Genomic DNA, 72,089 nt, shown 5'->3' with positions numbered 1-72,089 from the left:
CACTCCACCCCTGTATATTATGCCCACAGGGACCAGTGACCAGATTCATCCTAGTCAGAAGGCATCTGGTCTGGGGTCAGAGAGGGCAACCCAACTTATGTAGTCAAGTTCATAGGTATTCACTGGGCATTCACTATGTGTCACCATTTTGCTGGGGGTCTTAGTAGGTGAAGAATCATTGCGGTTCTTGGGAAATTTAAAATTTACAATAATACCTTAGTGATCTTGAACCTCTACAAAATGGAAAGTTTTAAACCCTTCAGTGAAAGAATGTGGCACACTGGGCAGTCAGTATATGTTTAAGTACAATTTTAATTGAGCATTTTATATGATTCCATTTCTCTACCCCCTTAGCATAGCAGCTATACTTCTTTAACAAATTTTTTTAATGGTTGCCTTGGAGTTTACAATATACAATACAACTAATCTAAATATATTTTCAAATAATACTGTATCACTTTATGAGTTGTGTAGGTACTCTATAGCAGAGTATTTCCAATTCCTCCCTCCCATCCCTTGTAATATCATTTCGTAAACTATAATCACTAATACATTGTTACTATTATTACTTTGAACAATGAATTATTTATTAGGTCAATTTAGAATAAAAAGAAGGAAAGATTTTATTTTACCTTCGTTTATTCCTTTTCCAATGCTCTTCCTTTCTTTATGTAGATCCAAGTTTCTATATCATTTTCTTTCTCCCTGAAGAATTTCTTTTAACATTTTTTGGAGGGAAGATCTGCTGGTGATGAATTTTGTTTGTTTTAGAAAGTATTTCTCCTTAACTTTTGAAGGATAGCTTTGCTGGGTACAGAATTCTAGGTTGGTGGTGTTTTTCTTTCTATATTTTAAATATTTCACTTTTCTCTTCTCTTGCTTACATGGTTTCTGATGAGAAGTCTGTGGTAATTCTTATAATTGTTCCTGTACAGGAAAAGTGTCCCCCTACCCCCAGCTTCTTTCAAGATTTCCTCTTTGTCTTTGGTTTTCTGCACTTTGACTATGACGTGTCTAGTGTAGACTTTTTTTTTTTTTTTTGGTGTTTATCCTGCTTGGTATTCTCTGTGTGCCCTGAATCGGTGGTTTAGTATCTATGATTAATTTTGGAAAATTCTTGGCCATTATTACTTCAAAATTCTTTTCTGGCCCATTCTCTCTTTTTTCTTCATCTGATCTTCCAATTATATGTCTGTTGTACCTTTTAAAATTGTCCCAGAGATCTTGGATATTCTTTCATGTTTTTTAAATTCTTTTTTTCTCTTTGCGTTTCAGTTTGGGAAATTTCTATTGATACTTCTTTAAGCTCACTGATTTTCTCCTCAGCCATGTCTAGTCTCCTGATGAACCACTCAAAGGCATTTCTGTTAGTGTTTTTGATCTCTAGCATTTCCTTTTGGTTCTTTCTTAGAGTTTCCATCTCTCTGCTTGCATTGCTCGTGTTCTTACATGGTGTCTACTTTTTCCATTAGAGCCCTTAACATATTAATCACAGTTATTTTGAATTCCCTGGTAATTCTAAAGTCTGTTTCATATTTGTTTCTGACATTTGTTTTGTCTCTTCAGACTGTGGTTTTTTCTTGCCTTGTAGTGTTTTATTGAAAGCTGGACGTGACGTGTTGGGTAATAGGCCTTCAGTGTGAGGCTTTATGTTAATCTTGCTGGGAGTTGGGCTGTGTTTAATGTTCGCTATAGCTGTGGGAGTGAGAGGCTTTACATGCCTCTAATTTCCTTGTTTTTGTCCTCCCTGTTGTCTTGGATTTCCCTGGAGACTCCTTCTGGTCGAATCTGGGTCTTGCAGCTCTTTCTGTTGTAATCCACCATTATACCCTGGGCCCTGCTGCTGTGGTGGTGAGGAGTGGGGCAGGGGAAGTGTGCTATAATTTTATGAATAAATTTCAGTCCTTTGGTTGGCCTATGTCCCTGGCTGTGACCTTTGCAGGTATTTCCTTGTGTCTTTTTTTTCAGCCTCCTTAACTGAGGCCATGGGGCCAGAAGGGCAGAAGCTGGGTAAGACTCTGGTCTTCTCTCCTGGAGAGCAGGACTTTGTGATGGAGACTGCTCTGGATTTAAAAATGGTGACTTTTCCCTTCCCCTGCCAAGGACACAAGAGGATCTTTCTCAGCTCTTCGTATGATAATGTGGTGGGGTTCCTAGAAGTGAAACACACAAGACTGTGGGCCCTAAGACTACTGCCCCAGGCGTCTCTCACTCTCAACCTTGTCCACACTCAACCTTCAGCAATTCCTCAGAGTTGCCACTGAAGTACTCCCACCAGGTTATGGCTGTGGCGGCGTCTGCTCAAGGTAAGCTGATCTCAGCTGTGACTCTGGATTTGCCTGTCTCTCCAGGTGTTGGGGTGATGGTTTGTCCTGTGACCTCAGTTTTCTGATGGGTCCAAGAAAGGTCACTGATTTTCAGGTTCACTTTTTGCATGTTGTAAGGATGGGAGTGACGACTTCCAAGCTCTTTACATGTTGGATGGAAGCTGAAAGCCCTTAAATACAATTTTCAGCATAAAAAGGGAAAACAAAAAAGTTGCAGAAAAATATATGGCACTACCTCATTCTTGCAGACAAATAAATATATGGAACAGGTATGTGTATTTGTATGTCTGTATATTTGTGGATAAAGGTTGCAAAGGATGCACACGCAACTGTTAGCAGTGGTTACCTCTGAGGACAGGGATAGAGGAGGGGTGTGGGAATTTCCCTTTTTATACTTCACAATGGATGACTTAAAACAGTAAACAGGTATCACTTCAATAAAATTGTTTAAAAGCATTTGGCAGCATGGAAAAAGCAAAAGTACACAGTTCAAAGGAAAACAAACAGGGTAGATTGGGTTGTGGACTAGAAACAATGAAGGTTGCAGGTGAGATCGGGCAGTGAATAATGATAATGAGCAGCTTTTACTGACTGCTCATTATGAGCCAAGCCCTCAACAAGGGGTTTTGTGTTCATTTTGATTTAATCATTGCACTAGTGTTCCTGTGCCCGTTAGCCAATGATGATCCTGAAGCTCATGCTGGAGATGGAACTTGTTCTGAGTCTTACAGCTAGAAGGTGTCTGAGCTGGGTTGTGAACACAGTTCAGAGCTCTCCAGAGTCCCCTCTGAGGACAGCTGCTGAGCAACAAGCCAGGGAGAGGGGAGAAAACTGAAGGGAGTGAAGGAAAAGCAAGGCATCCAGTTAGCTAGGGCACCTGGTTCCTTTACCACAAGGGCTGAGAATTTACTGCACTTAAAGAAAAGGCATGCATGCTGAAGGCTTCAAGCGTTGCCATGTGAGCACGAGCTGTGTGACCCTATACCCTGGGATCTGATGCAAACCCTCACTCCTGTGTCCCTGCTGGGGTGACGTGGCTCATCTAGTGATTCAGAGCTGAACAACAATGCTCTGCTTTATGGGGAGGAGTGAGGAGGCTGCTCAGGTGGGGCACAAGATAGGTACCTGGGGGGCAGGTCAGTGCTTCCCAAAGTGTGGTCCAGGGCCCAGCAGCATGTCTAGGAGTGGTGAGAAATGCACATGTTAGGGTCCCACTGCAGACCCATCCAAGCAGAAACTCCAGGGGTGGGGCCTGGCCCTCCAGGTGATTCTGGTGCAGGCTCACATTTGAGAACCACTGGTGAAGATGATTGCCATAGGAAAGAACTAGCCTGAAGTCATCTTCAGTCTTGGCAAGGGACACAGAAGGAGGAACATCCAGAGGCTGCTCTTGGTAGAAGGCACACTTGTTCATTTTATTGTTGTCGAGGAGAAGCCTTTTGTCTTTGGTCTTTTCTCCATTTTAATTTCTTTCTTTAGCTTTGGCAAGATGTGAATCTTTTTTTTTTTTTTTTGTGAGGAAGATTGGCCCTGAGCTAACATCCATTGCCGATCCTCCTCTTTTTGCTGAGGAAGATTAGCCCTGAGCTAACATCTGTGCCCCTCTTCCTCTATTTTGTATACAGGACGCTGCCACAGCATGGATTGATGAGTGATGCATTGGTCCGTGCCTGGGATCCGAACCTGAGAACCCTGGGCCGCCAAAGCAGAGCCCACAAACTTAACCATTACACCACTGGGCCGGCCTCAAGATGTGAATCTTTTATGATACATTATATATAACTATACATTTTAAATATATAGTATAGTACATTATATAAATAATATAGTACAATGTATAAAATACACAGTACATATTAATATATATTATAGTACAACATATATATATAATATGTATATATACTCATAAAAGATTCACGTTCTTGCAAAGTTAAAGAAAAGGCCAAAGACAAACACACACACATGTGCATATATAGCTCTCTGATTGCTTCCCAAGACAGTTGGATTAGTTTACGCTTTTGCCAGGAGTGCATTATATTGCCTCTCTCACCACATCTTCATCAATAATAGGCATTTTATGCTAAATGTTTATGCCCAAAAGAAGTTTTCTTCTGTTGTTTTAATTCATATTTATTTGATTCCCAGTGGAGTTGAATATTTTCACATGTTGATTTATTAATTATAGTTCTTTTTAAACTGTTTGTATTCTTTGTGCTTATTATAAGTTTGTATCAGTTTTAGGTATTAAAGACTAACCATGTGTATTTTATTTCAACTATACATATTTTTACTGGGATATGCTCATCTTTTTCCTTTGTGTGTTCTATTTCTTTAAGCTTAGAAATTTCTTCTTTTTTGTATGTTTGACGCATATTCAATTCTGTTTTCTTTTAGTTTATCGCTGTTTTAATTTTTTAATATTTACTGTTTTAACCTATTAATTTAGTTTTCAGTTTCTCTACCTTCATGGCTTTTATTTTGACAAGTAAGTAATAGCTTGGAAACATGCAACAAAAAAGCATACAAAGTGTTTCTTATTTGAGAAAATCCTTCAAAAAATAAATATTTCTGTTAATGCAAATAGTCTCTCCTAATTTGTGTGATTTCCAAGTTCAGGTATTTCTTGCTGCGTTCTCACACTTAGCATAGGTGTGGATGAAGAGAGAACTGGCTCTGCCTCAGCCTTGTAGGCTCAGATGGGGTCCTGGTGCTCTTCCCCTGACCTCAGCGAGTTCAGATCGTGAGAGTGACAGCACCTTGGCAGTGATAAATGGGCCACAGAAAATACAGGGTGTTGTCTGCTCACCCAGCCAGGCGCAGCTACCTCAGGGTGAACCAAGTAAGGCCAACACCGGGAGGTCCTGCCTGGGGATGTTACTGTGATGCTCTCTCTTGTCCCCACCCCAATCTGCACACTGGCTGAGAAGCAGGAAAACTTTGGGGGAAATCCGGTTCATGACGGTGCTGCCTTGAACATAATTGAGAGTGCAGACAGCAAATGCTGTAGGAACGGGGGAGACTGTGGTGGCTGAAGTCTCCACCCACACATATCAGGGAAACAGCTTCCAGAAAAGCTCCCCTTTGCCATCCCTCTGTCCTAACACACCCACCAAACCAGCTTGCATTTGCAGGCAGAGGCCGCGGTTTTTCTCATTTGAACCAGCTGTCCTGAAGGGAGCACCTGAAGGAGAATCTTACTCTGTGCATGCATCCTCAGATGCTCTGAGGCACCAAACACCCTTTTAGCCACAGGTGGAAGGAGGGCCTCAGCTGACATTTCCAGGCCCCAGGCCCCTCTGTGGGAGGAAGGAGAAAGCTCCACTCCGTTAGGTGGAGGTCATCCCCTGTGGCCCCTTTCCCAGCTAGAGATTACTGGAGACACTCAGACTCTACACTCCTTTTGGACCCATCGCTGGGGCCCATGAAAGAGGGGTTCAGTGAGGATAGTGAGCAGGACTCCTAAGATGGGTGTGGCCAGGCCCGGGGGGAGCCTACCCTGGAGGACGGGAAGTCAGGCTGGGCTGGGTTGGGAGGCAGTGATCAGAAGGTCGGGGCACACTTCCTCTCCTCAGAGGCTTACAGTTTAGTTGGGGGGACCAAAATAACCTAGGGGAGACCTATATGAGACAATACAAATGTGACGATGTGCTCTGTGGAAAGCACAGACCTCAAGGTTTTTGTAATTTAGAAACACATGAGGAATTAATGAGGAAGATTTAGTGTTTATTAATCATAGTTTATTTCTTTTTGGAAGTTCTGGTTTTAATTCCTGCCGTATGTCTTCCTGACACAGGGTGCAACTGGTAATACAAGCCAAGGTGTAGAGAGAGACAGAGTGTTTATCAAAATGATGCTAAAATATATGCTAAGAGGAAGTTGAACTCAGCAGCACGAGGGTCTGTTTTGGATATATACCACAAAGGGTTAGGGCTCACCAGGGCTCCTTTCTCTCCCCTCTCCTCCAACTGCAGAATCTGCAGCATCTTCCCCTTTCCCTCCAACAGACCCATCTTGAGTGGAACTCAATAGAACCAAAGAACTGATACCTGAACAGAAGCTGGGGTGGAGGTCAGGGAAGCAAAAGGATTAAAGGAGCCTCAGGGCTGTGGGGAGAGGGGGCAGTGAGAGGTTCCAAAGGGGAGGAACTTTTGCTTTACAGCTGTGGGCAGGGCAGCCACCCTGGCTGTGAGAGCCAAGAATGAAGGCTCCCACCACTGGAGGAAGAGATGAAGGGAGGAGGCTGGAGGCCACCTGCTCTTCCCATCCCTGTGAATTCTGAGTAGGATTATGTGGCTGGAACTTGAAGCAAAGAACTGTGCTAAACCTCTGGCACCTGTGGCTGTGCCAGGCCAGTTAACTGCAGGATTGGTGGCAAAGGACTGAAAAAGAGAAAGACAGCCCCTGACGCTGGGACCTGGCCTGCACCACAGCTAGGCCTTGCTGTTCTCCTGTCAAACATAAGCAGTGTCACAGGACACTGCCATCAGACAAGGCCACTCTGTGAACATGGTGGGTCAAGGCAAAAACAAGACCCCTCTGGGGGCCAGCCCGGTGTTGTAGTCGTTAAGTTCACGTGCTCAGCTTTGGCAGCCCGGGTTTCACAGGTTCGGATCCTGGGCGTGGACATACACACCACTCATCAGCCATGCTGTGGCAGCATCCCATATACAAAATAGAGGAAGATGGGCACAGATGTTAGCTCAGGGCTAATCTTCCTCAGCAAAAAGAGGAGGATTGGCAACACATGTTAGCTCAGGGCTGATCTTCCTCACTGGAAAAAAACACAACAAAAGAACAAGACCCCTCTGTAATTATGTCTGAACTCAAAACCGAGGACATCGTCTAAGCCACGAGGATGAGCAAACATCCCCATCTCCCGGCTAATCCGAGTGACTGGTGCTTCTCTGCCCATCGCACCTTTAGCCTCACTTCGTTCCTCCCACCTTGCAGATAAGGTTTAGTGAAGTGTCCAATCATAGAAGTACCCCTGCTTCTTGCCAGCTTCCAATCCAGAGTGAGCCTGCTTCACCGAGCCCTCCTCCAAATCACCTAATACAGGCCTACGCCCCGGAAGTCCTTTCTAACACCCTCTCGGGGAGATGCCCCACAGTTCCCCAAGCCATGCATTCTCCCTCATTGACCCCATTTAGTTCAACTCCAGGTGAGTTCCTGGTGGTCTGAGGCTGGAGAGAACTGACAAGATGTACCAGACCTCACTTCCACCACTGAGCGCTCAGCCCTGGGGCCCGATCGTTCATTTGTTCATTCAGCTCGTTGTGCCTGGTATTCAGCGGGCACTCTTAGGGAGCTGGATACTATGGTCAGTGAGATGCGGCCCCTTGTCTCAGGGACCTGGGTCTTACCAGCCGAAACAGACAAGCACACGGGCAATTCCTGTGCAGTAGGACAAGTGCTTTGATGGGGGGAGCGAGGGAGATACGGGATCGTAGAGGAGTAGCCTTTGACTCAGTCTGGGCGAGTCAGAGAAGGTTTGAGTAGTCATGAGCTCAGGGCAGGAGGGGAGGAAGAGGCCGGCTCAGGGAGCGGGATCAGCATGTGCATGTGCCCGAAGGCACAGGAGAGTGTTACAGTTCAGGGTCTGTGGGTGAATGCTGAGAACTGAGGCTGGAGCGGGGAGTGGGCCAGGTGGGGCAGGGCCTGGGAAGCCTGTCTGCATTAAGGCCTTTGCACTACCCTGAGAGCTGTGAGAAGCTGTTAAAGCCAAGAAAGGGAAGTGACAGGGTCAGTTTCGCATTTTGGGAGGCTCACTCTGGCTGAGGAATGGAGAAGTTATTGCAGAAGTGGGTGTATTTGAGCTGATGGGACTTGGCAATGAACTGGATGTAGTAGGAGAGAGAGAGGCCGGGGGCCCAGGATGACGCCTGGCTTTTGGCTATTGTGACGTGGTGAAGGGCGGTAACTGTCACGGAGGAGGTGGCCCTGAGTCTGAGGTGATACTCCAGCAGCTTCAGAAAGGAGCAAGGGCAGGCATTTGGGACTGAGTGATGAGGGGTTTCTCTGAGAGGGCAGCCAACCAGCACAGGACACTACTGACCTCAAGAAGGTGGAGACTGAACTGGAAGGAGTAAAGATGTCCAGAGAACAGCCCCACCAGCAGTAGCCAGCATACAACTTACTGAGCTATCTCGCTGGGCCTCAGATTTCTCATCTGCCAAGTGGGTGTAATAATTGCTATTCTATAGGGCACTGTGGGTATTAAACCAGACTTTGTGTAGAAATCATCTAGCACAAGGCGTAGCACAGAGCAAGTGTTTATAAACAGTCATTATTATTCTCTCAATTCTTACACACAGGTGGGTGTATTGTTATGATTATTACTTTTGGTCTATTAGTTTTTGAGCACATGGTGGCTTCTGTCCATATCTCCCAATTCTCTGTTCTCATTTCTGGTATGAGAACGAAACCTCATACTTCCTTTCCTCCTGAGATAGCCCCTGTCTCTCGCCGCTGAGGCTGTCCAGCACTATTTGGGGACAAGCAGCATCCTGCCCTGCCATCTTAGCTGGCAGCTGATTCAGAGCTTCTGTGGCTTCTTGGGGCACGTTCATCAGAGCCCTGAGCCTCCACCACTTGGAATGGCCTGTTTGCTTTGTTACAGTTGACATCGACATTTCTATACAGAAACCCTCCCAGAGCTGAAGCAGCACATGGTACGGGCCATCTCACTGACCCCACTCTGGTTCAGGTGTGAGTCTGCTCTTGAGTCACACGCTGGGAGGAGGAGGTCCTGGGAAACCTCTCAAGGAGAAGCCCTGCAGACCTGGTAGTTGTCATTCTTGCTTTGCCCCCAAGACCGTGGCCCTGTCTGTTCAAGCACCCAGGCCCATGTTTTTCCACGTGGGTGTACCGGCTGGGGTAAGGGTGATGGCCAAAATCAGACAGTCTGTGAGCAACGGAAACACAGATTGTCAGGGGTACCCTGCCCAGTGGTGCTGGCCATCTTGAAAAGGGGCTGGAGATTGTCTACACCCTGGGCCTTGAAGTTCAGACTTCCCCCCTGCTCAGACCCACAGCATCCTCTTCTCTCCCTGCTTCTGTCCTCCCTGGTCTTGGTAAGGGCCGCTGTCAGCAAGGCCATGCTCCGTGGAGGCAGCAGATGCTCCCTTGTTCCTCTCTCATCCCTTTTCTGGTCAGCATGGTGAGTGTACCAATGGTCCCGTCTTTATAAACGCACAGGGAATTTTTCTACTAATTCTCAAGTCCTTCATTCACACTTAGAAATAAATGACCAGTTATTGCTTAAGCGTGAACTCCTACCGAGGAAGCTGCGTTGCTGCCAAAATTTAATGCTAAGTAGGTAAAACTTGCTTACTGGGCAAAAACTTCCAACCCTCCTGATTGTCTGTGTGTCAGTGGGACTTGGAACTGTGAAATTGTGGGCAAGCTAGAGTTAGAAAGAGACCGTTGGGAGACCGTAATGTGCTAGGACCCAGGTGGAGGCAGGGAAGAATCAAAGTGAGGAAGGCAGTCTCCCTCCTTATAGGACAACCTCCAAAAAAAGGGCTTGAATGACAGGGGAGTGACGAGTGGGATCAGGGAGCACCCCTGAGGCTGAAGGGAAAGCCTATGTTTGGTGGCAGCAAAAGACGACTCCTGTGGGCCTGAGCTGGCCCAGAAGGAGACTGAGCCTCCTGGGTGGGTAGCAGGAGAGAGGCACCAGGGAGAGGTAAACGGGAGTGGAGAGCACGGTGCAGGGCCACACATCCTGTGGGCCGGGCCTGCTGGGGGCTCTTCCTGTCACGTGACTTCCGGCAAGTCAAATCCCAAGCTTCAGCTTCCTGTGATGTGAAACACGGAGAGTAGTTATTCACCAGGTTGTGCTGAGGAGCTGCTGGGATGCTGTATGTGGAGCACTAGTAACTAGTAAACCTGTGCTTCCCAGACTTGACTGTGCATCAGAATCACCTGGCGGGCTGTAAAACACACCTGGCTGGGCCCCACCCCAGCTTCTGAGTCAGTAGGTCTAGGGTGGAATTTGCATCTCTAACAAGTTCTCAGGTGACGCTGATGCTGATTCTGCTGGCCTGGAGACCACACTCTGAGAAGCACTGCTGTGAAGGTTGGTGGCTTGGGGGAGGGAAATTAGCATTTCTTTAACGCTATTTGTGCTATTAACCAGATTCGGTTTAAATGCTTGAAAAGGAGAGAAGGATGGTTTCACACACACTCTTTTCCTCTGTCTGCTTATTGTAGCCGATAATTACACCCTTAGGAATAAACAAATATGGAATTTTCTGATTAATTTATACTAAAATTTTTGTACCATCGGGCAGAGACAAATTCTAATTTGGTGGATAGTAACTGAAATCCACTTGATCTTCCTTAAGCATAAAAGGATAATTTATTCTAGGATACAGGGGAAGCTTCAGAAGCTGGTGGGAGTGCAACCAGCCCCAGTCTGGCCTCCAGGATGGGGACTCACTCGCACACTGTTAAGGCTGTCTGTCCATCTCTCCTTTCTTCTGTAGACCAACTTTTCCTGGGAGAGAGATTCTGATTGGCTTAGCTTGGGTCAGTTGTTCAACCTTGGCCCGATCAGCTGTGAACAGCAAGGGTGGGGTCACATAGCATCAATAGCCAGGTGGCTGGAAGTGGGGCTGGGGGCAAATAGAGCAAGAAGAAGACTTTACAGAAGGGAATGAAGGGAGCTGTTCAGGTTGAAGCAGCTGGATTCCTACAGAGCACAGAACTGCATTCTTGGGCTCTGTGAAATGCTAAATAAATTGAATGGAGTTACTTTTAGAAAACTCCTGGAACCATGTGTTTGGCATGTATTTGTGGAAAGAACAAAGATTTAACAACTGTCCGGAACAAATGCCAGATAGAAAACTCAGGCCGGCTACTGACTTCTTTCCCTTAACTAAGAGTCACTTAAGTGAACAGAAAACCCTTTTGTAAACAAATAGTGTTTTGTTTTGGTTTTCATAGCTATTTTCATACTGACTGAACCAGTCAGTTCAGCCAAGCACAGGGTCAGTACCTGGTAGGTCCAGTCAAACTCTAGAACCCACGTGCGCATTTACAAGTGGACCGAAAGAGAGCCACACTCCTCCTTATGCTTCCTTTGCCCTGGTCTCCACAGCAGAAGGATGCTGTGGGTTTGCAGCTCTCATGTGGACAACTTGCAATTCCCAAAGGATGCTTTTGGGGGTGCTACAAATTGCGATTTAAAAGTATGTCTCTGCAGGAGACTCAGCTACAAGAATGATGGGGGCCCTATGTAATTGTTTACATCTCAAATGTTTTCCTGTGTTATGAAACTACCGTACGAGTTTAGGGGTAAATGCAATAGGAACTGTAATCACCAGCTTCTTATTCAAAGTATTTTTCTAGCTATTTAACAATTTTGGCATTTTCGAAATAATTAAATAGGCCATGTGGACTGCTAATGCGTTCCTTCCCTGGGGTTCCTTCTTTTCAAAGGTGTCTGGCAGATTTAGGTCATATGTTTTCTTTTTTTTGTGCTGAAAGGGAAAATAAGGAAAAGAAATAAAGAATTCCCAGTAAGTCTTTTCTAATACTTCTACATTAGTTCAAACCAGCAGAGGTTTGCTCTGCCTGCAGCTATAGAAAATCTATTAGAGTCTTTAAGGACGAGAGTGAGGAAGGGAGGTGCCGCGGATGGGGTCAGCCGGAGACAGTGCCCGCTGGGAGGGTTGGCTCTCAGTACCATTAGCTACACTGTCACAGAGGAACTGCTGGAGGGTCCTGGCCTGGGGCAGAGCTCGCCTTTAACCCAAGATCAGTGCTTCATTTTCCCTGGATTTCTTTGGTCCAAGGAAACTTCTTGGAGGTGATACCTCCCCACTAAAATCAGACTCGAGCAGAGCCATGTGGAGCAAGTGCCTGGCATTGGGTTCAGGCAGAGTTGTGTTCTGCTCCTGGCTCTGCCACTTGCCAGCTGTGGCACTTTGGGCAAATCTCTTAGCTTCTCTGAGCCTCACTTTCCTCATCGTAAAACGGAATAATCATATGTCTCTCCTGTGGCTGTTGTGAGGATTAAATGAAAGTGCGGAGGACCTAGCATGGGGGAGATGCTGAATACATGGCCGTTGTCACTAGGATTGTTATTGGGAAGCTTATCAGTGCCTCGACATAAGCACATTGTCAACAGCAAATATTTGGGCATCTCTTGTAGTGATGACTGACCTTTCCGAAGAGCCTTCACATCCGTTCCCTCATTTAATTCCCGCAATGGCTCCGTGAGTTCTTGTGGCCTCCAGTTTGCAGTGGAAGAAGTTGAGACCCTAATTGCTTAACTGGCTGCGAGAGGTCATCCTTCTCACAGCCTCAGAGGGGATGGACCCAGGACCTGCCAGAGAAATTGCAGGGGTGAGTGCAGAATGAAAATGTGGCCCCGTTCAAAAATAATTAGTAAGATCTTCAAGATGGTGACAACAGAGCATTCAACCAAGGGTGGGGTCCTTCTAAGTGTGGGGCCTGTGTGACTGCACGGGTCACTTGCCCAGGAAGCTGGCTCCAGATAGACTAAGTGCATCAAGCCCACGGCCTCATCTTGACCCCAGGTCCATGGCCTCACCTCCTGCTCTGGGTGCTGTGGGGGGCCCTTGTCACCATGGACCAGCAGATTCTCTGGGTGGAAGGTCCAGGGCCGCTCGCAGCCCCTCAGGACTTCCTTCCAGCATCCCTGGTGGAAGCAGCGCTCTGTCTAGAGGCCTGCTCCTGGGAGCTCCGATCACCACGGGACTTGCCCTGGAATCTGCCTGTTCATAAGCTCCCCCAGAGCTTCGGTGGTGTGCACCTAGCAACACTGAGCAAGTCGTGCTGCTCTTCCTTCCTGCGGCCCTTCAGGTGTTTGAAACTAGCTCTTTCCACCTGCCACTAGTGTTTCTTCTGCAGGCCCAATAGCTGCCTTTCTCTCTTAAAATGTGGTGTCTGAGGCTGTTTATAGCCCTCGAGATGTGGTCAAAGTGGAAGGATGGTTTCAGGACTCCTCCAGATAACAGTGAGCACGCACTGTGCGCAGAGCACTGGTCCCAGGAACACAAGAATGAACACGGGAAATGGTCCTCGGTCTGCAGGCTGGGGCCGCAGGAAGACCTGGGTGGGTGGTGCTCCCCGTGCGGGCAGGGGTAGAGTGTGAACAGGGAACTGTGGGAACTGAGGGCCATGCAGAGGGCTTGGGAGCCGGCTTCCTAGAGGAATGAATGCTTGAGTGGGATCTCCAGGGAGGGGGAGTTTGTGGGGGCAGAGTCCTCCAGGCAGTGAACATGGGGCAGAAACTCGGCGCCATAACGGCGCACAGGATGTGGTTGAAGGAAGGGGATGAGACTGGGGGAGCTGGCCTGTGTGAGTGTAGCAGAGGCTAGATCAGGCTAGACCAGGCTAGACCAGGCTGTGGAGACCACTACCCTAGAGCTGGCTGCGCACTTGGACCACCAGGGGGCTCTGAAAGCTTTCCAATGCCCATGCCCTGCCTGACCACTGAGATCAGACTCTCTGGGGGTACGCTGAGGTCTGGGAAGCTCCCCAGGTGCCTCTAATGTATGGCCAAGGAGAGAAGCACTGGTGTAGGGCAGGGGTCTCAAGATGTGGCCTCTGGACCAGCAGTGTCAGCATCACCTGGGAACTTGTTAGAAATGGAAGTTCTCAGGCCCCACCTCAGACCTGGGAATCAGAGACCCTGGGGATGGGGCCCAGCATGCTGTGTTTTAACAGCCCTCTGGTGGTTCTGATACCCTATTGGGTTTGAGGACCTCTGTCCTAAGATCTTAGATGTTTGGGACCCGAGATCCAGGAAGACTTGCTGTTTTTTCCTTTTTCTGCCGTGTGTGTGCCTTCCCTGGGGCATTGAAGGACTTAACCAGCTACTTGTTCTGGGTGTGGGGAGGGCACGGGGAAAATACCAACGTACGTGAATATCTCAAAATGTTATCCAGCCACAAACAAGCTTGAGGACCAGGCAAAGGTGGGCCAAGGACAGGGCTTGGGGTCTCGGCCTGACCCTCGCTGGGAGCGTGAGGCGCTATTCGGGGCCTGGGGCTGCTGTTCTGACAGGGACTAGGGTGGGGTGAAGGTGGTCCAGCCTGTCCGAATGGAGACTTGCCTGCACCTTCTTGTGCAAGCTGCTGGGCCCAGGACCACCCGGGGCGACGGACTCCCCCGCCCTCCACCCCGGCAATGTCTGTGGGACAGGTGTTGCCCATGTGCAGTATACATGTCCCCAGGGGCCGGGCCTGTGAGGGCATGTGACACCTCTTAGAGGTTCTGGGGCCAGGAAAGGAAGTGGCCCGTCCCTGAGATGGTCAGGGTGTGGGCACCATGGGCAGGTGGGGACCCCTGCTTGGGGACCAGTGATCCCAAAACTCCCTCACCTCATCTGCCCATCTAACTCCTATTGGTGCTGCTGAGAGCTTGGCCATGAGCACCTCTGACCTTGGCAGGTTACTTACTGTTCCCAAGCCTCAGTGTCCCCATCCATAAATGGGGTCCATGACAGTGCCTGCCCTTCAGGTTTGTGAAGATTCCCAGAGACAGTATGTGGGAGCGAGCTCCATAAATCCAGGTGATAATCCAGGAGCATCAGCTCTCCCGAAAGCCCTCGCTGACCCCACAGGCCAGGCTGGTGCCACCTCTGGGCTCCTACGGCCCCTGGGGACCCTCCATGAGGGCAGTGGTCACATGCACGGCTATTCTATGTTTATGTGCTGGGTTTCTTCCCCAGACCTAGAGTTCCTGACGACAGAGACTGGCTTTTCTCTCTGTCTCTGTGTCTAGCACAGGATCTGGCCACAACGGGTGGTGCTTTGACCACCGAATGACTGTGAAATGACTGGATCCAGGGGCCAATCTCGTCTCTGGGCCTTTCCATTCTCTCAGCCGCCCACCTGCCCTCGTGCTGTGTTGGGTACAGAGTGCTTCCTCTTTCCCTTGGTCTAGTCCTTGTGTCTCCCCCATCGCTGCTCACTCTGGTCCCTTCTGGGGTGCAGGAAAGATTGCAGGGGTGGGGCCAGGGAGACCAGGGCTCAGGCAGTAATTCCTGTGCAAAGTGACAAGAGCCTGGACCACAGTGGCAGCAGAAGGGATAGAGTGGTGGAGGGGATGGCCAGCCAGAGGGATGGGCAGGGGTGGTGGTGGTTAGCAGAGGTGGATGGGCAGCAGGGGAGATGGGCAGTGGGAAGGATGGGCAGCAAATGATACCAATTACAGCAGAACCTCTGAGGATTAGGAATTGGTTTAAAAAAAAAAAAAAACTTCCCAGGAGATTCTAATATGCAATCAAAGCAGAAAACACTAAATGTTGGGCTCTCCTGCATCAGCTGCAGATGGAGGAAATGCTATCTCTGTGGCTTTTGGGTCCAGAGACTGGGGACTTCCTTTCACCCGTATGAGCGAACACCCTACAGTGGCTGCCCGTGCGTCCATGCTCTTGCTAAGTAATACAGTGTTTTCTCCGATGGCACAGCAAGTCTGTCATTGCAAAAACGAGTATTACTGTCTGTGATTAAAACACTAGCAGCACCTTAACATCATTTTCATGCTTATGAATAATTTATTTTTTATCTTAATGTTGCATTAACGCTGCTGTGCGTGTCATTATCTTCCCTTTTACTTCAAGGAAAAATATAGCAAAATGCTTGAGTTGTCAAAAAGGCCTGTGATTCTCACAACTGGGGCTTCAGACATAGAGGCTCTGGGGGGGAATAAATCTGACCCCAGGGCCTTTATCTGGGAGGAGCGTGGGTGCTGATGGGTGCGCCAGCTGGGGGGCAGTTAATTTAGGCAACACAAGGCTGATGAAAACAATCCTTGAAACAAGAGTTGAATATATTTTGCAGGGTTTTATATACTTTTAAAGTCCCTGATGTTGACCAATCCAAGGCGTATTCATTCTCAAAGTCTAGGACTGAGCACACCTTCAAGTTATAGGGGCCTTCAGTTTGTATTTCACCCTACCTCCCCTCCTTTATATTTGGGATCCATTTTTCTCCCTAGACTGGGAAAAAAAGCCAAAGGAAAAGAGCTCTGTCTTGGTGATTTCATTGGGAGACAGCCCTTAAGAAGCTGGGACTCCTGTGCAGAGGGACACACATCAATTACACACAAAATTAAAAGTGGGAGGCTAGGGAAAAGGGTTAGGAACATAGAGGAGGGATATACAATCTAGCCTAAAGTATGGGGGTATCCTTCAAGTTTTCTTAGGGAAGGTCACATTTCATTTGGGTTTCAAAGGATGAATAGGAGTTTGCTAGAAGAAATAGGCAGGGGATGGTGGTGGCGGGAGTGGTAGTGAAGAAAGGTATAGAGAACAAATTGCGTTGCATTTCTCCCTGTGCCCAGGGAATGGATGAGGCCGACAGGAGTGAGAAGCTAGGAAGACAGCTTAGTCCTACTCCACGGTGTTGGGAGGTAAAGCCTTGAGTGAGACTGCCTGGGTGCCGTTTACTCTTTCCTCTGGGGTTAGAGCATGGCCATTTAATAGAAAGAATTTAGACTCTTGGGTTAGGGAGACCTGGCACTGAACACTGGCTCTCCCTTTCCCCGCCGTGAAGCCCTGGGCATGCTACTTTTCTTCTCAGTTTTCTCGTCCTGGTATTATTGTTGACAGTGACGTTGGTGCCAGAGCCTGAGGAGTTATTTCAGAAACAGAGGTCACCCTGGTGTGACGGCGCGTGTGAGTGCACCAGGCAAGGACAGGGATGCAGGATGACCGCACAGGCAGCTCTGTGAACTGAGCTGTCGGTCGGCGGAGGGGGATGAGCTCCAGAGCGGAGACTTACGGGATTTCCCCCGAGGCGAGGCCACGGGTGGGGAGACAACCAGGGTCAGCAGCCTGGAGTCAGACAGGGGAAGGGTTACAGTACCGACAGCCACTGTATGGTCAGCAGTGGGGCTAGGCAATATTCTAAACTCTGCAGAGATGACCTCGTCTACGTCACATCTGTCCTGTGAGAGAAAAGCTATCTTTTTATTGTGGTAAAATACATATAACATAAAACTTACCGTTTTAACCATTTTTAAGTGTACAGTCCTATGGCATTAAGTACATTCACACTGTTGTGCAACCGTCCACCATCCACCTCCAGAACTTTTTCATCTTCTCCGATGGAAACGCTGCACCAGTTAAACACTAACTCCCCTTTCCCTGGTCCCTCAGCGCCTGGCAGCCACTACGCTACTTTCTGTCTCTATGAATTTGACTACTTTGTGTCTAAATGGCATTGTATGGTATTTTTCCTTAAGTGACTGGCTGATTTCACTTAACGTAATGTCTTCAAGGTTCATCCGTACAGGAGCTCTGTTAATCTTTATTATGTAGGATGAGAAACTGTGTTCTTGGAAAGGTGTAGTGACTTGTCCAAGGTCTCACAGAGAGCAAGAGGCAGAGGTTTGAGCCAAGCAGCCCGGCTCCAGGCCCTAAGCTCGTGCCTGGTAACTGGCAGGGCAGAGGCACATCTCCATTCCCTGTGGCCCCCCTCGTGCCTCTCCACGGGTGCCTGGCTGGAACCGAATGTTCTGAACTGGGGCTGGGGGAGACTCGGCCCGTCTGCTGTCTGCTCGTGTAGATCCCTTAGGAACTGGGGTGTGTTCAGGCCTTGGCTGCTGTTCGTGACCTTTCTCAGCAGACTCTGTGAGGACAGGAGCTTCGACCGCTGTTGATAGCCGGTATGAATGCGTGTTGAGAGCTGGCTTGTTTTGGAGGCCACAGGAGAAACTGTAACCTGGGGCCTTAAGAGTGGTGTAACAGGGAGTGTTGGGGGAGGTGAGAGCAGAGAGCGGTCATGGAGGCTAGAAAGAGGGGCCAGGGAAGACTTCCTGTAGGAGGGGGTGAGGCCAGAGAGTGACTTGCAAGGCTAGGAGGACTTGAGGACAAGCTCAGCATGTAATTATGCCAGAGGAAGGTAGAAATTCCCCCGGGGAAATGAAGCTAATTGAAGTGCCAGCACAGTCACCTCTGTCCTCACACAAAGCCAGGATCCTCCACGCCTCATAAGCGCCCTGCTGGCAACCTGCCGAGAAGCGTTTTCGTTAATTGGACAAGGCACTGATTTAGACAATGCCTCTCTGGCATGGATTAAAACAAAAAAAAGTAAATGGCTTAATCTTGGTTGGCTTGATGAAGCAAATGCTTCTGAGGGGGCTGTTGGACGAGCTAGAATTTCTCTCCACCCCATTGGGCTCATCTAATAAACAATCAAACCTCATCGAGGCCTTAACCCTCTGTAGCCGAGGCTGTGAGGAGGGACTCTCCAGCAAGCTCCCGGGAGCTCCCTGTGGCCAGAAACCCTCCCTGACCTTCTAGAAGCAGAGAGGAGAGGAGGGGCTGGATTGGGGGAATTGCCAATCCTTGAGGGAAAGTGGGGGACCAGTGCTAAGCCCCGTCCCAATCCTGATTGCCGGGCCTTAGGAGACGGCCCCAAGGCTCTGGGACCATGGCCTGTACTGAACAGGACCCGGCCCTGTAGCACGCTCAAATGGGTCTGATGCTGGGCCCAGCGCCTCGCCTCTGGGCCTGTTTCCTCACCTGGAAAATAGTAACTAGCATTTCTTGAGCATCTACCCTTTGAGACACGTTTAACCTGTGTTATCACATTCTCACTGCCATCCAGTGAAGTAGTTAGGAATTATCCCCATTAACTGATGAGTAACTGGAGGTTTGGAAAAGTGAGATAACTTGACCGAGTTATGCAGCTAGGTGTGCACTCCGGGACCGTCTGTCTTCCCAGCCGTAGGCTCCCTGCTCTTTGTGGTTTGAGCTGGATGACATCTTGGGGCCCCTGACAGATCGACTGTCTCTTGGTTTTGTATGTCATGGCCCTAAATGGGCTTTGGGGAATTCTGGGCACCCAGCCACCCATGATAACACCATGTCAAAAGGAATATGTGCTTTTGACTCCCTGTTGTTCGTCACCCAGGAAGGGTGTCAGGTTGTTGACTTCAGTTGTCAGTGAACTTTTCAGTACAACCTCAGAGACTTACAGATTGGACATTTAGGATCAGCTGAAACATTAGGATCCCAGACATAGGGAATAGGGTTTGTATGGTGGGAATTGCTTATAAGCATTGATTCCAATAATTAGACAATATTATAAACCAAGCCCCCATTCTTACACTATTTTAGCATCAGGTTTGGCTAAGAAACCTGTTGGAGCTGTAATTGACTGCCTCCAAAACAGATGTAGAATCATCTCAAAATCAAGCCCCACTAGACCTGATTGGCTCAACTCAATGAATGACCTGGAGTGAAGCAGGCATGAAACATCAAGGGATACTTGCTATGGACGTGCACTGGGCTGGGCATTGCAGAGCTCACTGAGGGAGAGGACAAGACATTGTTCATGAGCAGTCTCACGGGGCCAGTGCCGTTGGGTCATGGTGTCCTGGACTGGGAATGCTTCTTAGAGGGTATTCATTCAACCAACATTGACTTAGCACTCACCATGGCCAAGGCCCTCTGTTTGGCAGAGAGTGTTCCACACGTCTCCTTTGAGGGCAAGCTCACCATGTCCATTTGATTATCTGTCACTCATTCATTCAGGAGGTATCACTGAGTCTCTACTGTGTGCCAGTCACTGTTTTAAGCACTGGGGGTAGAGTGGCAACTAAGACCCACAGTTCCTTCTCTGATGGAGCTGACATGTCTAGAGGTAGTCTTTCCCTAGTTAGGAAGTTCTGATTTCTGGAATGTTCTTTCTTATGACAAGCAAATCAGCTTCCCTGGAGCTTCCCCCACAGTCCTGGTTTGGTTCCTGGAGTGGCCCATGGCCACCTTCCCTCTCCTGGTGGTTGAACAGCGTCACCGTTTCCTCTCTTGTCCGGGATCCTGTGGCCTGACTCTGGGACCCAGGCACCCTGCCCCCATTCATTGTTGCTGCATTGCACAGTCGCAGCCAGTCCCTTCCTCTTGGCCCAGAGCTCCCCCCAGGGAGAATGTGCACAGCTCTTCAAAGGGGTCCTCGCTGGGCAAAAGCAAGCCCCTGTGGATGCCACAAGTCCCGTAGGTCTACACACAGCCTTTGGAAATGGATCCTCCTCAACCAGAGTTTGAACTCACCAGAAAGGTTTCGTTGAGAAACACCACTGTAGGGTTGGGGAAGCTTGAGAGAGGGTGGTACACGGGGCTAGGGGAGAGAGGGAGACAGGAAGGGAGCAGCTGTTGGTGCCCACCACCCTTCCTTCTGTCCCTTTCAGCTGCCTGTCTGGCTAGGTATGCCAAAGCTTTCCACACTCAAGTCCAAAGGGCGATGCTGCATTTATTTGGTATCTGGCTGCCAGCCTTTCACCAAGAGCACAAGGTGCTGAAACCACAGACCCTGACCTCCAGGAGCCCCAGTCCTGTGAGGGAGACAGGGCTGGAGCATACGTTATGCAGTGTGGTGAGGGGTAGAGCAGGTGTGCATTAGAGCATCGAGGGTATGGAGGAGGGGGCCTGCTGCTGGGTGTGTCTGGCAGGCAGCCTGGCATGCTGATGTGTGGCACTCTGCCCAATTTCTGGAGTGGCCCAAGGCTGCCAGGGCTTTCTGGAGGGCACATAGCGCAAGGTCAGCCCTGCCTTGAGCTGGCCCCAGCGTGGGTACATTCAGCTCTCTGGCTGGGATGCTTCAATTCTAGGGCCTTGAGGAAATGGTCACTTGGGCTCTGGGATCCTCACTTCTCTTTACAGGACACAGAGCGGGGTGGGGCTGGGGCCACCTTGGAGGGGGCAGAGCTGGGGCAAATCACCCAAAATTTTAGACCCAAATTAGTTCAGTCTACTACAGTGGCTGACGTTAGATCATAGTGCTGAAGAGCACGAAGTTGAGAGCCAGACTCTGTGTGGCTTTGGGCAGATTGTTTCAGCTCCCTAAGGCTCAGTTTTCCCTTCCAGAAGATGGGGATGTTAATAGGACTCACTTCTCAGTACTGAGCAGATTAATGAGCTAAGGCATGCCAGTGCTTAGTGCAGGGTGGGCACGGAGCAACGGCGGCATGGCCAGCTCTGACCTTGCGCAGTAGGAGTGCTCTGTGCAATAGTGCGGAGCTGTTACCTCCTGTACAGAGGCTGGAAGGAAAACACGGAGGATCACACTGGGCCGAGGACAGGCCAGGGCAAAGTGCACCGCAGTCAAAGCCCAGGGCAGCGGAGAGGGGTAATGATTCAGGCCGGTGCCTGTGGTACAACATCTGACAGCGACCAGATGTCTGGTGTGAGTGCGGAGCCGGCTCGGCCAGCCACTGCAATCCACATGAGCATGTAGCATTTGGAGATGATCAGGCTTTTACCGGGGAGTGCGGAGTCAAGTTCTCCACTGAATTTCCTATAAATGTTTTTTATTAGTCAATGCTTTACAGCGTGAGAGCGATTGAATTAGGCATCCATTAGCTCCTGTTCCCTGGGGAAGCAAGGATGCCGACCCACATCCTCCGTGCAGGTGAAGCCAGGAGGAAGATGCGAATCAGGCCCCTGGGGAGGCCTGGTTATCAGCTGGGTGCTGGCGGCCCTTGGAGGACATTTTCCTCAGGAAGGAGGATAATATGACACAAGCCGTGTCCTTTTGCCCTGAAAGCACAGTATCTTCCTTCCTAAACATCACGACTTTGAAAGCAGTCTCCAGAGCCACGTCTTTCCACTCAGCCCTCCTCTGGACGTGAGGACCAGAGCTCGCTCTTTGCGCCCTGCTCCCAGCCCGGGGCTCGCCGTGTGCTACACCAAGAAGGTGCAGAGTGAGACGAGCTGTATCGTTGTCGGACAAGGCATCCTTCCCATGGCCAGCTCTGCAGGGCTTGGTGTAACCCTGAAACCACAAGGATGGGTAAGGAACAGGCCCATCTTTAAGGAGCTCGCCTTCTGTTGGGGGTAACAAACAGAAACAAGAGATTAAGGCAAAGCTGGTAAATGAAGCAGTAGAGATGTGGACGGGCGGTGGGGACCAGGAAGGGGAGCTGCTCACTCGCCCGGGGCATCAGGGTGCACATTCTGAAGGAGGTGGCTGTGAGCAGCACGCTGAGGAATGCCTGGGGGCTTGTGTTCTTCCTGGTGGGGGAGGGTAGGACAGGTGACAGGTGGGGACATTGGATTCCAGGGATTTCCTGTGGGCAGGGTGCGGACTGTCTGAAGTGCAAAGTGGGTCAGGATGCCTCTGGAGCTGGATGGGCTTGGCGAGGAGGACATCCCAGTAGCAAGTGGTTCTGGAACTCAGGTGGGCAGCCAGCTCACATATCTTTGTGTGTGTGTGTGTGTGTGTGTGTGTGTGTGCAGGGGTGGTTCTGTGAATGACTAGAAGGAGAGGGAAGGGGCCAGGCTTCAGGGTGTAACTCTAGCACTAGCAGATAGAAGGCTGGGCAGGGCCTCTGTGTACAGTCATGCAGGCTGTGCACTGCTCAAGGATGCCATGTTTAAGAGAGTACCGTTCACATCATAGAAACAGTATATTTATACATCTAGTATGATAATTCTGGAAAATGGAAGTAAAGCGTCTCATTTTAATAAACATCAGAAAGTGGTGATCGTTTTACAATGAATGGAAATGAAGTGTCTTGAGAAGAGGAACATTTTCTGATTTGTGCAAAGGTGCCACGTAGGCTCCCAACATCCCTGAGGCTAGACATATGGATGAGGCCAACCCATAGTGGGGAGGGGCAAGAGGGGGGCCCTGGGCTCCCCGCTGCACACCCTATTCCTGGTCCACAGCCCAGCCCCATAGAACTCTGCCTCCTGCCTCGCTTAGGAAGGATACTCCCGAATTTCTCATCAGGTTGTGGGGTGCCTCCCTCATGAGGACCTGCAGGTGACTGGGGAGGAAAAAGCGGGGAGACTAGTGGCAGGAATATCTTGTCAGAGGTCCTGCAAATTGTTTGGGTGAAGGAGGGGTGGGCAGCAGGGCGCAGAGTGGGGATGAGGCTAGAGGGCGGGGTGCAGTTCAGAGTGTGGCCGGGAGAGCCTGAACAGAGCTGGGGACCGCAGTGAAGGGAAACTGGGGCCCCCTCGAAGGCAGGAGCCTGGCTGTGCGACTGTTGAACTGAGCAGGTTATAAATCGGGGACTGGCTTGAGAATGCCGCCCTTCCTTACTTTGAGGGATGCTGCAATTTCTAAGTGGTTTTCACTGGAATATTGGTCCTGAGGTACATTTTGTAATGAAACCAAACCAACCCTCAAAGTGTTCAGAGGTGGAGCAGGGTGGGGACACTGCACTGCTTGCTGTGTCAGGCCCACGTTGGTGCTCAGAGGTTCTATCCAAAGAAACCAGATTCATGTCACTGCAGCCAGAATTTCCTAAACATATTGTCTAAACATTTCTAAAGAACGAATACCTCTTAATTCCCCAGGAGCTAGTATTTCTGTATTGTCTGAAAACAGCCTGGGGGCCCCGCCCAGGGGTCTCTCCCCCGCCTAGAGGCCCTGCAGAGCCCCATGGAGGGGCCCTAAGCTCCCCTCGAAGGCTTCCCTGAGCCCTCTCCAGGCCTCTCTCCCTCTAGCCCATCTCCACTCTTGGCAGCTGAGAGAATTTCATGTTGCTCTCCCCCCACAGGACGCTCCTCCATCGCAGCTTTCGTCCAGATAGGACCCAACAGGGGAAGGGGATGGTTGGGGGTAGTATGTATGGGTGGTATGGGGGAGGTGGGGCTGGTGATGTGTTTACCTGGACTTCTCATTATGTGAGAAAAACAGGCCCTATTTGCTTAAGCCACTATAGTGAGGTTTCCTTTACTTGATGGTGCATGGGCGGACATGATGCCAAGAGCTGTGGCATGAGGTGACCACATGAGGAAAAAAAGCCAATGCACTGAGAGATATAGAAAGTGCCGGAAGAAGGAAGGAGCTGTTCCTTCTGCCCACCTACCACTGGGTGTACGTGAAGTGAGCAAGAATCCTCCCTTATATGCTGTGAGAAACCTCACAGCAGGTTAGGTTTCTATTAATTATAGGTAAAATCATTCCTAACTGTTATATCCTTTCTTGCTGGGTAGGAGGCTACACTGATTTACAAAATAAATTATATAAACAGATACACATACACACACGTGCACGCACAAACATAGGGACACAGAGTTAGAGAGACAGAGACAGAGACGGAGGTAGGACGGAGGATGAAGAAGGACACGGGCTGGGAAGCAGGGGGCTTCCTGGGATGGGGTAGGAGGGAGAAGGGGAAGATGCAGCCTAGGGTCTCGGGAAGTAGATAGGAGAGCAGTGCTGTCCAGGATGCTCTGCGAGACACTGTTGTCTCTTTGCCCCACAGCTTCCTTCCGATGCTCAACTCCATCTGTGTCTGTGGCTGCCGAACGGCCATGCTGTCCTGTGTCCAGCTTTACCACCTGTGGCTGACTGCCCGCTGTGTGCCGAGCTGTGTGGTGATCTGTGCCAGAGCAGGGCAAAGGGCCTCCCCCTCCCAAGGCGCTCTGGAACAGAGGGCCCCCAAGCAGAGGTGCTTGTGCACTAACGTGCTGCACAGTGCGGTGGGGGCTTCTATTTCTGGTGTCTCTTGGAGCCATTTGTCTGTTTCTGACCCAGGTAGTGTTCAGGAGGCTGGGCCGTGGGGGGCGTAGAGAAGCGGCTCCGGTGCTGGGCTCAGAATTCCTTCTTCCAACCAAGGCCAGGGCCTCGCCTGTCCTTCTTAGCATGAGCTCTTTTCAGGGAGGCCCCTCAGCTTCCCAGAAGATAGTCATCTCCCTTGGGCCACCCCATCAGCTTGTCGGACCAGCTGGTTTCACATCTGGCTTGACAACTCTCTCAGGAATAGCCTCTGCCTCCTAGGAATACGGGCTTGATTCAGCTACTTCCCATCAATTCACCAAACTTCCTAGGCCATCAGAGACCCCTGTGGCCACAGGCAGGCCCACAATGAGCTTTCAGCTTCAGAGCGTAAGAGAAAAGGTCACTTTGGGGACACTCACAGTTTCCTTTTTCTCCAAAGTGGGGCCCCACCCCTTCAGCTCCATTCCCTCCCCCGCCCACAGTCATCCCTGAATGCATAAAGCAGCTACACATCCAGAACTCCTGCTTCCTTATATGCTTATTTGCAGCACCTGAATCCCAGAATAGACCTTTCCCTATTATGGAACAGAAATGATGGAAGAAGAAAAAAGCCACCCTTTATCGGAGCAGATTGCTTCGCCCGAAATAGCCCTGTAACAAACGTGCTCCTGAAGTACCTCTTGATGAAATCTATGAACACTTGTAGTATTTTACATTGGGCTTAATAATTTATTAATGTTTAATATTTCACAAGAGTGAAGCAGAAAACCTGATGAAATTTTCATATCTGCTATTACAAGCTAAATGGAATGTGAGCCGCAGCTGGGCGGTACTGAGAACCTGAAGCCTGGGGTCTGCCCTGTACACCCCATACACCCAGGCAGCCAAAGTAGCACTCTCTGCCTGTTACCCCAGAGGTCCCATTACCCAGAGGTCCCGTGACCCCAGAGGTCCCATTATTCCAGATGTCCCGTTACCCCAGAGGTCCCGTGCCCTCGGGAGAGCCAGATGCTCGGGGGTGTCGTCAGTTTGGTTGAACAGCAAGACCCGTTTATGGTGTGATTTGACTAGGGCCAAATGTCTCCCCTGTCCCACAGATTTTCCTCACTGGTCTGTTTTTGATGCCATTGGGACAGACTGCATTCCTTGTGAGAGAATCAACACCCACGGGAAGCTGAGGGGATAACTAACAACAGCAAATCTGATTCACTGCTCTAAGTGTTTCATACAAACAATTCATTAATTTCTCACAACAACCCTATGAGACAGGAGCTCTTATTATCCTCATTTTACGGATGAGAAAATTGAGATACAGCGAGGGGGTTGATTCGCTCAGGGTTGCGCGGGAGTAAGGAGCTGGAATTTGGGTCCAGGCAGTGTCCCTCCAGTCTGCATTCTTAACCATGACACTCTGTGCTTTCTCTAAACACAAACAAATCGATAAACAGTTTATTGCATCCTTACCACACACAGGGCCCTGGGCCACACACTCGAGAGGAGATAAAGAAGCGAGACTTCTGTCCGAGTCTAAACGTCACTGGATGGCCCACCCTCTGAAGCCAGCAGGCACTCTGGTGTCCACTTGTCAGCTGAGTGACCCTCAGATGAGTTACCCCATCATTCTGAGCCTCAAAAATGTTACCTGCCTCACAGGTTTGCTGTGAAGATGAAAGGAGATAAATTTTTAAAAAGTGCATACTAGAGCAGGTTGGTGGGCGGCATCTGGGCTGCCAACTGTTTTTTTTAACAGCTTTATTGAGATATGAGTCCCACAGCATACAATTCACCTATTTTAAGTGCATAATTCAATGGTTTTTAGTATATTCACAGATATGAGCAACCATCACCACAGTCAGTTTTAGAGCATTTTCATCATCTCAAAAAGAAACCAGTACCCTTTAGCTGTCAGTGCCCCCAAACATCTCCCCATTTCCCCCTCTCCCCTTAAGCAACCACTAATCTACTTCCTGTCTTGATAGATTTCTCTGTTCTGGACATTTCATTCATATGAGTGGAATCATATAATACATGGTCTTTTGTGTCTGATTTCTTTCACTTAGCATAATGTTTTCCAGGTTTATCCACGCTGTAATGTGTATCAGTACCTCCTTCCTTTTGGTGGCTGAATAATATTCCATTGCAGGGATATACCACATTTTGTTCATCCATTCCTTGGCTGATGGACATTTAGGTTGTTTCCACCTTTTGGCTATTATGATGCTGACTGTTTTTGCAAATAAAATTGTATTGCAACACAGCCACACCCAAGGCTGGGACTAGGTGAGACCGGCAAGGTGCCTGGGGTGCAAAAATTAAGAAGGTGTTCACTCTTTGGGTCCTGCAAGTGCAAGGTCAGCCTGGCCAAGCCCATTCATTTACCTGTGGCCTATGGCAGCTTTTGCCCTAGTATGGCAGAGTTGAATAGTTGCTACCTGGGCTATCTGACCCACAAAGTCTAAATATTTACTATCCAGCCTTTCACAGAAAAAGTTCGCCCGCCCTTGTTCTTGCGCAACAGATTTTCGGCCTCCTTACTCTCAAGTTTGGGTGAGAAGACAAAAACAAGACCTTAATGAGTCGTCTAAGACTAATGCTTAGCCTAGTATCGGCCTGATCCGTGGTTGTGTCTGGAGGGGCCACTGAAAAGCCTCCAAAATAGTGCTGCTGGGACGGAAGCTTTTCTTACAGAAGCCATAATATTCCAGAGCTCCCTCCCAGAGCCGGTGTGCTTTAGCACCAAAAGTATATGGCTTCCGGTTCAATTTAATTTAATTTGGGCCCTTTCCCAAATGTTCCACCTAAGCAAAGTCTGAATGTTCAAGATTGGATTAAAAAATCCTTAATGCCTATGAAACTGTTTTCCATCCATTCAAGCAGGGATTTGCTTTACTCGTGCTGTCAGTGTCACAAGGAGTGACAACTCTCCTTGTCACGAATGAGTTTTCCCCTAGTGATCACCCTGGAAAATCCCTTTTGTTATCTCCCACCCCCACTTTGTTACTCCCCCTTCTTTAGACTGGAGGATATTGTAGTAGAAAGAGCACTGATGTTAGAATCCTCATCCTTTAGTTGTAATTCTGACTCTTCTGCAAAATAGCTGTGTGACCTTGGTCAAGTCATTTAACCTCCTCTATTAAATGTGGGAAATGATACCTACCTCACTAGGTTGTCATAAGGATAAAGTGTCAGATAAAGCAAGAACTATACATGAGTTCAATATTATTGTTTGTTGCTGACTCAGAATTGTGGGCAAAATGATGGAGGTGGTGAAGGATGGCTTTGATTTGCCTCCTCTCAATGCTCCTTCTCTTTCCTTGAGTGGAATCACCATCACCATATCATGACCATCTCTGGGAATCCTCCTGGCATTTCTTTTTTTTTTTTTTTTTTAATTTTTTGTTTATTGCAGTAACATTGGTTTATAACATTGTAAAAATTTCAGGTGTACATCATTGTACTTCTATTTCTGCATAGATTACATCATGTTCACCACCAAAATACTAATTACAACCCATCACCACACACATGTACTGAATTATCCCTTTCACCCTCCTCCCTCCCCACTTCCCCTCTGGTAACCACCAATCCAATCTCTGTCCCTATGTGTTTGTTTATTGTTGTTATTATCTACTACTTAATGAAGGAAATCATACGGTATTTGACCTTCTCCCTCTGACTTATTTCACTTTGCATTATACCCTCAATGTCCATCCATGTTGTCACAAATGCCTGGATTTCATCGTTTCTTATGGCTGAGTAGTATTCCATTGTGTATATACACCACATCTTCTTTATCCATTCGTCCCTTGATGGGCACTTAGGTTGCTTCTAAGTCTTGGCTATTGTGAATAACGCTGCAATGAACACATGGGTGCATGTAACTTTACAAATTGGTGTTTTCAAGTTCTTTGGATAAATGCCCAGCAGTGGGATAGCTGGATCATATGGTAGTTCTATCCTTGATTTTTTGAGGAATCTCCATACTGTTTTCCATAGTGGCTGCACCAGTTTGCACTCCCACCAGCAGTGTATGAGAGTTCCCTTCTCTCCACATCCTCTCCAACACATGTTGTTTCCTGTCTTGTTAATTATAGCCATTCTGACGGGCGTGAGGTGATATCTCATTGTAGTTTTGATTTGCATTTCCCTGATAGTTAGTGATTTTGAACATCTTTTCATGTGTCTGTTGGCCATCTGTATATCTTCTTTGGAGAAATGTCTGTTCAGGTCTTTTGCCCATTTTTTAATTGGGTTGGTAGTTTTTTTGTTGGTAAGATGCATGAGTTCTTTATATATTTTGGAGATTAAGCCCTTATCAGAAGTATGGTTTGCAAATATCTTCTCCCAATTGTTAGGTTGTCTTTTCGTTTTGTTGATGGTTTCCTTTGCTGTGCAGAAGCTTTTTAGTTTGATGTAGTCCCATTTGTTTATTTTTTCTATTGTTTCTCTTGCCCGGTCAGACGTGGTGTTTGAGAAGATGTTGCTAAGACTGATGTCGAAGAGCGTACTGCCTATGTTTTCTTCTAGAAGTTTCACAGTTTCAGGTCTTACATTCAAGTCTTTAATCCATTTGGAGTTAATTTTTGTGTATGGTGTAAGGTAAGGGTCTACTTTCATTTTTTTGCATATGGCTATCCAGTTTTCCCAACACCATTTGTTGAAGAGACTTTCTTTTCCCCATTGTATGTGCTTGGCTCCTTTGTCAAAGATTAGCTGTCCATAGATGTGTGGGTTTATTTCTGGGCTTTCGATTCTATTCCATTGATCTGTGTGTCTGTTTTTGTGCCAGTACCATGCTGTTTTGGTTACTACAGCTTTGTAGTATATTTTGAAATCAGGGAGTGTGATATCTCCAGCTTTGTTCTTTTTTCTCAGGATTCCTTTAGCTATTCAGGGTCTTTTGTTGTTCCATATAAATTTTAGGATTCTTTGTTCTATTTCTGTGAAAAATGTTGTTGGAAGTTTGATAGGGATTGCATTGAATCTATAGATGGCTTTAGGAAGTATGGACATCTTAACTATGTTAATTCTTCCAATCCAAGAGCACGGAATATCTTTCCATTTCTTTGTGTCTTCTTCAATTTCTTTCAGAAATGTTTTATAGTTTTCGGTGTACAGATCTTTCACCTCTTTGGTTAAGTTTATTCCTAGGTATTTTATTCTTTTTGTTGCAATTGTAAATGGTATGGTATTCTTAATTTCTCTTTCTGCTACTTCGTTGTTAGTGTACAGAAATGCAACTGATTTTTGTATGTTGATTTTCTCTCCTGCATCTTTACTGTTTTCGTTTATTACTTCTAAAAGTTTTCTGGTGGATTCTTTAGGGTTTTCTATATATAAAATCATGTCATCTGCAAATAGTGACAGTTTCACTTCTTCCTTTCCAATTTGGATCCCTTTTATTTCTTTCTCTTGCCTGATTGCTCTGGCTAGGACTTCCAGTACTATGTTAAATAGGAGTGGTGAGAGTGGGCATCCTTGTCTGGTTCCTGTTCTTAGAGGGATGGCTTTCAGTTTTTCACCATTGAGGATGATATTAGCTGTGGGTTTCTCATATATGGTCTTTATTATGTTGAGGTACTTTCCTTCTATACCCATTTTATTCAGAGTTTTTATCATAAATGGATGCTGTATCTTGTCAAATGCTTTCTCTGCATCTATTGAGATGATCATGTGATTTTTATTCTTCATTTTATTAATGTGGTGTATTACGTTGATTGATTTGCGAATGTTAAACCATCCCTGCATCCCTGGAATAAATCCCACTTGATCATGGTGTATAATCTTTTTAACGTATTGTTGTATGCGATTTGCTAGTATTTTATTGAGGATTTTTGCATCGATGTTCATCAGTGATATTGGCCTGTAATTTTCTTTTTTTTGTGTTGTCCTTGTCTGGTTTTGGTATCAGGGTAATGTCAGCTTCAGAGAATGAGTTAGGAGCTTCCCCCTCCTCAATTTTTGGAAGAGTTTGAGAAGGATAGGTGTTAAGTCTTCTTTGAATGTTTGGTAGAATTCACCAGGGAAGCCGTCTGGTCCTGGACTTTTATTTTTGGGGAGGTTTGTGATTACTGTTTCGATCTCCTTACTGGTGATTGGTCTATTCAAAGTCTCTACTTCGTCTTGATCCAGTTTTGGAAGGTTGTATGATTCTAAGAATTTATCCATTTCTTCCAGATTGTCGAATTGGTTGGCATATAGCTTTTCATAGTATTCTCTTATAATCTTTTGTATTTCTGAGGTGTCTGTTGTAACCTCTCCTCTTTCATTTCTGATTTTACTTATTTGTGCCTTCTCTCTTTTTTTCTTGGTGAGTCTAGCTAAAGGTTTGTCAATTTTGTTGATCTTTTCAAAGAACCAGCTCTTGGTTTTATTAATTTTTCTATTGTTTTTTGGTCTCTATTTCATTTATTTCTGCTCTGATTTTTATTATTTCCCTTCTTCTACTGATTTTGGGCTTTGTTTGTTCTTGTTTTTCCAGTTCCTTCAGGTGCATTGTTAGATTGTTTATTTGAGATTTTTCTTGTTTGTTGAGATAGGCCTGTATCGCTATAAACTTCCCTCTTAGAACTGCTTTTGCTGTATCCCATAAATTCTGGCATGTCGTATTTTCATTTTCATTTGTCTCCAGGTATTTTTTGATTTCTTCTTTGATTTCTTCTTTAACCCAGTCATTGTTCAGTAGCATTTTGTTTAATCTCCACGTATTTGTGGCTTTTCTCATTATCTTCCTATAGCTGACTTCTAGTTTCATACCGTTGTGGTCAGAAAAGATGCTTGGTATTATTTCAATCTTCTTAAATTTATGGAGACTTATTTTGTGGCCTAATATGTGATCAATCCTGGAGAATGTTCCATGTGCCTTTGAAAAGAACGTGTATTCTTCGGTGTTTGGATGGAATGCTCTGTATATATCTACTAGGTCCATCTGTTGTAGTGTGTCGTTTAAGGCCAATGTTTCCTTATTGATCTTCTGTTTGGATGATCTATCCGTTGGTGTAAGTGGAGTGTTAAAGTCCCCTACTATTATTGTGTTACTGTCTATTTCTGTTTTTATGTCTGTTAATAATTGCTTTATATATTTAGGTGCACCTACATTGGGTGCGTAGATATTTACAAGTGTTATATCCTCTTGTTGGATTGTTCCCTTGATCATTATGTAATGCCCTTCTTTGTCTCTTTTTACAGTTTTTGTTTTAAAGTCTATTTTGTCTGATATGAGTACTGCTACCCCAGCTTTCTTTTCATTGCCATTTGCGTGGAGTATCTTTTTCCATCCCTTCACTTTCAGTTTGTGAGTGTCTTTAGGTCTGAAGTGTGTCTCTTGTATGCAGCATATATATGGGTCTTGTTTTTATCCAGTCAGCCACCCTATGCCTTTTAATTGGAGCATTTAGTCCATTGACGTTTAAAGTAGCTATTGATAAGTATGTACTTACTGCCATTTTTAACTTTTTTTTTTTTCTCTCAGTGTTTTAGTAGTCCTTCTCTGTTCCTTTCTTCTTCTATACAGAATTGATGGTCACTTTAGTTTGACCTCTGTCTGAAAGCTGTACTCTTTAACTCCCCTCCTCCCTCATGTTTTTGATATCATATCTAACCTCTTTGTTGTGCATTTGTATCCATTACGTTCTAATCATGGAAATAGATGATTTTTCCTATTTGTGGTCTTTTCTTTTCCCCTTAAATCAGTCCCTTTAACATTTCTTGTAGCACTGGTTTCTTGGTGACAAACTCCTTTAATTTTTGCTTATCTGGGAAAATTTTGATCTCTCCTTCCATTTTGAATGATAACCTTGCTGGGTAGAGTATTCTTGGCTGTAAGTTTTTTCCTTTTAGCACTTTAAATATATCGTGCCATTCTCTTCTAGCCTGTACGGTTTCTGCTGAGAAGTCAGCTGATAGCCTTATGGGGTTTCCTTTGTACGTAACTTGACATTCTCTTGCAGCTTCTAGGATTCTCTCTTTGTCTTTAATTCTGGACATTTTGATTATGATGTGTCTTGGTGTGGGCCTCTTTGGGTTTATCTTGTTTGGGGCTCTCTGTGCTTCCTGTACCTGGATGTCTGTTTCCTTCCTTAGGTTACGGAAGTTTTCATCTATTATTTCTTGAAATAAATTCTCTGACCCCTTGTCTCGCTCTTCTCCTTCTGGGACACCTATAACACGGATGTTAGTGCGCTTGATGTTGTCCCAGAGGTCCCTTAGACTGTCCTCACTCTTTTTAATTCTTTTCTCTTTTACCTGTTCACCTCGGGTAATTTCTTCTAGTCTTTCGTCCAGCTCACAGATCCGTTCTTCTGTATCCTCTCTACTCTGCTTTTGAGTCCCTCTAATGAATTTTTCATTTCCAGTATTGTATTCTTCATTTCTGATTGGTTCTTTTTTATATCTTCCATTTCTTTGTTGACATTCTCACTGAGTTCATCTATTCTTCTCCCCAGATCAGTGAGCATCCTTAACACTCTTAGTTTGAACTCTCTGTCAGGTAGGTTGCTCATTTCTGTTTCACTTAGTTCCTTTTCTGGGGTTTTGTCATGTTCCCTTACTTGGAATGTATTCTTTTGCCTCTTCATTTTGCCTCTTTCCCTGTGCTTGTGTCTACGTATTAGGTAGGTCAGCTATGTCTCCTGCTCTTGGATAGGTGACTTTATGTAAGTGATGGCTTAGGAGGCTTCCAGTGTGCTTCCCTCAGTTCTCAATGTTCCAGGGGTGACCCCTATGTGGGCTACGTGTATCCTTCTGCTGTGGCCTGTTTGCTCTCCCTGTAGGCGCCCAGGGAGGCTGAGTTATGCTCCTGGCCAGCTGTTGTAATGCTCAGCTGCTTGTAGTTGTTGTGGGCCCTTCAGTCTCTTTATCAGGTGTGGGGAGCCCCAGCACAGTTGGCTGCAAGTTCTAATACCACATTTGTGTTGCAGTATTTCTTTTAAGTGAGTAGGCCCCCAGCGTGGCAGGTTGTTAGGCTCAGGGCCTTACAATTGCTGTAAGCCTCTAGCCTATTAGGTCTCTTGTCAGCTCTCTGAGGATTGCAGCTGGGTGGGGCTGGCCTCAGGCACAGGAGCACTCAATTGTTTCAGGTTTTGGAAGGTGGAGCAAACCTCCTATGTGGGTCTTTGAGAAGCAGAAGTCTTCTGCAGCTGACAAGCCCTGCCGCCCACAGGTCCACAAACACAGTCAACACAGTCCTGCCCCGTGTGAGCACCCCGACCTCCCCAAGCGGGCCCAGTCTCTCCACGGCGGGAGCCCCACACACTCTGCCACGGCCCCACACTCTCCACCCGCTCCTTGTGCACACCCTGCCCCACTCAAGTCGGCTCAGTTGCCAGGCTGCAGAGAATCCAGTCACCAATCTATGCAGGCCCACACGTTGCCTGAGGGCTTGTTGTTGGGTGGGGCCAGTCTCTAGGGTGGGCTGCCTGCCCTGGCTGAGCTGGATTAAATCGGTGCTCTAGCGGGTGGGGCAGACCCTGGGCTAGCAGGCCTCAGGGAGAACTCCAATGGCGTCTGTGTCAGCACGCCCACACCAGGCCACAACACTGGCCGCCGCCAATGTCCCAGTCCCTGGAGAGGTCTCACCCCTCACCGAGATGCACTCAGGGCCTATTAGGTGAGTCTCTTGTCACCAAAGCACTGTACACCTTTCTTTCTGGTGATTTTAGGATGCTTCCTGAAACCGGTGAGTTTGTGCGCGGGCCCTTTAAGAGCCAGTTTTAGTTTCTTTGTGAACCGGGTTTTCTGGGGGTGCGCCCCAGTGTTTTAGTAGCAGGCACAGTCAGATATTATGCCGCTGGTGTTGATTGTGCTGGGTCCACAATATGCCCACAGCGGGGGCGCTCCCCGGCTCAGGACCCCGCGCCTCCAGGGAGGGTGCGGACCTGTGAGCTGCTCGGCCGTGAAGCTGGCGGCTTGTGCAGGCGGCGTTTTTCCTCTCCAGAAGGGAGTCTCTGCCTCTTCCACCTCAGTTAGGATTGTCCGTTGTTGCAGGAGTTCCTCTTATCCAGTTTTCAGTTCTGTCTCAGGGGTAATTTTTCCACGAGTAGTTGTAAATTGGCTGTGTCCACGGGAGGAGGTGAGTTCCGAGTCTGCTTACGCTGCCATCTTGACTCCGCCTCCCTCCTGGCATTTCTTCTTTCCTATCCTTTTCTTTCCCAATCAAAGTATGTTCTCGAAATGATCTGAGCCACCATATTCATACCAAGGTACTAATGACTGATAAAACTTTCCCACATTAACAGAATCAGAGGTGTTTGCCTTAAGTCAAGAACCTTATGCTTAAAGAACATCTTTCCAATATTGGAATGAACAAGGTGTGAGGGAAAGAGAGTGGGCGCATGGGGGCTGGGGGTCAAGGCCCCCTTGGTCCCAAGAAACAGACTTTCTTTGTGTCTGTGGAATCACACCACATGGGCACTGTCTATATGCACACACAACGGCCAGGCCTGCACAAGTGCCCACAGGAACTAAACAAAAATGGAACAAAAATGGGATGGGGAACTTCTAAAATTGTTCTATGCCCTCTTATTTTTTCAGGGTCTATATTGGTTTCCTTAATCTTTGGGTACTTAATTTACTTGTTGTGGACATTTGTTGTTTTGTTGCCTATACAAAGTCCCTCCCTATTTGGGAATATTCCTGACCCCCGCTGAGGGAGCTGTGCTAGGGAGCCTCTAAGACTGCCCCAATACCAGCCTCCTGCTATTCACATCCTTGTGTGATCCCCTCCCCTCGTGTTGGGCTGGGTTTAGTGAAGTCCTTGTAATGAATAGAGTATAGCAGACACAATGTCACTTCTAAGAGTAGGCTATAACCACACTGTGGCTTCCGTCTTGGGGCTCTCTCTCTCACTTCTAAGACCTCTGGGAGAATCAAGCTGCTAGTGTGAGCCACTCTATAGGCCCGTATGGTGAGGGGCCAATGCCTGCCAACAACCATGTAGGTGAGCTTGAAAGCAGATCCACACTCCAACCCCCCACCAGTTGAATCTTCAGATGAAACCACAGCCATTGACTACTGTAACCTTATGAGAGACCTCGCCTCATGGGGAGGGGCACAGTCAGAGGAGAATCAGAATGGAGCCCTCTAAGGTATAGAGTCTAGCGCAAGGAACCTGGTTTCTTGGGCCTAAGGATGGCACTGAATATGCCCCTAAAGAGGTCCTGGACATTACTCTGTATCATGAAATAGATTGGTGAGAGGCGATATCAGCATCTTTGAAAAGCGCTATAGTAGGACTCCTCTATCTGCTGGTAGGAGATATTGTAGCTGAAATGGGTTCCCTCCTTTCAGTCAGGGTCAGAGAATTCTGGAATGGCAGAGGCTGAAGAGCTACTTTTAAGAGAATCACAGTGGTTCCCAAATTACAGCTGGTATGTAGTTAGAGCAATAGTCAGAATGTTTTGACTCATATAGATCTGTGGAGGCTAGTTAATTTAAAGGACTCTAGAATTGAAATAGACAGGCATCCCACTAAGATTCTACTTGATCTATAAAAGAAACAACAAAAATCCCCTAATGATGTGGTGATCAAGTCATGGCCTTTACCTAATACCTAAATCTAAGTCAGCTGCCAGACCAGAGCTCTTTGGAGCAAAGGGAAGACAGGTTTCCTTGGGAGAAGACACTGCAGTATCATCACAAGAACATACTGTGAATCTTTCTTCAAATCTTTTGCAAAGGGCCTGTATCTATTTACTAAAGTAACTGTGCACTGGGGCAGGGAAAATTCAGTCCTTTTGGGGATAATTGAACACTAGTTCTGAGATAAGGCTAATTTCTGTGGGACCAGAACATCACTGTCGTCTACTGCTTTTATGGGGAGTTTAAGGAGGTCAGTACTGTGGGTGAGTATAATATCCTCTATGATGGTGACATGGGAAATACTCCTGTGGACTAGAGCATGGCGCAGAGCTGATGATATGGCACATCCCCAAAGAAAGACAGGGAAGGCGTGTTGTTGTCCCTATCAGATGAAAGCAAGCTGCCTTGGGTTTTAAAATTTTGCTTCCCTGCTTGTTGAAATAGAGGAAAAGACATTTTCTAGGTCAATAGCTGCATAGCAGGTGCAGGGACTGTGCAAGAGAAAATGAAATGAACAATGAAGTTTTGGAGGCATAAACACCATGTTTCAGAAGCATGGACTGTATGCTTTACTAATTCTTTTTCTGGTCTTTAATATATACATTTATAATTTTAATTAATTTCATTTCTTTTCCCTTTCTCTCATTATTGACTACAGTCTCGATGATAGTTATTTTATAATCTATTTCCTAGGATACAGAATATCAAGACAAGACAGCAACAGAACCAGAAGTGGAATGGATATGGTCTAAAAACCCTTGAGGTGGATAGAGTAACTGGTGTAATATGGGTGCCTCACCTTGGGGAAAGTTGGAAGTACTTTCAGTATTTTAAAGGATAGCTGTATTATATTAGGGACACTTCTAGGAAATTTAAATATGGGAAAGGAAGGAAATGTTGGGGAGCCAAAGGGATGGGCTGCAATGGACATATTATTTTTGACATACTAGTCTCCAAATAACCCACTTCAGAAAATGAGGAGGGACAGTTACCACCTCTCCTAGCTTCCCGGAAGGCAGGGTGCAGGCATGTGACCTAGCCTGAGTCAATTGCTTAGGACTTTGAAACTTGAGTGACAGTTACACAGGACACGCAGAGATTCTTCTCTGTGGCTGAGATAGACAAGAGTGCAGTGACGGCGGTGTCAGTGAGGGTGTGCTGGGAAGACTGTTCTCCTGATGTGGTCTTCTCAGTGCTTTATTTCCTTTAGTTCTTCTCTCTCTTCTGAACCTGATTCTGCAAACTTCCATTGATTCTGTGAGCTAGCCAATGCACTGCAATTAAGTTCCTTTCCTGTTTACCTTAGCTGGACTTGTTTTCTGCTGTTCACCTCCCAGAACAGTGATTGTTAGAGTGTTCAATATTATCTAACCCACTTTTTTTGGTACATGTGTATTTTAGGACTTCATTCAGGGTATTAGATAATTAACAATGAGGACTTTCAAAAATCTTAGTTAGAGGAAGAAACAAGTTAATTCACCTGGGGACAATATCCTAGGAATGTTCGGGGCAGAAATTGCCAGTGGGACGAATAGGCTGGTTCAGATCTGGGCCAACCCTTAACCAAAACTATGATGTCGGGGAATTTTGTTTGAGATGGTTTCCACTTTTCACACCTTACCCTGCCACTTGGTATTTATAGAGAAAAAAGGCTGGGGGAATCTTGCTTGCATAGAAGCCACTCAGAAGATATTTTATCTGATTGAACGAGAAGATGAACGGTTTTGGATAGTGTTTAATTTATTTATTTAACAGACATTTGCTGATATATACCAAGTTCCTAGAACAGTGCCCAGCACACATGAAGTGTGCCAAATGACAGACACGAGGAGCAGGGGACTAAAGGGTAAAATATTTACCATCAGTGACCTTGCTTTACCACCTGGTCCAAATCTCAGGAGGTTCAAAAACTGCTGAAATGGGTATGTTAGCAGGTACTTGGATTTAGGAGAGCTTTTTCTTGGAGTTTTGTTTCCAAATATGCAGTGAAGCTTAGGGATAAACTGTATCTTATTTGCAATGTTTTTTCAGGCCTTGTGGAAGCCAAATCAAAACCAAAATAAAAATTTAAAATCATCACTTTTTTTTTTTTTTTTTTGTGAGGAAGATCAGCCCTGAGCTAACATCTGCTGCCAATCCTCCTCTTTTTGCTGAGGAAGATTGGCCCTGGGCTAACATCCGGGCTAACATTCCCCCATATTCCTCTACTTTATATGGGACACCGCCACAGCATGGCTTGTCAAGCGGTGCGTAGGTCTGCATCCAGGATCTGAACCTGTGAACCCCGGGCCGCCACAGCGGAGCGCGCGCACTTAATTGCTACACCACTGGGCCAGCCCCTAAAATCATCACTCTTAACCAAATACAGAAAAGAGTTTCTTCTGACAAGGCAACTCCTATTTGGAGCCCTGGATTCCTGTTGCTTCTGCTTGCCAAATGACATCGTGTGGCTTGACTGGCGTGGCCACAGTTTGGGAATTCTTTTTTTAAATTATTTTATTGAAGTCATATTGGCTTATAACATTCTGTAAGTTTCAGGTGTACGTTACTATATTTCAGTTTCTGTATAGACTGTCTTGTGTTCACCACCAATAGTCTAGTTTTTATCTGTCATCATACACATGTGCCCCTTTACCCCTTTTGTCCTCCCTCTACCCCCTTTCCCTCTGGTAACCACCAATCTGTTCTCTTTATCCATATGTTTGTTTATCTTCCACATGTAAGTGAAATCATAGGGTATTTGTCTTTCTCTGTCTGGCTTATTTCACTTAGCATAATACCCTCAAGGTCCATCCACGTTATCGCAAATGGCATGATTTTGTCTTTTTTTACAGCTGACTAGTATTCCATCGTGTATATATACCACATCTTCTTTATCCATTCATCTGTTGATAGGCACTTGTGTTGCTTCCACATCTTGGCTATTGTGAATAATGTTGTGATGAACATAGCGGTACGTATATCTTTTTGAATTATTGATTTCATGTTCTTTGGATAAATAGTGTAATAGCTGGATCAGATGGTATTTCTATTTTTAATTTTTTGAGAAATTTCCATACTGTTTTCCATGGTGGCTGTACCAGTTTGCATTCCCACCAGCAGTGAATGAGGGTTCCCTTTTCTCTACATCCTCGCCATTACTTGTTATTTCTTGTCTTGTTAATTATAGCCATTGTGACGGGCATGAGATGATATCTCATTGTAGTTTTGATATGCATGTCTACAGTCTGGGAACTCTCGACCCTAGCCGAGTAACTTGCTGTGCACTCTTGCCCTCCCTCCTTCCCCACCAGTGCCGTTGCCCTCACTCCCCACAGCCATGCCTGATAAAGCACCCACGCTGGCCTTTCTCTGCAATAGCCCTCCCTCAAGGTAAAGGATACTAAGGGCTGTAAAACCACCCCCAAATCTCGCCATCACAGTCCATCCTGAGTCAGGCAGTTCTCTTCCAAGGGGTGAGTGTGGGATCCAAGTTGCTTCCATTTAGTGGTTTTGCCATGTTGTGCTACAACGAGGCAGGCCCGGTGTCACCCAGCTGGCAGATGGGGGGAAGGGTGTGGAGAATCATGTACCTAATGCTTAACCATGTCATTCTGGAGGTGACAAATATCACTTCCACCCACATTCCATTGGCAAGACATATAGTTCCACCCCAATGCAGGGGCGGGGCTGGGAAATGTAGTCCCTGGCTGGCTCCCAGCAACACCTGGACACAGTGGAGGGGGAGCATGGGCCTTTGTTGGTCTGTGGCTACTCTGCTGTCCTATCTAATCCCAAATCGCTGCCCCAACAGCTAGCTTTTGACTCACCACCATGGGAGGAACAACTGGATAAACCAATTTACCCTTTGCCATGAATACATGATAACATTTTATTTTATTATCACTCTCAAAATAGTTATAATTTTAAAAGGAGGAATAGGATGGTAGCCTGTCTGAAATAATGCAAAGCAATGACTCTATTGATAGAGGAGGTATTTTGAAATGGGGGGGGCTGGGGTGTTCCTGCTTTCTTCAGATCATTTGCACAGGAACACCCATTCACCTACGTGCTGAGAGATTCAGCTTCAAATCTTGAAGGCTGACCATATCAGAGAGGGCATAGAATAAATCCCTTTCGTACATTTTCAACCAAATTCCAGCCCAGCTGTGCCCTTACTGTCTCTGTAAGTCTAGGAGCAGAGCTGGCGCTCACCTGGCAAACAGCTTGACGGGTGCTGCTGCTCAGCTCCGTTTTAGTGGGAGAGAGATTGAGCGGCGCCTCACCCATTTTCCAGTGCTGATGGGTTCCCTGATTCACTCACTTGGGCCAGACATGCATTTCCTGCTAGGCAGTAAAAACGTCAATAACTGCTCTCTTTTTACTCTCCTTCTCTCCAAGCTGGAGACGGGCTCCCATTAAACCCTTAACCCATGCTTTTTTGATTAAATCAAATTTACAGCCACTGGAGAGGGACGGGATTTCAGCCATAGTCACCTTGCCTTCAGTGAAGTGCCCTGGACTTGTTTTTTTTTTTAATTTTATTTATTTATTTATTTTTCCCCAAAGCCCCAGTAGACACTTGTATGTCATAGTTGCACATCCTTCTAGTTGCTGTATGTGGGACTTGGCCTCAGCATGGCTGGAGAAGCAGTGAGTCGGTACGCGCCCGGGATCCGAACCCGGGCTGCCAGCAGCGGAGCGCGCGCACTTAACCGCTAAGCCATGGGGCTGGCCCTGGACTTGGTTTTTCTTTTTAAACAACTTTCAGTATTTTCTGCCTTACATATCAGTTTTGAGTTAAAGCTAAGGACAGGCCCTTGGCTGAATTTTGGACCAGGTGAAGCTTCTTCACCTTATGTATGGGACCTGGGCCCCCAAGGAACAGGAGGGAGGTGGTGGCAGTGCAGTGAGGATGGCTCCTCTTGGAGGAAGTGAGGGTGACATCAGCCCGAGAGTGGGTGACATTAGAGAAAAGGCTGGTGACAATTGAGAGTGGCTGAAATCACTGATTCTTTGGTCAGTTAATTTAAAACCAACCATGCTTAAATTTCTGTCATCTTCTAAGAAACAGAGCTGATAGACTAATTTATACTTGAGTATTAAAGACTAGTGATAGTTAACATTTATTAATTGCTTACTACGTGTCAGTGACTATGGTAACCGACTTACATATTAACTCATCTAATATTTGCAGCAAGCCTGTGAGGAAAGTACTACGATTATCCTCATTTTACAGGTAAGGCAATGGACTCAAGAAGAGAGTAAGAAACCTTTGCAAGGTCACACGCCAGTATGTGGCAGAGCGAGGATCTGAGTCCCTAAACCGGGCTCCAGAGCCCATTCTGTCACCTGCTGCCCTACGCCGTGGAGTAGCAGGAGCTCCTTATGTCACTGCTCCCAGAAATGAGTGCATTTTAAGAGGGCCAATAATTAGGCCAAAGGAATAAAGCAATAATGGTGTCCCTGAGACAGGGGGACGAGGAAGACGTTTTAGCTGGAAGGTCTTTAGAAAGCTGTCTTTCAAATCACTCCAAGCCTTTGGTGCAGTTTGTTGTCTGTTGATAAGCCCAGACCAGGATCACGTCCAAGACAAAGTGTGTCACCTCATTCTTGATCCTCAGATGTGGTATCAGAGGAGCAGGGATCAGCTACGGGCTGGTCATGAACAGGATGAAAGGAACTGGGAGAGACTAAGAGGAGTCCATTTATCACCCTTCACTCTCTGAATTCACATTTTCCTCATGACAGTGTTGGTGCATTTTCATTCTTTTTAAAAATCAGTATTGAGCTGGATTCTTCAGTCTGTGCTTACATGGGACATCCTCTTGGATGGAAGTTACCACAGGGTAACAGTGGGATGTTAGTTTTGAGCAGATGGCCCTTTCTGGAAGAGCTTTCACAGCCCATCTTGGGCAGAGAGCCTTGGGGGTGGGGGCACTGGGGAGCTGAGGGGCGACGGGTCCTCTCCCCTTCCTGACCACCCTGGCAGCCCCCCCGGGGGGATTCTCTACCAGCGACAGTTAGGAAACACATAATGTAAGAAGCTCCCTCCTAAGTGCCTCACGGGACGTTAAATCATTTGCCCCTTTAGCCTTATTGGGGCGACAAAGCCGCATGGGGTGAAAGAGCTGCAGGAGGCCCTGTCTGCAGGGCAGAGGAATACGCAGACTCAGGCTAGCTGAGGTCCTGGAGTAGTGGTGAGTGTGCAACGCGGCCTCTGGTTGTCGACAGGACCAGGACTGGAGCTGGTGGGGGAATGAGGGGGAGGACCTTCGGGGGTTGACTGTCCCTGTGTCCCTTCTACTGCCATCTTCCCCCATCGAAGCAGCCCTGGACTGAGGTGAGAAGCCGGCCATGGAAGCGGTGGGTCGAGGGTTTGGGCTGGAGCCCTGCATGCGGTTGTGCACAAGGACATCAGGCCAAGCAGCACAGCGGGGCTCTGCTTGTCTGGCTGTGCACCCTGGCCTGGGGCTGAGTCTGCACAGAAAAAGGGGTGCCATTCTCTGATTATCCTACAGGTCCTGTCTCCTCACCCTGCTGTGCTCACCCAGGACTGTACTGACTCATAGAAGGGGCCTTTTTCTAATTCACTCAAAGGCTCTACCTGGGCTAGCTATGCTCCTGGGATTGGGCATCCCAGACACCAGACGTTTGGAAGGGCGTCCCAAGAGGTGGTGGGGGCAAGCAAGGGGAGTTTCCATGGTTACTGTTGGCCCCTAGATGGAGTGGACATTCCTGGAGAGTAAGGAAGATGTGTATGGAAGTAAAGAATGTGAAGTACTTTCTGTGAAGTGAAGAAATGTGAATTGTTAGGTGTCTTAGTCTGCTAGGGCTGCCCTTAACAGAATACCATAGACTGGGTGGCTTAAACAACAGAAATTTATTTTCTTACAGTTCTGGAGATTGGAAGTCCAAGACCAAGGTGCTGGCAGGATTGGTTTCTGGTGAGATCTCTCTCCTTGGCTTGCAGATGGCTGTCTCTCACTGTGTCCTTACGTGACCTTTCCTCTATGCATGTACACTGCTGGTGTCTCTTCCTCTTCTTGTAAGGACACCAGTCCTATTGGAGTTGGGCTCCACACTTACGACCTCATTTAACCTTAATTACCTCTTTAAAGGCCCTGTGTCCAAATTATAATCACTTTAGGAGTTAGGACTTCAACATATAGATTTTGGGGGGGGACACAATTCAGTCCATAACAGCAGCGAATGCCTGCAATTCTGCAATTGTTTTTCTACTATCAGTTGTGTGTGTGTGTGTGATCCCAACTAGACTGCAATCTTCTGAAGCAAGGCCTGTGTTTAAAAAGTCATTTTTTTTTAATTTACCCCCATCCTCCTAGTCCTCCCAACCTTCTACCATAGTGCCAAACCTAGGACTCTCTGCAGGTCAGGCACCAACTAAGTGTGTATGAGCCAACCCCAGTGAAGCTCCCTGGTGCACATGTGCAGGAGAGGGGTGTTGCCAAGGCCAACTCTTGACCCCTCGTCCACGACTTTCTCAAGTTGAGACAGGAAAGTGCTGGGCTGGAGAGAATGTTCCCATTAGTTCACTCTCTGAAGAAAGGGATGGAATTTTCAGAAAGGAAATGAACTCTAATTTCAGTCAATTCACACTCCAATTTCACTTTGTTAAATAACATTATTTATTCAGTAACCTTTGGAATTCACATGCTTCATATTTAATGGGTCCGATTATGCTCTTTATGGCATGCCTATGAAACGTACCATTTTCACCACTCAAACTCCGGTCTGACGTGATCTCAGATGCTGTATTACTCCACAGGGTAATGTGCCTTGATAGCCCCAAACTCCAGTAACAAGAAGGATTAGTGGAGCAATGAGCTTTCATCCATCAGCATAACTCTAGAATTGCTGCCTACAGGAGGTACTGAAGGCAGCAGACCTTTTATTTATTCAGACTTAAAAAAAAAATGAAAGTACCTTGTTTTTCCTGATGGTAAAAATAATAAATACTTATTAAAGATTGTAAACAATGAAGAATGGTGTAGACATAGTGAAATTACTCAATTCTGCCACCCAGGGCTAGCCGCTAGAAGTTTCAATGTGTTACCATTGATTGTCCTCTGGAGCTGGTGCACGTGTGAGCGTGTCCGCCCCACCCTTTAATTGTACTATATATGCTCTACACTGTTTCCCTCCCCTCACTTTAAGAAATCTTTTTATTATGAAAAATTTCAAACATACCCTAAAATGAACTGAATAATATTTTGAATCTCCATTCGTGGCTAATCTTGTTTTATCTGTACCTTAACTTACACCCATCCCAGATTATTTTGAAGCAATCCCAGCCATCAGATCATTCAATCAGGAAATATTTCAGTATATTTCTCTACAAGATAGAGACCCTTAAGAAATGACAATATACTTATCACACCTAAATAATCAACAGCAATATCTTAAAATCCTCAAATATCCAGTCACTGTTAAAATTTCTCTACTTGTCTTATAATGATTTGTTTGAATCAGGATCATGATATACTTGCAATTGGTTCCTTTGGTTGATATGTTTCTTAAATCTTTTTAATCCATAGGTTCCTCCTCTATCTTTTTCCTTCACAGTTTATTTGTTGAAGAAATGTGGTCATCCATTTTACCGAGTTTCTTAGTGTGGATTTGCTAACGCTTCCCCATGGTATTGTTTATAATGTTCCTCTAAATTGCTAGTTAGATCTAAAAGCTTGATCAGATTCAGATTTTATTCTTATTAGTCAAGTATGCTTCATAAATGGTATTGTGTACGTCCCTCAGGAGGCACATAATGTCTGATATCTCTCTTTTTGTAATGTTACCTAGATCTATTGTTATGGGTTGAATTGTGTCCCTCCCAATACTTATATGTTGAAGTCCTAACCCACAGTACCTCAGAATGTGACTGTATTTGGAGATAGGGCCTTTAAAGAGATGGTTAAGATGAATTGAGGCCATTAGGTGTCCTTACAGATGAGGAGATATGGATACAGACACACACGGAGGGATGACCATGTGAGGACACAGAAGATGGCCATCTATAAGCCAAGGAGAGAAGCCTCAGAAGAAACCAACTCTGCTGACACCTTAATCTTGGACTTCTTGCCTCCAAAACTATGAGGAAATAAATTTCTGTTGTTTAAGCCACTCAGTCTGTGGTGCTTTGTTGGGATAGCTTTAGCAAATTAATACATCCATAATTCATTGTTGTTTTTGTTAGTGCTGTTGAGTGGATTCTGACTCCTAGCTACCCTGTGTATGGCAGAGCAGAATCCTGCCGATCTTTTTGCGCCATCCTCTCACCTTCCAGAGCTCTATCAGACTATGCTCCGCTGCTATTCATAGGGTTTTCATGGCCAATTTTTTTGGAAGTGGGTGGCCAGGTCCTTCTTCCTAGTGTGTCTAGTCTGGAAGCTCCCCTGAAACCTGTCACCATGGGTGACCCTGCTGGTATTTGAAATACTGGTCGCACAGCTTTCAGCATCAGAGCAACATGCAGCTGCCACAGTATGACAACTGGCAGATGAGTGGTGTGGTTCTCTGACCAGAAACAAACCCTGGCCGCAGTAGTGAGAGCACCAAATCTTAACCACTAGACCCCCAGATAAATTCATCAGCAGGTATAAAATGGTGACACTCTAATCCTATCACATCTTTTTTGTTTATCAGCTACTTCTGTAAAGATAAATTTTCCCTCACCAACTATTTGGTTACTCATAGGCATAATTAGCATAGGAAGGGCAAGAAAAATGCTTGATTCTTTTCTTTTATGTACCAGTGTCCAAAATAATGCTTGGTTCCTCATCATCCCCCAAAAGTGAACCATGAATTTTTTTCTTTTAGTAGCATTATGAATTCATAGATTTAAAAATATTTGATGTGTTTCAATATAACTTTTTTGAACATAATATATCATAAACATCTTTCTATGTCAATATAATTCTAAATTATTACTTTTAATAGTTGCACAATTTCCCCTTATATGAATGCATTAGAATTTATTCAGCCATTTCTTATTGTTGGACATTTACATTATACCCCTTTGATTCAGTATTTCCGCTGTTCAGTCTTGCTCTCACAAATATACATTTTTTCCTGAAACAAGGTAGTACTTTCCTTAATTCATTTGAAAAGGTGGAATTAGTAGATTAATTTTTAATGATGACCATGATATGAAAGGGAGTCTGGTTAGTTGAGTAGCCTTTTTATTGAAGCTTGAGAGATATTTTCTAGTCTGCCTATCTAAAATATTCATACCATTGGTGAGAGAAAATATCTTTTTTTTTTCTTGAGGGTTGAAGTTCTTTATCACGGACAAAAGATAAAATAAGACTGTCAATTAAGCTAAAATAGTAATTAAGAGTAAAAAATGATAGTAACAAATTACCTTTTGTTATTGCCAAATTTGCTTGAATGTTTTCATTTTTTAAAATAAATGTCCTAGCTTTGAAAGAAACAGTTGTTCCTTTTGCTCATCCTCCCTGTGGTAGGAACCATCAAGTGCATGAGGCAATTTGTACATCAATATGCAGATGGGGGCCAGCTCTGAATCAGGGGACCATACACCCCGATGTGCCTGGAGTCATTCCAGTTTCTGCCCATTCTGAAGTAATTCTTCATGATATCCCCTATCCCTCTCAACAGAGTCTTGCTTTGGACAATCAATTATATAATCACCCTGGATATTGTTTCCTTCTGTTTATTCAGATTTCCTCATGTCTCTTATTTCAACCTCCTCAAAGACAAGAGAGAGACATTGAAGAACAAACTTCTTCCCTCTCCTTCCAGACCTCCCCTCTTCCATACAATCACACAGCCATAGTTAATTTTCCTCTTGCCTTGCTCATTTTTCACTTAAGCAAATTACAGCTGTCTGCTTCCCACCCCATGCCCTATTCTTTTTTATAGTGACCTTCAATATGGGACAAGCTGTCAGAACAGGGAGAAAATCACTGTGTAACCAAGATCCGAATAGGATTTAGTCCAGATGAGGAAACTGAGGCTGGAAGGGGCATTGTCTGGGCCAAGGCAACACAGCCAGGTGGTGACAGAGCAGGACAAGGACCAGGGTCTCTGAATTTCTCTGCCAACTGATCTCGGCTGATTATTCCTTTAAATAATTGCCAGGGCCTTTGGTAAATTTAATGTTTCAAGGAAGGTAGGACACCACCTCCCTTCCCCTCACTCTTGCCATCAGGCGATGTGTTAGAATGAACACCCGTCTCACATCCAGTTCTGCTCCACATATCACATTCATCACCAGGCCATGGCTATTAGAAGCAGGCAAAGAAGAGTTCTAAGGTCAGGTCAAGTCCACACCCAGTTCTCAGGCTCTTTGACAAGCATCTTGCATGAAAGGTCCACTTAGAGGCAGAGGCAACAGTATTCTGATGCTAGAACCAGATAACTTTCTAGGCGGGTGACAGAATCCTGTGTTAAGTCAAGGGCAGTAAGAGGACATGCTCTAGGAACACTGTCCAGAGGCGAAGCCTGTGGGGTTTGACAGATTCTTTCTCATGCCTCGTTTTTGCAAGGGCAGTGATACCTGTCAGTCTTTCTAGACAACCACATCCCTTGAGCACCATTTATTTAACCAGTGAAAATGTATTTCTAACATTGAGGAAAGGATAGTTAACAGGAGGCCTGCAATCTAGTCGTTTCCTTTGGGCAGAGGTGCTGGGGTGCCTCTGGGAAAGGAAGAAGGTAGGTAAAAGTTCTTGTAAACAAGCTAATTACAGACCTCCTGGCAAGCTGCTAATGGTAACTCACAGGAGTCTTTACCTGTGGAATGTTTTTTAGCAGGATATCGCTGGTCTGTGTAGGATTGCTTATGGTAAGGAAACTTCGAATCTGTGGATTTATGGTGCATGACTCCCCGGAGAGTGTCATGCAGGCTATGTGACTATTCAAGTATAAAAATAGGGATGTTTCGTGACCTAAACACCTCCCTTTTGTGTAAGTGATGCAGCCACATGCAAATCTTAGAGACCTCAAAGTGCATGCTAATGTAGCAAGAAAGGACCTGGGGGCATATGTCTGGGCCCCACACCTCTCTTTGCTTTACCTGTGCCTCAGAATTACTTGTATCCTTGAAATTATCAGTAAGTCTTGATACTGGATAAGATCTCTGATTCTTGTGGGTCTTATTTGGCAATTTGACACTTTGTGCTCTCTCTCGTCCCCTATGCTAATGAATGCACCCTTTGGTATAGATATAGATAAAAACATCTGAAAGACAAGTCCTTACTTCTGGGGTGTGGAGTTATGATTAGATGATTCAAATGTTCTTCAGCCACCCCTGGTGTAGATTACAGTTAACTCGTATACATATATACATCATGCTGTTCATACTGAGATATTTTAACACATTTTACAGACAAAATAACATTAATAAGCGGGATTACATCTCTTATGATCACTAGTGATGGTGATTAACAACAATGACAATAGTGTAAGCATTAGCAGTAAGTCCCAATTGCCTTGTGATTGTTCTGTGCTGAGCACTTTGCATTTATTTGCTCTAGTGCAATAAACTTGTAAGATCTCTGTTCTCATTTTACAGATGAGCAAACTAAGCTTCAGAGAGGTTATGTAACTTGCCCAAGGTGGCATCAGTATGTGCCCTCAAGTCTGTTGTACCCAAAGCCTTTGGATCTGCTACAGCACTGAACTGCCTCCAGTGTTGACACAAAGGACGAGGGTGAGTGGAAACTGAGGTTGTCAGTAGTGTTAACGTTATAGTGGCTTGAAGTAAGACACCTGTGCCCTTCGTTGTTCAGCTTACCTTTCCTCCAGGAGGGGCATGTGACTGGTAATGGTTTCAAATCTGTGATTGAAAGTTCAAAGTGATGGTCCTGTGCTAAGCAGTATTATCCTGCCAAGCCCAGGGGGACCATGGACTTATCTACGTGGGAATTTCCCTCAGAAGTTGAGATCAGAGCTGTGAGGTAGTAAAGCTAGAGCAGTTGTAATGAGAGGTGAGACAATTCACCAGAAGTTCTCCTTCCTAGCACCTTTGACCTCAGCAACCTCCTTTCCCATGGTTGGCTAATACTGGAATGAAGATTAAAAGTGAAACTTTCTGAAAGTGCCTGCCAGGGAATGGTTCTTGGGGATTTGCTTTGCATGGAAGTCCATGAATACTTTGGCAGCCACATCATCTACTCCTGGATGGGTCCAATCCCTTCCATTGGAATGTACATACCATGGGGGGCTGGGAGTTTCTTATAGTCGCTGCCATTCTCCAGTGCTGAGAATACAGCCTCTCATGGGGCTGGGGCACAATAAATCTTTGTCAAATGACTCATCTCCCCATATAGGCATTTTGTTATGGGCTGAATATTTGAGTCCCTCCCAAACTCATATGTCTAAGCCCTCAATCCCCAATATGATGGTATTAGCAGGTGGGGCCTTTGAGAGGTAATTAGGTTTAGATGAGGTTGTGAGGATGGGACTCTCAGGATGGGATTAGTGCTCTTATAAGAAGAGGGAGAGACATGAGCGCTCTCTCTCTCCTCCATGTTCACACACCAAGGAAAGGCCATGTGAAGATATAGCCAGAAGGTAGCCCTTTGCAACCAAGGAAACGAGCTCTCACCAGACACGGAATCTGCCAGCACCTTGATCTTCATCTTCCAGCCTCTGGAACTATGAGAAATAAATGTTTGTTGTTTGCTGTAAATCCCAGTCTATGGTATTTTGTTATAGCAGTCAAAGACACATTTTGAATATCAGGATGTTTCCACTCACTCATGAAAGTCCACGGGGACTGGACTTTGCTTCTGCTGTTTCACGTGTGTATTAATCTTGACAGCAGACAACTCAAGTGCAGGCTCTAGACTTCTCCACTATTCTCCCAGCTACACCCCCATTTTAAGTACACCCCTTGAGCACTTGGAGAACTTGTGAGTGCCTTGCCTGAGGGATGTGTGGGCCCTGGGCACTAATCTAGGCAGGCTGGCAGAGTCAGGCTACACGTGCAGCTCTCACGTTCCTAGCTGCCTCGACAGCTTTGCTGGAAGAAGGCTCGTTTGGCGTGGGGATGGGGTGACCTTGCTCCAAGCAAATAGCAGTTCTGCTTCCCTTTCTCCACTCCCCTCCCATTCTTTAATTTATAGCCTGTGCAATGGGGAGAGAGGGCAGGGGAAGGAAAACCACTGATAAATATGCCTTACCTCTTTGAGGTGTCAGAGAATATAATAGGAAAGGCTTCATCTTCAGCCCATGGGCCACGCCAATGTGTTAGAAGCAGCCCATAATTTCATGCAGTGACCGTTCTGGCTCACAGATGACAAGTGAGGTCAGTGTATGTTTTGCACTTGCTTTTAAAACTGTGAAGGGCAGGGGGTTGGGAGGTGGGATGAAAGACTGTTTGCACCTCTAAACTTCTCTCTCATTGCCAAGGGTCTCAGAGTATACTCTCTTTCTGAGTAAGGTGCCCTGCTGGGACCTTGAAGATCTGAATGACTTGCTTTTGGATTCCAAACCTTTGTCATCAGCTCTCATTTAGACCAGTGATAAAGTGGCCATATAACTTATTTTCCAAACGTGGACACTTTTGAGGGTGAAACAGGATGTTAATTACGTGGGACTGTCCTGCACAAACTGAGATGTATGGATACCTTAGCCGGTGACCTCTAACATTCATTAATAGCATTGAAAGCTTCAGGCCATCTCCCTGCTTCTAGAATTTTCCATTAGCAAATACAGAAAACAAGAAAATCTTTCCTATGGGCTCATCTAGGAACTTTGTTCTTCTGACAGATACTTATTGAGGACCTATTCTGGGGACACCGTGGTAAGCAAGACAGTCGTGGTCCTTGGTCTTGGTGCTTACAGTCTACTGTGTGTGTGTGGTGTCTGATGGATAAGCGATGACCAACACAGGTGCAGCTGGAGACAAAAGAGGAGCAGTTCCCTGGGGACTGAGTGGGGTGGGGAAGCGAAGGAAGGCCTCCCTGCTCCAGGACTGTTAAGGGATTTCTATGTTAGCCCTTGTGTAGAGGGAGATGTAGAAGCAGTATAAACCAGGGTTCCCTTCTCAAGAGGCTTACAGTTGAGGAGTAGGATACATGTAGGAAACAATACTGGTTGACTTGCACTGTTTAGAATTACTAGTGCCATGTCATGATACAGTAGTCCCCCCTTATCCACAGGGGATACATTCCAAGATCCCCAGTGGATGCCTGAAATTGCAGATAGTACCAAACCCTATATACACTGTGTTTTTTCCTATATATACATACATATGATAAAGTTTAATTTATAAATTAGGCACAGTAAGAGATTAAAAACTTCTCCTTGGTATATCTGAATTGCCAGCATCACTACTCTTGTGCTTTGGGGCCATTATTAAGTAAAATAAGGATTACTTGAACACAAGCACTGTGACACAGAGGCAGTGGATCTGATAACCTGATAATTGAGGTGGCTACTAAGTGACTAATGGGTGGGTAGTGTATACAGTGTGGATCTGCTGGACAAAGAGATGATTCATGTCCCGGGTAGGATGGGGCAGGAAGGCACAAGATTTCATCACACTACTCAGAATGGTGCAAAAATGAAAACTTATGAATTGTTTATTTCTGGAATTTTCCATTTAATATTTTTGGACTGCAGTTGACTTTTGCTTTCCAGGAGCCATGGAAAGCAAAAGTGTGGATAAGGGGGACCTATGTATATTTTTAAGTGCATCAGGAGTTTGGGAGTTAGTTAGAAGTGAGGAGATAAGAGAGTTCAGGAAGGCCTCAAGAGGAAAAGAATGAAGCTTGAGAGAAAGAATTGGGTTACAATTCTGGCCGTTATGCTTGACTCAGTGCAACGCAGCAAGATGCCTGGCCTCCCCAACAGCAGCAATACCCTACTGCGTGCCTGCTATGTGGGTCCTAGTTGGCCCTTTACACACATTGTTGCTAATCCTCTGGGCAACACTGCAAAGTAGATGCCGTAGTCTCCACTTTATAGTCGAGGCTCAGACAGATTCAGTGACCTGTCAATTATCATACTGAGGGTCATAAGTGGGGTTCATGTTTGAACCTAAGTCTATGTCAAACCTCAGCTCACGCCTTTTCCATTATTCCAGTGGTTCTCAAAATGTGAACTGGGACAGCAACATCAGCGTCATCTGGGAACTTGTGGGAAATGCAAATTCTCGGTCCCACCCAGACCTCGGACCTATTGAATTAGAAACTCTGGGGGTGGGCCCAGCAATCTATGTTTTAACAAGCCCTGCAGATGATTCTGATGTACCTAGAGTTTAAGAATCAGTGTACTGGACGAACAGCCCAGTTTCTTATCTGTAAAATGGGGGGACTAACCCCACCTCCTAATGTTGTGGGAAGGGCCGCATGAGAGAACATGCAGAGAGCAGCCAGCTCAGCACCCGGCTCATTGGAGGAAGGGGGGACAGAGGTTGTTTTCTTCCTGCTGTGCCTCTTGAGGATGTGGAAGTGTAGGATTTTTTAGCTAGTGCAGCACCTGGAACATAGTCAATGGAAGGCTAAAGGAGTGAGGAAGCCATTTGCATGGGCTGAGGGTGCAGCATTTCAGAGGACAGGGCACGATGCCACCCTCAGTGGTTACTAGCAGGCATGGAGCCGTCCTTCCATTGTCTTTAAACTTTGTCCTTTTGTCTTGTCTGTAGGAGATTGTAATGATCATTATTATTGGTGAGACACCTGCTCTGTGTAATGAGCGTGCAGTTCGCTGTAATCAGCAATGAGCAGTTCCTTGTAACTGGCTTATGAGAATGACAAGGTGTAGAAAGCGCAGTTAAGGCCTTTCAATTCACATGTGCCAGTAGCAAGAGCTCATTAAAGACACGAAGAGAAGGTGTAAATAAAGAATCCTGCTGTCTGTAATTACAACTGTATGTCTAACCGCCTCCTCCCAGGGTTCAGCTGGAAAGACCTCCTGTGCCTGGGCCTCCTGGCCTCCACCCCCTGCCCCCCCCACCAGTCTCTGCACCCTTATTGATGCCGTTTCTCAGGTGTTTCATCTCTGCTGAGCTGCAGACAGCTTGGGACCCAGCTCACAGAGAGGCTGTGATGGACGATACTGCTTCCACGTATGTGGGCCCCAACCAGCGCCCTCATTGGCATTTAGGACATGCCCAGGCAGAGGAGTCACAGTGAACCCCCATTCCTGACGCCTCGTGGAAGCATAGAGCTTGCTCTGCTGAGTGAGTTGCGTAGGTTACACGGAGTTTTCTCCATTTGTTTTCCTGTTGCAAAATTAAAGGTAAGTGATAGCCAAGATTTAAAGAAAAATGTGTTTTTTAATGTATAGTCAATAAAAATCTGTTGAGTGATTATTGCATACCAGGCTCCGTTCTGGGACATTCTTTTTTGATTTTAACGCTTTTCTAACCAAGTGGTATTACTGAGCTCAGGTCTATACGTAGGCAGCTCAGTAACTTAGCTGCATGGTGTGATTTAAGGCTCTAAGGAAGGCATCTCTTTTATTGAAAAAGAAAAAACCTTTCAAAATAACAAAACATTATATAAACAACACCAACCAAAACTCCAAACAAAATCCCACTTATGCCTTGTAGTAGATGCCCGAAATACTACCATTCTGAATCCCACCTAAGGGTGCAACATCTAACCTCCTATCTTCTTATCTTCTGTTCACATTTGGGATGCAGAATCATTCAACAGTATCAGTCATCTGCATGTGTGTTTTAATTGACTTATCTGGTCAGTAACCCTCAGGACGGTGGACCTGGATAGATTGGGTTCTGGGTTTGTTGAGAAGGGGCCTGAGCTCCTAGGGAACTGCTGGGGGCTGAAAGGGAGGCGGCAGCCCTGCAGACCCCCTTTGCCTGGCTAGCACTTTCCCAAGAACTGGCACAGATGGGCCTCCCAGTGCTGTGTGTCAGAAGATCCAGTGGGAGGCCAGGCAGGTAACTGCGGGCAGGAGTCCCCTGAAGCTCACAGATACCAGTTGCTGATAAATTGCTTCTCAAGGACTCCCCTTCATTTCTTCCTTCCTGCTCCTGGCAGTGTATTCTATGGAATCCTGAGACTACAGAGACAGAAACGTCTCGTCGTCCTGGGGGGAAAAGGGGGGTTTTCAAGGAATCACCTGAGACTGCAGTGGGTTTATTTATGGACTCCATACATCCTGCAGGCCCTCTGCCAGGGGCCGGGCCTTCCAAGAGTAAGCAGGTCTGTTCTCAGGTCTCCCAGGGCAGTGCTTCCCAACCCTTAAAGGAGACTTATTTTTGAATTGCCCCTCCTCCATAACATTTTAATACCACAGATATACTGTATATCTGTTTATGTACTGTGTGTATATTTGTGCTTTATACACAAAAGAAGTAGGTTTTTTCACCTCACTCCCCATCATGCCCATTGAAATGCAGACATGTAATGGAAAAATGATAGAGGTGAGGATAAAGATTCACAGAGGGTGTTAGGAAATACCCACAGCTATCCCTTAGTGCTCACTCTGCTGGGCACTGTTCTTGGCTCTTCACTAGCTGATTGAGTTAAGCTCTAGCCTCTACGTAAATGTCTTCAGTTATGCACTCTGGAAGGACCACCTCAAAAATCAAAGCTAGCAGAAGTCCGGTAGAAGCCTTCTGTTGTGTGTAGAGCACAACAGAGCCCTCTGTATGTGTGAAGAGCTATATACGGTGTAATGTAAGAGTCCGTTAGCCGTCTCTCAGTCCCTTTCCCTCAAAGTTGTTGGCCATGTGTTTTGCCACAAGCTGCAGAGTCTGGGTGGGGGGCCAAAGCCAGCCCCAAGGACAGCATTTCTCCTCCGTGGGAGTAAAGCACGACCTGGCTGGAAAGTGGGTTCTCTGCCTCTGACTGTCGTCCTGAAACCTCACTCCCTCAAGAAGGGCCGTTTCTGAAGGAGCCATCTCCTCCTTGGCGTTGGAGAGCTGCCCCTGAGATCCAAGAGGTCCCGTCATAAAAACCACATATTGAAGGCCAGCCCCGTGGCCTAGTGGTTAAGTTCGGCACTCTTTGCTTCCGGTGGCCTGGGTTCGGTTTTTGGGCATGGACCTACACCACTCATCTGTCAGTGGCCAGGCTGTGCTTGCAGCTCATGTACAAAAAGAGGAAGATTGGCAACATATGTTAGCTCAGGGCGAATCTTCCTTAGCAAAAAAAAAAACCAAAAAAAACCCAAACCACATATTGAATTCCTCTCATGTGCTGGACCCTGTGCCAAGAACAGCAGAGACAGAGAGGAGAGGAACCCAGCCCTGGCCGCCAGGCGCTCTCAGTGCTGTGGACGCTCAGGACAAGTGGACAGGTGATTTCAGTGACGTTTGTTAAATGCCATGTTAGAAACATACACTCTGTGGAGCTCAGGGTAGGGACAGCTTCCTTGGCCTGGAGGGGTGAACGGGTATGCACATCCATAGATGTGTGATTGCACACACACACCCCCCCCCCCCACGTCCCAAGGGACCCATTCCAGGCCCCACCCAGCCACACTAACCCCTATAATTGTGAGCCTTAATTTAGACTCTGCTTAAAGATAGGGAAATCCATTTTACTCTAACAAAGATTTAGTAATTTGTATTTTATAAGCCCCAAGCAAGGAGATGGGGTGGGTGCCTTCTCCCTGAGAACTGAAACCAGTTTCATCATGTTAAACAATATAGGGAACAAACATACTTTCCTGTTGCTAAATTGTTTCCTTGTGCTAAATAATTCTGGGAAAAGGCATACCTACCTGATTTTATATTTAACAATCCTGGGAACAGGTAAAATAACTTAGCTTCTTACTCCAGGAAATAGCTGTTCCTGGAAGATAAGACTGTGACCCAATCAGATGGACAGCTTTCTCATCAGTGCTTGCTTCAAGACCCTCCCTCACTCTGCCCGTCAATCTACAGCTGTTATACCAAAACTCTGCCCAATCCCAGTCAGTCCTCCACTTTGTAACACTTGCCTTAAAATCACCCAGCCTAGGCCTTAAAACCTTAGAGATCCTCTTCCCCAATTTCCCATTTTGAGACACCACTAAGACTGTGGAGGTGGTGTTCCTTGCCGTTGCACTGGGTCTAATAACCACAGTTCTGCTTCATGGGCAGGTTCTTCGGCGGCTCCTTTGGGAGTTGACAGCATCCCTGTGCTGGCTGACTCTGTTAGCTTGGCCCCTCTGACCTAAAGGCTCTTCTCTGGGCAGCATTGGCAGCTTCACGTTCAGACATGCCCGGGAATGCAGTGAGGCTGAAATCCCTGATCAGAGGCTGGAGCCCTCCTGGCAGTGCTGCCTCCCCAAAGCCAGAGCTGCTCAGCCCCTCGGCTGGTGGTTCTCAACCCCAGATGCATGTCAAACCACTCGAGCAACTTAAAACATACAGATGCCTGGACCCTACTCACAGAGATCCTAATTTAGTAGACGTGGGTGGGATTGGGAATGTGTACATATGTATTAAAGACTATGCAAGGGATTAAGAAGTTCAGCCCACTAATGTAGCTAAAGGCAGCCAACAATGAAGAAAAGTACAGTCTATATGTACCGAAGTGATAACAACAAAACATACACCTTGTACCTACAGTGTTGAGTTTATTAAATTTCGCTTATAAAGGGAAATCCAAGACTGAAAATCAATGTGTGCCAAAAGACCCCCAAATTTACCTTTCTTTTGATCTAGACATCACAGATTTGCCAACAAACATTTACCTATATCCCAATGATGGCTACATAATGGCAAAAAACTGGAAACACCTTATTTTCACAATTAGGCTGGTTAAATAAAAATGTACCACACCCACAGATGATATACCACTGTCATTAAAATGATGACAAAGATGAATATTTAATGGTGGAGGAACAATCTTTATGCTGTATTAAGTGAATAAAAATATAATTGAATCCAACAAATCTTTGTTGAGTGTTTACTGTGAGGCCCAGGCACTGCTCTAGGCCCAGGGAGTATACTGGTGAACAAAAAAAGACAAAACCCCTGACTCATCACAGAGCTTACATTCCAGTGTGGGAGAGAGGTAATTTTATGGTATATTGGAAGGTCAAAAGTGTGACGAAAAGAAAATACATCTGTTTAAGGAAGACAGAAAATGCCAAGGGTGTGTGTCTGGTGAGTGGGGGGTTTCAGTTTTAAAAAGGGTGATCTTACAGAGAAGGTGACATTTGAATGAAGATGAAGGGGGTGAAGGAGTGAGCCATGGGGATGTCTGGAAGTGTCCACAGGCAGAGGGAACACGATGCAGGGGCCCTGAGGTGGTGTGGACCCGGCACAGGCAAGGACTAGTGAGGAGCCTGGTGTGGCTGGAGCGGGGCAAAGGGAGGGGTGAGGCCAAGGAGGGGAGGGCAGTACGGATCACAGAGGTTCCTGAAGCCACCGTCAGGAATTTGGATTACTACTCTTAGGGAAATGGGAGCCACTGCAGGGTTTTAGGTAGGGGAAGGATATAATTACTTTTATTTTCTGAAAGCTGTGTTTAGAATTTCTATAGCCACACTGTCCAATATGGTAGCCACTAGCCACTTGTGGCCGGTGAGCACTGGAATGGTGGCCAGTCCAAACTGAGAGTGCTGTAAGTATAAAATACACTCTGGGTGTTGCCAACTTAGTCTGAAAAAAATAATGTAAAAAATCTTATTAATAATTTTTGTATTGATTTCATGTTGACATGGTAATATTTTAGATATAATGAATTGAATAAATATATTGTTAAAATTAACTTAGCTGTTTCTTTTCCAATTTTGAATGTGGCTCCTAGAAAATTTAAAATCACGTGCATGGCTCACACCCTGTTTCCATTGGACAGCCCTGCTACAGAGAACAATGTGGGAGGCGACTGCAGTTGTGCGGATAAGAGAGGAGAGTGGATCAGACCTGGGTGATAGTGATAGAGGTGAGAAATGGTAGGATTTTGGATGTAGTTTGAATCAATAAGTGGTAAGATTTATTTTTGAAAGATGGAATGGGAGAGAGAGGTAATGATGAGTCAAGGATGAAGGCAAGGGTTTGACTGAGCAGCTGGCAGAGTGGAGTTGGGAAAGACCGGGACTCAGCCTCAGACACTGAGTTTGAGATGTCCACAACATAGCCAAGCAGAGACATTTCGTGGAGAGTTACAGAGGCGAGTGTGGAGTTGGGGGGAGAAGTCAGGGCCAGGGATATAACCTGGAAGTAAGCATGGAGGTGCTATTTAAAGCCGTGAGTCTGGAGGAGGAGCCTGAGGGAAGAGAAGAAGACCAAGGCCTGAGCGCTGGGCGCTTCAGCGTTGAGAGTTTGGGAGAAGAGGAGAAACCACAAAGGAAGTGACTAGGGAGGTAGGAGAAAACTGGAGTGGCTGACGTCCTGGGGGTGGAGTCAAGAAAGTGCTTTCAGGAGGCAGGAGAGAGAAACTGAGTCAAATGCCATGGAGAGGGTGGCTAAGAAGAAGGCAGAGAGCTGGCTCTCAGGTTGAGCTACATGGGGGTCATGGGGGATCTTGCCAAGAGCTCTTTCACTGGAGGCAGTGGTAGAAGCCTGAGTGGACTGGCTGACGCCAGAACGACCACTGAGGAATTTGGGAGCAGCGAGTACTGCAATTTTTCAAGGAGTTTTCCTATAAAGAGGAGCAGAAAAATGCGAAGATAGCATTAAGATTAGGCCATATACCCAAATGTCAAAAATTGTACCCCTGGGATTATGAATGTTCTTTTTAAAAATTTTGTTGTGACTTAAAAAAAATTTCTTATAAAAAACATGTTAATTTTGAACAAAAAAAGTTCTAAAATCAAGAGTGGAGTTGGTACAATTTCTTGATAGCCAAACCCTCCAACCAGCTCAGTTCTTACACAGAGAAGGAATTTAGAAGATTCCCTAGGAATGTTTTCAAATTTTCCTTGAAAATGGAGTGGTTTTGTCTCTTTACCTGGGGTGAGACACAATATTCAATTTCTCCTTGAATTACTAGGATCCATTTTAAACTGGCCTGTCTCTAGAACAGATCTGAACAAATTGATCCACCACCCATCAACGCAGGGCTTGTAAAAGGATCTTCTAACTGTTTAGTCTTTTAGCATGAAAGCCAAGGAGAAGTTCACTGTGTCAGGATTATTCTCACATGACCTATATTGAGGAAAGTCTTTGGTGCAGCAACTGTTTTTACTTGATAAGTAATTGTGATTAACAGTAAAAATAGTGATAAGTTAATATTCACTGAGTGTTCAGCAGGTGCCAGACACAATGTTAAGGACTTCACATACTCTTGTTCATATGATCAGCACAATAAACCTATGTTAGATATTCTTACTGCGCCCATCCATTCTAATGGCTAAGGCAACTAAAGCCCAGAGACCATCTAGCTAGTAAGTGATGAATCAGGGACTCCAGCCAGACTTGCCTGATCACAGCCCGAGTCCCAATCCACTCCCAAGAGTGTACAAAACCAGGTAAAAACTCCCTTTCCTGCTGTAGGCCCTGCAGACTCCTTCTTGTGGGTAGGCAGAGAGGCAATGGGGGGTGGGGCGGGGACCCCATGGGGGCAGCCTTTTGGATGGTTTCAATCAAGATTTTGGAATTAACAAAAATGGATTTTTTTACTGAAGGAGTGATTTTCCTACATTCTGAACTCAAAAACTAGCCAAGAAAAGTGAGCAGTAACATCTGTAACACTGGCCTATCATAGATTTTTGGCAAAGCCAGACCCTCATGTTTCTGTGGGTGGTTCAAGAGCCCATCTATCTCTGTGGCAGAGGTAGCTGCATTTCAGCAATGGAGACACGGTCTTAAACTTTTTCAAAATTGATCCTATGGTCATTTTATTGCCCAAATAAAAGACCCTCCTTCTGTTATAATATGTCCTTTCTTGTTACATGGATTTGTCTGTTTTGCCAGCCAGTAGCATCTCTATAAAGTATAAAAAGTTTGTACAGTAAGTTCAATAAACATCACAGATACTTCCTCTAGTCTTGATCCTTCATTATGAAGGGAGATAACAGCATCCCTCCCTGGGCTGGAGCTAATGTAAGTGCTTAGCACACTGTCTGGCCCATAATGAAGGCTCAGTAAGTGTTAGCTGACGTTAATAATAGATTCATATTGGATGACTGAAGTAATTAGCATATCAAACACTAGCCTGAGCATCACACCCAGTTTCTTTAGCTGCAATTACACTCTTCGTAGGCAAATTGTGCTTCTGAGATGCCTAATAGTTTTATTCTCTTAAGCAGGTACATATTTCTGCATAATTTGATTTACTCTATAAGATGAGCACAGTAAGTTATTTTGTCCCTAAATGGAGGCGTCAATTTTGTATACCTAAATTCATATGGATTCAACATTAGTGACGAAAATCTGAATTGACAGAAGCTACTGTATGCTGCAGATTGCAAATTTACTCAGATGTGTAGATAAAGTATAGTTTCTTCACGTTGTCCATAAATCTAGTTTTTCTCTAAATTACCTTGTAGGTCCTTAAAGGTTTAAGCAGCCTACTCTGATTAATATATTCAAATCTTTTAGGAAAAAATGCTTAGTCTGTTAATCCCCACATCTCTTCCGCTCCCACCTCCTCTCCAAGGTGGCATCTGGCATCCTGGGGTGAAAGAGGAAGCGGGACTCTTGCAAGGGCATTTGCGGTGGCTTCTTCTGAGAGTCCTTCGTGATGAGCGGGCAGGGTCCTCCGACCTTGGGAGTCTCTGCCCCTCTCTAACACCCACTCTCCTTTCACTCCCACCTGGTGGCCTCCTCTTTCCTTAATTCCCTGGGCCAGAAGGGGTGGCTTTGCCTCCCTTTTCTGATTGAATCGCCTTTCCTTGCAGGAAAGTGCTCGAGTCTGAAGTCTCCCAGGCCTAGCCCCTGACTTATAAAATAGATTCTAAAGAAACTTTGCAAATCCTTTCTCTTTTTTGTAATGCCTGACTTTTACGTGTATTTTCTCGTTAAAGAGGTCATGGCCTGGCCACCTCTGCCCTGGAGCACTGAGCCACAGTCCAGGAAATGGGAGGTTGCAAATGGAAACTGAGGAGGTGGGGTCAAAATGCCTTGAATTAATATTGATGAAATATTATCCCTGTAACTGTGTTTTGGAAATGAGTGAAAACCTGGCCGTCTAAATGGCCACATTAACTTGGGGAACTGCCATATGTAAGTAACATGCAAAAGTGGAAGGATGTGCCAGATGGTGAATAACTGCTGTGGCGATAGAGTGCTGGAGGAATTAATGGTGAATAATGATTAGAATGCTAACTGATGGTACTTCTAACACCAGGAGCTGCGGTGAACAAACTCAGTAATCGGAAAAGAAAGAACAACAAGAGGGTATGTCAAAGTCTGTGTTAACTGAAGTTCCCATATGGACCCAAGACTGCGGCAGTGATTATTTCTGATACATGAGGACCATCTGCTCTCTCATACCAGCATCATTTCACATCAAAAGGACAGAGTGTCAGCCTTAAATTTTGAAAAAGGGAGTAGCTAGAACTAATGCGAAGGGGAATGTAGATCTTAATATATGTTTCCTCTCTCCCTATTGAAATTGACCCGTGAACTCTAACTTCCCAATTCATGTTTGTCCACCCAAATCTGATAACTTCTTCTTTCTTTCCTATCCCACCCTCCCTCCCTCCCTTCCATCCTTTTTCCTTTCTCCTTCCCTTCTTTTTTCTTTTCCTTTCTTCTGTCATTGATTACAAACCCTCTGACTGCTCCAGCCCCACTGATCACCTTTCCTTCTGCGTTCCGTTACAGGTAGTCGGCACTGTACAATTTAGCATTTGACTTAGTGCTGTGCACTGTCTTATGTAATTTAGAAAATTATTTCTTGTATTTTAAAGTCATCTTCTCAATGGGACAATATATGTTTCCATGGAAAAGAATCTGGAGTTTTGCTTCTCTGTGCCTATTCTCCTTCACTAGTGAGTGTTAAATAAATATTTCATGACTCTAATAATTATGAGAACAACAATGATAGTTATTTTAAATATTGTGGTCTGAGTAGTGTTGAGGGCAGAGCTTCAATTTTTGGTTCCTGTTTTTCTGTTATGCCTTTTGTAGGTGCTTCATGGTGTCATGAAGTGAATGAAATGAGATGTGTTTGGCATTAAGCTTGGAGTTGTTGTCACTGTCATCATTGTCACCTCATAATCAACACTGCTACCACTCAATTATTCAACCCTTTCTATGTGCCAGATATGTTATCTTATTTAATTCTCAAAATAGTCTTGATGACACAGGTATCACTTCTTCCATTTTTTAAATGAGAAAATAGGCCTCTAGAGAGCTCACTAATTTTACTTATTATAATTAATTCACCAAATATTAATAGAGCACTTATTATGTGTCAAAGGGTATTCTGAGGGTCTACAAATATTACCACATGGAATTCTCAAAGCAATCTTAATGAGGTAAGATATATTGTCCCTATTTCACAGATGAGAAAAATAAGAATCTCAGAGAGCTTAGTAACTTAATTAGTCAAGTAATTACTGAGCTCAAAATTTGTGCCAAATTTCTGTGCAAGATGCTGAGGATACAGTGGTGGAAAAGTCAGACATGTTGTTGGCTATCTGGAATTTAGAGTCTAGTAGAGGAACCTACAGTCTAGTGGTGTGTGATAAGCATCCTGTTTCTTCCAAGTGTACACAATAAAAAGTGGTGGAGTTCCGTGAATGAACTCAGATCCTGGATGACTGACTGTATCCTGATGCTGCCCTAGGACACTGGAGAGAGTAACCCTACCCTCGGCCCTATGCATTAGAGAGTCTTGCGTATCACGGTCACACAAAATAAGTTTACCTGAGAACACATGACACTATCTCTCGGAGCTCAGTGCTGGCATACGGTGACCTGTATCCTTAAACATCCACTCTCGTGACAAACACTGTTCAGGGCCGAGAGAAACACTTCTGCACAACTCTCACCTCATGTCCTCAATGTAACAGACAACTGTGTTGGAAGGAAACACAGGTCTGTAGGCTGGGCCCCTGTAGACTTTGGAGATGAACATTGCTTTGGGAGACAAGGAGGATTTGAGCTGCAGAAGAACTTAGATAAAGAAAAAGATAAGCTAATTAAGTTGCCAAAATTTCCCTGGAAGACAGACTAATTAAATTGTCAAATTCCCTCTCTCAGAACATGTGAATACAGTTGAGTCTTGCAAAACAAAGTGTCATTTTCCACTAGTGCCAACATCCATCTACTTTCGTCTTTTCCTGTTCCAATTGGAAGTACTCACCAATTAGGCCAGTCTTCACAAACACTGCACATGAGGGCTGAAACATTTTACAATATCGTATGTATGTAGGTCTAGGAAAACACTGTACAACATGATATCTATTCTTTACATTAGTATTTAGATAGACGGCAAATGCCAGAATCATAAATAATTTTATTTTTAGATAAAGAATGTAAAGGATTTAATTAAATTTTCAAAAAATTAAAAAAGAGCTTTATTTAACTACATTTGGTTTTAAAGGTTGATATTCATTAACTATAAATTTACAGTCTTAATTTTAATAAATAATTTTGCCTTATTTAAGGAAAAATAACTTTTTGCAAAATTTAGGAACAATAATTTTAATTTTTATTGATACTTTTGAAGAAAATAGATTCAAATTTTGTGCACATTGAATGCAATTCCATTTTGTTTTGTAATTTTTCATATCATTGCTGACAACAGAACACAAATTATGTATAAACTTATAATTATTTTAATGAAATGAAGTAAAGACCAATAAATTTTAAGGAATAAGCATATAATAATTTATAAATTAAACATATTGTTATTATTACTCATCCCAACATTACCCACTCATCAGTAGGATACCCAGGAAGGCACAACAATTCCATTCAGTTGTCTTTGATATTTTGTGAACTTATAGTAACATAAAGGCCATGAGATTACATGTAATTTTTAATTTTGTTACAGAAAAGTTACATTTGTCAAGATAGGAGGATAGAACATATTTTATCAAGCAGTTTGTTAGCTTTATTTATATCTTTTAAATATTTGGACATAGGTGTTATGGACTGAATTGTGTTCCCTCCAAATTTGTGAGTTGAAGCCCACGTATAATATGTGGGTCTCCATTTGTATTCCCACCCGGGGCCCCACAAATGTTAAGAGAAGACCTGCTGAATGCCAAACTCCTGTCTGCCTCAATAAAGCAAATACTTTCACTCTACCATGGAAGAATTTTAGAAACACAGAGATAACTTTTCCAGATTCGCACATATTATTAGTTGGAAATCCAGGATTCAAACAGGAGTCTGTTTACCTCCCAAACCTGTGCTTCTGCCACGAATCTGCTGCCAGCTCTTTGTTAGGTTATCAACTGGTTAGAGCCAAAGGGCATGATAGAGAAGACCCCAACCTCAGCATCCCCTGTGTTAGGAAAGATGAGAGTTAGAGAAGCAGAAAGAGGCAGAATGGGGCTGGAGGTAGGGCTTTGCATGTTCAACCAAACAGCACGATTTGGAGAAGAGATGGGAATCGCACACTGATTTGTTGAGGTCTTAACGAGTCCCAGGGTCCTTTCAATGGTTTGAGTCCAGAGCAGCGCTGTCCGATAGAAAGAGAAGGCGAGCCACACATGTAGTTTTAAATTTTCTGGTAGCTACGTTAAAAAAGTAAAGAGACAAGTGAAATTAATTCTAATAATATTTTATTTAACTATCAAGTAGTGACTAAAAAAATTATTAATGGAGTATTTCATTTTTCATCCTTAGTCTTAGAAATCTGGTGAGTATTTTACACTGAAAGTACCTCTCCACGCGGGCTAGCCACATTGTGAGTGCTCAGTAGACACATGTGGCGATAGCGATCATGTTGGGCAGCGCAGCTCTGGATCCTCATTTGGAATTCTGTGTCTGAGTAGCCTGAGACATTTATGACCCTCCCGGGACCAGGATTCCATAGCTGCATGGTCAGCTCTATTTTACTGCTGGCACAAAGTCAAGTTCACAAGATGTACCTGGCCACCCTGAACTTATTTCTCAGAGGATTTGCAGCTCCTTCAAGGTGACGGACCAGAGATGCTGGAGCCCCAACCAAGGAGGACGTAAAAGCATATCAAGAAAGACTTTGCCCACAGATTTTTAGCAACAGACATTTATCTATATTCCAATGATGGCTATACATTGGCAAAAATTTGAAAACACCTTAATTTTCACAATTAGGTTGGCTATCTCAAAAAAGATAATGTTCTGAATGAGGATCATTAACATCCTCTTGAGTTGAAAGACAATGCTTTTGAAGTGACATTCCAGAATGAATTTCTTCTGGTTCTGGAGAGAGTGAACATTTTCACAGTCAAACAAGGTGCTAGGAATTTGAATTCTGAACTTGACTGCTTAGGAGAAGAAATCAGAATTTCATCTACGAAGGTGCCAAAATCCACCTGTGTCTCTTGGTGTTTGCTTGTGGCCACTTCCTTTTCACACATTTAAATCTTCCCTCCCCACCCTTACACATTTTCTGTTGAATGATAATATTCCCTGGATCCTGATTTAGAAATAATTGTAGTGGTGAACAGCTGGCCTTTGGAGTCAGGCAGAATGAGTTTTTTTGTACTGACTCAGTCACTTAATAGCTGGATGATTATGGCAAGATATTTTTTTCCTCATGGCAAGGAAACAGATAAAATGATGTTTTCTCATACATAAAGTGGGAAATAATCATAGTTCCTATCTCCTAGGTTTTGGTGAGGATTAAAGGAATTAATACACCCAATGCACTTAGTACAGGGACTGCCCATATCAAGTTAAATAAATGTTGGCTGCTATTAAAATCTCTTGAGCATTGGCATCTAATTGGTTGAACAACTGTAGGCTGATGGCTAAGTCTACTGCTTTGTTTATGGAATTGGTTGATTCCTAAGTAAAAACCTTGACGAGCTAAAAATTCCATTCTTTCTCATCTGTATGGAGGCTGGAGTTCACATGCAGTGAACCAGCACGGGGTCCACTGCTCCTTGCCATGTATTTATTTTACTCTTCATTCTCTTTCTCTTTCTCTCTTTTTCTTCTCTTCACTATTGTCCTCTCACTTTTCTGGGTTCTTTTTAGCTTATGACTTAGGGACGCTGATACCCTCAATGGCATGGCTTCATCTCCGGGGACGAGGCACTGGAGACAACGCTCTTACGCTGCCCCTTTGCATGTTTATTTCCTTTCTTGTGGATGATGGCTATGCACTAGTCCTGAGGTGAGAGCTGGAAACCTTCAGTCGATCCACTTGGCTCAGTGTGGGTTTTCCATAAACAGTCACTGATGATATGCTAGATGATGATAATTAAAGGCAGGAATATTCTATTTATAAATTTGGTGCAGAACTCACTCACCCCATCATCCTGGGAACCAGCCTGGCCGCCAGCCTCTTGGTAAGGCTGTGTAGGTGCTACTCCACAGGGACACCTGTGGCAGGTGTTACAGCAGGACAGTGGAGTGGCTGCTCTATGAGGAGACACAATGGGAAGGGTCATCCAGACAAGTTGTCTCAGTGAGGCCACAGTGATTGGGAGGCTAGCAGACAGAAAAGGGAGCAGGGCTGGTGTCCAATGGGGAACAAAAGATCTGAGCCAAGCACAGGGATGGTAGTCAAAGGCCAACATTCAAGCTGCAACCAGGATCAGAAGTCAGGTGGGCAGCCAGGTGTGGCGGAGCCCTAGGAACTAGAGGTTGAGGGGAACCAGTGGTCAGAAGTCCAGAGTGTAACTAGACAGCAACAATTCATCCACTGTGTCCTCAGGCAGGTGGCCTGCTGTATGCTTCCTGCTCTGCAAGTTGTGATTGCAGCCTGTGGCAGATCAGGGCATGGAGGTGGGTGGAGGGATCAGATTGAGTGGTGTGGGATCTGGGTGAGGTCAGAGTGTGACATTTTGGTGGAAGAATTGGTATTAGATGTAGTTATGGACTGAATGTTTGTGCCCCCCCCAAATTTATATGTTGAAGCCCTAACCTGCAATGTGACTGTATTTGGAAATAGGGCCTTAATGGAAGTAATTAAGGTTAAATGAGGTCACGGGGTAGGACTCTGATACAGTAGGACTAGTGTCCTTAGAAGAAGAGGAAGAGAGAGAGATCTGTCTCTTTCTCTCCTCCATGTGAGTACACAGCCAGAAGGTGACCATCTGCAAGTTAAGAAGAGGGCTCTCACCAGAACTTGACCATGCTGGCACCCTTCTAGCCTCCAGAACTTTGAGTAATAAATGCCTGCTGTATGTAAGCCATCCGGTCCATGGTATCTTGTTAAGGCAGCCCTAGCCCTAGCCCCGGACTAAGACAGATGTTAAGGTTTGATTTTGGGAGAGTGTGGAGAAGGGAAAGAAGGTGTACTTGGAGAGTCAGGCAGTATGGGGTTCAGATCCTGGCTTTGCTGTCACCACCTGTGTGGCCTTGAGAAGTCTACTTAAGTTCTCTGAGCGTCTGTTTACACACGTGTGAAATGGGGGATGGCGTGTACCTTTTTGGGGTGCCATGAGGATTTGAGACAATGAGAAAGTCTGGAATGGCAAGAAACTTTCAGACATGTGATAACTGCTTAAAAAATGTTGGTTTTCTCTCTCTTAGCTATTGAAGGAGCTTTTGCTGAAAAGGTGACGTTGTCCTATAAGGTGACCTGAGAAGGTAGGATCCTTTAGACCCAAGCTGTTCAGTGTGGCAGCCACTGGTCATATGTGGCTCTTGAGCACTTGAGATGTGCTAAATGTAAAATATACACTGGATTTTGAAGCTTTTATATGAAAAAAGAATGCAAAATAAATCAATTTTTAAATTGATTACATGTTGAAATGATTATGTTTGAGATGTAGTGAGCTAAGTAAAATATATTATTAAAATTATTTTCACCTGTTTCTTTTTTTAAAAGTGGCTACTAGAAAATTTAAAATTATATATGTAACTCACATTATTCGTCTATTAGATGACACTGCTTTATAGCGAAGTTCAGAAGGTAAAGACAATAAGTTATTAACACTGAGACCTGGACCTAACCTACCTCCTAACCAGTGTCAGGCTTTATATATTTAGATTGTGAGCTTATCCGTGGTAATCTAAACTCTACCAAGCTGCAGCTTTTCAGATGTTGGCCAACCCATCCCCAAAATATTAAACAAGGCAGCCAATCTTGGGCCAGTCTGCTGAGGAGGGCTGGAAGTCTGGAATGATGTGAGATGTTGCCCTATCTTGTGCACAGCTGGTAGTGGTCAGATCCCAGCAGTGGGTCTGCTCAGTCTTGGGTGGGAGGAGGGATCCTGAAATTAGCCTGTTGCACTGTGGTGGGGAGGCAGGAACTGGAGAACAGCAGGCCAAATATGGGGAAGTGCTCCACCATAGGACTGACCCTAGTATGTGCAGGGTCTGGGGCATGAGTGTAGACAGAAGCCTGTGGCCTGTTTTCCTTTTCCCCCATCCTGGCTCCATGCTGCATCATCAGGGGCCTTGCCTGCAAGGGTGTAGACATCCAACCCATGTGTTCATGCTCCATCCGTCCCCCCAAATGGCCCAGGGGTGTGCACACTGGGGACAGCCCTGTGAAGAGCCTCTCACAGGCCCTGGAGGCAGTCTTGGGGCTCTTTGTGCTGAGTTCCAGGCTCCTGGGTTCCAGAATAAGCTTTGGGCAGGTGCATCTTCTTGGGTCCAGGGATCTCTCGCTCACTGGGGAGGAGTGGGCTGGAGGCGGCAGGGCAGAGGCTCCAGGGCCAGGGGGTACTGGTTCAGCACAACCCACAGCATCAGGAGGGCTGGCCCAGGGATGCTCAGAGCAGGGGTGCTGGGGGCGTGCCTAGAAATCCTGGCCAGATGACAGGAAGGCAGCATGAGGGACATCTATCATGGAGCTTTGACCAAGAGTAGTATCCCTTGGAAGAGGATTTAGAAAAGCAAGGTGGGGTCCGAGTACTAAAGAGATTTGGGACCACTAGAGGCAAAAACAAAGCTCTCCCCTAGAGAACCCAGTTATCAACACTGAGACACAGAATCTAGATGGCACAGAGCAGGGGAACCTGGGTCACTCACCAAGGCTGGTCACAGCTCTTCACATTTGAGCTGTAGGGTTCACCTGTTGGGTGGGGCTGAGCCTGAGGGGTGGGGAAAGCGGTGAAGTGGACCCAGAGAAGGAGTCAAGTACAGAGATTGGGGGTGAGGAAGGCCTGACAGCCAAAATCTTTGTCTATAAATTAGTGACACACATAGAAAGGGCATAAGAAAAATAAGCCCGGATCTGTGCATGCTGGAGCCTTCCCTTCATTCAGGCTTTTGCTCAGATATCTCTTCCTCAGAGAGGTCTGTCCTGACCACCTTGTGTTAAATGGCACCCTCTGCCCCCTTTCTGATTCTCTCTGTCCCCTTACTTTGCTCTGATACCATTTATTATTTGGTGATACATAATATCTGAATATGAGTATACAGCTGTGTGTCACTTAATGACAGGAATACATTCTGAAAAATGCATTGTTAGGCGATTTCGTCATTGTGTGAACATCATCGAGTGTACCTACACAAACCTGAGTGGTAGAGCCTACTGCACACCTAGGCTCTACGGTACTAATCTTATGGGACCACCACTGTATATGTGGTCTGTCGTTGACCGAAAAGTTATGTGGTGCATGACTGTATATGTATCTATATATAATATAATAAAATACATATAAAACATATGTATATGTACATATATACGTTATATATAAGTGTATGCATATATATACATATTACATATATATATACACATACACGTTATATATGTATATATACACACACACACACATATGTTTATTTTGTGTCTTCCTCTCTAAACTGATTTTATACGTCTGGTTCACCACTGTCTCCTGCCTCTGGGCTAGTGAGTGGCACTTAGTAGGTACTCAGTGAATATTAAATAAACAAATAGCAGCAAGGGATCGCTCGCCCTTCGTGAGCATTTACTGGATGTTGGGCAATGGCTACCTGGCTCTGGTGGTGTTTCCAGCCAGGCCGTCTGTAGTTCTCACAAGAGAGCATTTTCCCCATCAGAAGGCCTCTGGTCTGGGCTCAGGGGAGAGTCTGGTCAGAGGCCATAGTTACCATATGGGAGATAGAACCTGGCCAATCGCAACCTGTCGGGGTCTATGGGACTGGGGGTCTGTTACTTCCTAAAGATGGAGGAGTTTGTATTCTAAGAGCCAGTGCTGTCTCTGCTGCTCCCCTGACACTCCAGGGTGACTCTCAGTGCTGTGAGAGCCCACACCTCCCCTCAGAGGATGCCTGTGCAAATGCACGTGGGCCCTCGTGTGCAGGCTCCCTAAGTCTCTCTCTTCTCCCGGACACAGAGCGGGATTCCTCGGTCTGGAATGTCTCTGCCCAGCTATAGGGCCCAGCCTTCTCTGGGACTCTCCGATTGTGTTTCCTGGCCACCCTTCTGTTCCTGGTCCTGTCTGTGATGACACTGCACAGCTGGTTTATTGTGACCTCACCATGTGCCAGCCACTGTTCCGGGCACACACGTGTATGGGCACTTTTAATCCTCAGAGCCACTCGTGATGCAGCTCCTGTTGCCACCATCTTTCCACTCCAGAGAAGCCTGGGACAGAGAGGTCAAGTACCCTGGCCAAGGTTATACGGTCATCCCAGGCCATGCCCTTGGGACAGACAGGCTAGAGAAGCAGCAAGGCCCACCAGCACCTGGTGCTCAGCTTCTCTGACCATTTCTCATCCCCACTTCGTGCTCCGCCTCACTGTAGGGCACCGGGGTTCTGCCTTTAGACCAAGTGGCCGCAGTGGGGATGACAAAGGGAAGCAGAGGTCGTCTAAATGTCCCTTGGCTCTGAAGGGAAGGTGAGAGCCAGGGCCACAGTGATTCCTTAGTTCCCTGTAGGAAACCCTTGGAGTCACATATAGGAATCATGAAGGAGGTGTAATTTTATGGCTTGAATTGGAATCAACCTTAGTTGAAAGTGTGTGTGGGGGTGTGTGTGTGTGTGCACGTGAGTGTGTGTGGGGGTGTGTGTGTGTGCACGTGAGTGTGTGTGGGGTGTGTGTGTGTGCACGTGAGTGTGTGTGGGGTGTGTGTGTGTGTGCACGTGAGTGTGTGTGGGGGTGTGTGTGTGTGTGCACGTGAGTGTGTGTGGGGGTGTGTGTGTGTGTGCACGTGAGTGTGTGTGGGGGTGTGTGTGTGTGCACGTGCTCTAATGCTTTCCATTAGCAGACAGTATGAGCTGCTTTGTGCCAGGAGAGCCAGACTCTGCCAAGGGCTGTGGAGTAGCTCAGAGGCACGAGCACCACGGAGGAACTTTTGTCCATTTGGGGAAGTAAGACTTGAGTGTGAACCCTGCTTGCCCCCTGCTTGCTGTGGGAATGGGGACAGGCGACTCGAGCACTCTGAGCTTTAGTTTTCCTATCTGTGACATGGCGATTAATACACGGAGGGATACTTTGAAGACTGGTTGATTTGAGGATGTAAAGCTCAGAGTACAGTTGTGGGTGCATGGAAGGTAGCCACAGTGGATATCTGTTATACCTGTCTGCCCAGCGTCCATCCTCCTTCTTATCATTCACCATCCTAATCTGCCTTTGGAATTTCACTCCCCGACCCCCTGCTCCAGAGGTGGGCACGTGGCCCTGGCCTGGCCAATCAGAGCCACAGAATCTGCTTCAGGACTGGGCATGCGACTCAATCCAGGACAAACAGAACTCAGTCCTGAGACTTTTGCTGGAACGACTTGGACAGAGACGACTGGGCTTGGAGCTGATGGTGGCTGTCATGGACCCACATGGGTAGAGCTTGCCTGACAACAAAGCTAACACTTAACAGGAAAGAGAAGATTTATATCCACTCAAAGAGAAAAAATCGGAGCCTGATGGCATCCTCAGGCCCAG

At 45.8% G+C, this 72,089-nt stretch overlaps 2 long non-coding RNA genes across 2 annotated transcripts; both read left to right on the top strand.

Annotated features, from left to right (window-relative positions):
- Positions 1–34,247: 34,247 nt before the first annotated feature.
- On the top strand, positions 34,248–50,139 carry LOC147916229 (uncharacterized). The gene is made up of 3 exons (XR_015553154.1): positions 34,248–34,373; positions 48,879–49,016; positions 49,851–50,139. It is a non-coding gene; the product is annotated as an uncharacterized LOC147916229 (long non-coding RNA).
- LOC147916230 (uncharacterized) lies at positions 38,922–46,138 on the top strand. Its single transcript, XR_015553155.1, has 4 exons — positions 38,922–39,296; positions 41,520–41,561; positions 43,220–43,269; positions 45,290–46,138. It is a non-coding gene; the product is annotated as an uncharacterized LOC147916230 (long non-coding RNA).
- Positions 50,140–72,089: the final 21,950 nt, after the last annotated feature.

Source organism: Ceratotherium simum, chromosome 9 (assembly GCF_057802395.1).
Source record: "Ceratotherium simum simum isolate JZ-2026a chromosome 9, ASM5780239v1, whole genome shotgun sequence".
In the NCBI taxonomy this organism is placed as follows: domain Eukaryota; kingdom Metazoa; phylum Chordata; class Mammalia; order Perissodactyla; family Rhinocerotidae; genus Ceratotherium; species Ceratotherium simum.
Note: the sequence above shows the minus strand (reverse complement) of the source record. Positions and strands in the feature narration are given on the sequence as shown.